The sequence below is a fragment of the Puma concolor genome, chromosome A2 (assembly GCF_028749965.1).
Source record: "Puma concolor isolate L17-30 chromosome A2, mPumCon1.1.hap2, whole genome shotgun sequence".
Lineage (NCBI taxonomy): Eukaryota > Metazoa > Chordata > Mammalia > Carnivora > Felidae > Puma > Puma concolor.
In genome coordinates this window covers 81384226-81456314 of record NC_141668.1, presented here as the reverse complement: position 1 = coordinate 81456314, position 72089 = coordinate 81384226, and positions in this window count along the sequence as shown.

Here is a 72089-nt window from a genome sequence, read left to right as displayed (position 1 = left end):
ATACATTGTTAGTACCAATGAGTGTATTCCATAATTTATTGTATTTGCCTATGTGTAGAACATGCCACAGTACTAGAGAATCCCATTTTGCATACAAATTTGGCGGGGGGGAGGGAGATTATCTCATCACCGAATTACTGAAAGCAATTTTGAGGTTTTTTGCGTTTTTTTCAATGTGTACCATTTTTTTGTGTGTTAATTCATTCTATGCTATACCTCTGCAAGAAATAATTTCCAGATATGTGATATCATCTAATAATCCTAAGCAAAAGTATAACATCATATGCCTAAAAGCAAACATTATCAATGCATATATATAACAAATACCAGAAAAAGCATGCTGACAATGGAATTCTCCTCGTACCTATAGTGTTCAAAACAATTATTGGCATTATTTACAGTAAATACATGCAGCAAAAAAAAAAACAAACTATAAAACAACTAAATATGAAACCTAAAGAAGAATAGAAAGAAACAGTGAATATATCAGTAAAAGTGGTCAAAAGCAATAAAATAAATTAAACTTGAATGGACTTCTTTATAGAACATAAACAACATATGTAGACAAATATATCAGTAAAATAAGTACGCACCGCATCAAGTAATAATTGTGAACATTTTCAAATAACATGGTGATGCATAAAGTAAAAATGAATATTTCATTAAATGCCCACAGCAAGAAAGGATAAAATATAGAAACTAATTTAAGCCTAATGTTAGCTCATTGCTGCCATTATTTCACACAATGGATTATAATTATAGTCAATTTAAATCTAAATCAGATGGGTCAGGTAAACAGCATAGAATCTACCTCTCATCAGCTGTATGGCTCTTGGCTTGGTATTTTGTTAAACTAATCAGGACATAAAATTCATGTCTTTACTGTGATTTTTTTATTTCTTTTTTTTTTTTTTACCATCTTCATCCTAAAAACATATGACCACTCTGTTCATTCAGGCCACACAAACGGTCACTCTTAAAACTTGGTATTCATTCTTAATATGGGTATACTATACGAATGACAATTTATGAAATAGTGTGAGAACAGCAGAGGAAAATGTAGAGAGGAAAATGTGTTTAATATGGCAGCAAATATAGATGTAGACACAGAATTAAATACTCAAATCTATGTAAAGAGTGTAACATCACAGCTGAATAATATTCCATGGTATGGCTATACGGCTGAGCCTTGAACAACATGCGAGTTAGGGATGCCAACCTTTACACAGTCAAAAATTCATGTTTAAATTTTGACTGCCCAAAAACTTAACTAACAGCCTGCTGTTGACCAAAAGCCTTATCAGTAACATACATAGTCGATGAACACATATTTTGTATGTGATATGTATTATGTACTGTATTCGTACAATAAAGTAAGCTAGACAACAGAAAATGTTTTTAAGAAATTCATAAAGAGAAAATACACTTATAACACTGTACTGTGTTTTTAAAAATCTGCATATAAGTAGACCCATAGAGTTCAAACTTGTGCTGTTCAAGATCCAACTGAACACCTTTTTTCAGTTTCAACTTTTTATGTAAATTTTAGTTAGTTAACATACAGTGTAGTATTAGTTTCAGGTGTAGAACTTAGTGACTCATCACTTACATATGACATCCAGTGCTCATCACAACCAGTGTCCTCCTTAATACCCTCATCCAGTTAGCCCATCCCCCTGCCCACCTCTCCTGCAGCAATACGTAGTTTGCTCTCTACAGTTAAGAGTCTATTTTGTGCGGGTGCCTGGGTGGCTCAGTCAGTTAAGTGTCTGACTTTGGTTCAGGTTATGATCTCATGGGTTTGTGAGTTCAAGCCCCACACTGGGCTCTGTGCTGACAACTCAGAGCCTAGAGTCTGCTTCTGATTCTGTATCTCCCCCTCTGTCTGCCCCTCCCCTACTCTCACTCTGTCTCTCTCTCTTAAAAATAATTAAAAAAAAAAAAAAGTCGATTTTGTGGTTTGCCTCTCTCTCTTTTCTTCCACTATGTTCATTTGTTTTTAAACACTCTTTTTATCTATTAACTTATTGAAGGACATCTTAGTTACTTCTAGTTTTTTGGTGATTATGAATAATGCTGCCATAAACATTCTTGTACCGGTTTTGGTATGGATGTAAGTTTTCAATCTATTTGGGTAAATACCAAGGAATGCTGGAACTGCTGGATTATATGGTAAAAGTAGGTTTAGCTATTTAAGTCTTTCAAAGTGACTCTGTCATTTTGCATTCCCACCAGCAATGAGAATTATTATTGTTCTGCATCTTCTCCAGCATTTGTATTGTTACCTTTTTAGAATTCAGTCATTTTCATAAGTATGGAGTGGAATTCTTCTCATTAGTTTAGTTTGATATGAAGTTGGTTTTATCTGAAATTAACATAACTACTCCAGCTTTCTTTAGACTAGTTATCATGCTATATCTTTCTCCATCTTTTTAACTTATCTGAGACTTTATTTAAAGTGGGTTTCTTATAGAAAATAAATAGTTGGAACTTGTTTGCTTTTCTAAAATTCACTCTGACACATCTGCCAATGAATTTATGTATTAACATTAATTCACATGTAAAGTATTGATACACTGAATTAATATATTTTATGTTTGCAACAATTTTCTATTCATTTCTAATTTTTATTTATTTTTCTTTTTTTGTTTGCTTTCTTTTTCTGGCATTTTAATTTTACTTGATAAATTTATGTGATTCCATTTTACCCCTCCTCTTAAAATGGCAATTACGCTTCTTTTAAAAAAATTCTGTAGTATCCCTAGAAAAGGTAATCGATTTTTTTTTTCAACGTTTATTTATTTTTTGGGACAGAGAGAGACAGAGCATGAATGGGGCAGGGGCAGAGAAAGAGGGAGGCACAGAATCGGAAACAGGCTCCAGGCTCTGAGCCATCAGCCCAGAGCCTGACGCAGGGCTCGAACTCCCGGACCGCGAGATCGTGACCTGGCTGAAGTCGGACGCTTAACCGACTGCGCCACCCAGGTGCCCCTGTAATCGATATTTTTAACTAATCTAACTAATTAAACTAATTTTTAACTAATCTAAGTCCTCTTTCAATAAACATTATGTCACTTCAAGTGTGGTACATGTACTTTTTAACAAAGTATTGCCAGGTTTTTCCTCTTCTCCCTTATTATCCTCACTTATCCATGTTCTGTAATAATGTAATGTCATATTACTTTAAACTGTTATATTTTAGATTAATAACAAAATCAAAGATTTTATCTTCAATTATTACTTATTTGAGATTATTCCTTTCATTATGTAGATGTGACCTATAATTCTCAGTTTTCGTTTGTCTGAGAAAGTCTTCTCCTTTACTTTTAAAAGGATACTTTTTCTGGGTATAGAATTCTAGGTTTGTGATGTTTTTTTTTTTCTTTCAACACTGAGTTAAAGGGGAAATATTTCACTCTTTTCTTGTTTGCATGGCTTCTGAAAAGAAGTTCACTGTAATTCTTATTATTTTTCTCTTATATGTAAGGTGTGTTATTCCTCAGACTTCTTTAAAAATTTTCCCTTCAGTTTTGGTTTTCTGCAGTTTGGATATGATGTGCTAAGGTATAGATTCCTTTGCTACTTATCCTGCTTTGTGCTCTCTTAAATTTCAGGGTCTGGAATTTGGTGTATTTCATCAAGTTTGGAAATTTTCTGCTATTATTTTTTTCAAATATTTATTCTGTTTCTTTATTTCCTCTGCTGGTATCCCAATTATCCATGTTACATCTTTGGAAATTGTCACACAGTTCTTTGATGTTCTGTTCTGTTTTTATATTTCATTTTTTTCCTCTTTACATTTCATTTTGGAAAATTCCTATTGACCTAACTTTAAGTTCAGTGATTCAAGTAATAAGAACTTTGTTGAGTATCTGTTCACTTGTCTCTTCAGATTTGAGGGTGGCAGTTTGCCCTGCAAACAGTTCTCTGACAGGTCCAAGAAAAGTCATTTATGTTCAGTTTGTTTAGCTTTTTCTTATTCTAAGAAAGGAGGTTTTTTTCTAAGCTTTTTACATTATGAAGCTGAAAGCAGAACTGATCTATTTTTTTTAATTTTTTAAAATTTTATTTATTTTTTAAAGAGATAGAGACAGAGTGCAAGCAGGGGAGGGGCAAAGACAGAGGGAAACAGAGAATCCAAAGCAGGCTCCAGGCTCTGAGCTGTCAGCACAGAGCCCAACACAGGGCTTGAACTCATGAAAGCAAGTTCATGACCTAAGCCAAAGTCCAACACTTAACCGACTGAGCCACCCAGGTGCCCCAGAACGGATTTATTTTTAAAGACAAGTAGATTGACCAAGTTGTCCATAATTGACCCTATCTACTCAGTCTTCCTAGATTCAAGAAATTCTTTGTTCTCCCAAATGTAAACATTTTTAGAATATAAAAATCAGGATCATTTCCTAACTGCCACTAATAGAGTTTTAAGTTTCAAAACAGGAGTCTTTTCTTGCCCTTTCAAATACATAAAATTATTTTGAGAAATGTTTATGTAATCTGGATAAATGACCTATATAGTCTTCATAAGTAGAAAGAACTACAATAAAGTATGCCTGAAGTAAAAAAGTCTTGGCATTTATTTCACTCTAGCAGCCAAGAGCAAATTAATAGTATTTTAAAAACAGTATTTTAAATTTCAACTGGAGCCACTTGTTGAATATCAACAGAGATACAAGTAACATAGCAAAGCAAAAGTCCATAAATCCAGCTTTCATCCATCAATTTCTTTTTTTTTAATTTTTTTTAACGTATGTTTATTTTTGAAGGAGAGAGAGACAGAGTGTGAGCAAGGGAGAGGCAGATGGAGAGGGAGACACAGAATCCAAAATGGGTTCCAAGCTCTGAGCTGTCAGCACAGAGCTCAACAGGGGGCTCAAACTCACAAACTGCGAGATCCATGACCTGAGCTAAAGTAGGTCACTTAACCGACCGAGCCACCCAGGTGCCCCTCATCCATCAATTTCTTATTCTGTATTTCTTAAATCTACCCCCCAAAGATTTTTACCTTAAAAAAAAACCCTTGTTCTTTCCAGTCATAGAGAAGCTTCTTTTTCCTCCTCCCCATCCCATCCTTTGACTTATGTGTCTTTTACACCTTAGCCTCATCCAGTAATTATTTTCCAATAAAAAATAATACTACTTTCCCATTTTTATTTCTTCCAATTCTTGGGGTAGGAAGGAGCAGAAAGGAAAAAATAATACGCTGTGTATTTTTTTACTCCATTGCATATTTATAATGTTTTTCCCTCTAAAAACAATGTTTTATTTTTTCAACTTATTACATTCTTCAAGGAAGTCAATTATCTCCCTTAAAAAACTAGAACATAATTTTGCTATCATGAATCAGTATATAATATTCCAATGATAACAGCCGTTCATCCTAAAAATCAGTTTGACCTTACAATACTAAATTGTACCCTGCAGTAAGTCAATTCATCTAGTTACCTGGGAGTACATTTCAAGGACCTCACCATGATAGACCTGTCAAGAAGAATGTAGGTCAGATCAGATAATCCACAGAAACTACAAGGTGTTCTCTTGTAGTCCAATGGGACAACAGGGAACTCTTTCTTCCATTTTCAATATAAAATTGACAATGTATTTTTTGTTTATCTTATATCTTTGCCTCTGGCTTCTTAGACCTACATTCTTCAGTGCCCCCAAGGGCTCAGGCTCTCCAAAGTTCTCCTACAGTCTCTGACAGAAGCAAATGTATGGCAATCGTCTCTGCCTTGTTGGGATCCATCAATCCCTGCCACAATTTCTATAATGGTGCCACACAATTCTCCTCAGGATTGAATAAGCCTTAGATGACTGCATAGTCCTTAAACGGGCCTTGAATACACTTTACATTTTTGTCCAAAACCCAGAGTTGAGTTTCTGTTTACATTTTTTTGTCCATAGTATCACAGAGGTTCTCTTCTACCTGTATACCTAAAATCCTTTCCTCAGATCCCACCAATATTTGAATCCTTGGCGCCCCTTGTATGGCCTACTTGACTTGGCCAATTCTTTTTCCTGGAAATAGAACTGGTTCTGAGGCAAGAGACATCTTACCAACTTTTTGCATATCTACTTTGATCCATTCCCCAATTCATGAGTATAAGTTCTGGAAGCTCCATCATGCTTTGAACTATGATAGAAATCATTTCTATAATGTTCATTTTGTTGTACTCTATGGCCTTAGGCAAAGTTCTTTTAGTGTTAGAGGTTAATGTGAAGTCCTTTTATAAATATAATATATTGATTCTACTCAAAAACACTGTAATCATTTCACTGCCTTCTTTACTTTTCTTCATAAACAGTTTTGTTTTCACTTTCTCATATTCAAAGCATATGGATTATCTTAAGCATTATAACTAATAATATGCACTTGATGTTTTCATCACCAACATTAACTTGGCACAGCTTGCTGTCAGGACTCTTTTAAACTCCAATTTAGAGAATTAACATCTAAAAAAATATACATTATCTAAGAACATTCTATCATCTCATTTGTCTAGGTATGCTAAATTCTATTTTGCAAGCAGTTTATATGACCAGAAAGCTGTATACCTGGAACTCATTAACTTTCCTTGAGATATAAAACACCTTCAACAATCAGATTTCAGTGTTATATTCTCAGGTTTTATTGAAAGTCAATATAGAAAATAGTCCCCAAAATAATGTTTTGTATCTGCTTTAAAAGCATTCCTGATTAGGGGCGCCTGGGTGGCTCAGTCGGTTGGGTGACCAACTTCGGCTCAGGTCATGATCTCGTGGTCTGTGAGTTTGAGCCCTGCTTCAGGCTCTGTGCTGACAGCTCAGAGCTCAGAGCCTGGAGCCTGTTTCGGATTCTGTGTCTCCCTCTCTCTCTGACTCTCCCCCGTTCATGCTCTGTCTCTCTCTGTCTCAAAAATAAATAAACATTAAAAAAAAAAAAGCATTCCTGATTTATTTAAATTAACAATTACTAGACATCTAGCAGGAACCAGATACTATTTAGGCATCAGTGATACAAAATAGTTAAAGTTAATTATTTACCTGTAAGGCATTAACAGCCAGAAAAGTAGTAGGGAGAGGGTGGGTGGGATAAAGGAGAAGAGAAAAGGTATTTAAACAAATAGGTATATTATACAATCTCCCTTCAATGATAGTTTATATGCTAAATAAGCTTTATTAATAATTTACTACATCAAATAAATTTGTTAAATTAATGAATATTCTCCCTTTCATTTAATAATGAGAAACTTATGCTCTCTGCCAGAAATCAGTTATCAGAGAATAGAACTTAATCACAAATCCAATGTATTTATTAGCCTCAGGATAATGAGTTTAAATTCCTCTTCATATACATTTCCCATATATTTTATATAGCCTTATTATATATATGATTAATCATATCATTTCTTAACCATAAAAAATACAAATAAATGGATATTTTTAGGCTTTCATTTAAATTCCAGTTAGTTAACATACACTATAATAGCAGTTACAGTTGTACCATGTAGTGATTCAACACTTCTATACAACACCCAGTACTCACCACAAGTGAAAATAAATGGATGCCTAAAATTTATGCACAACTTTGATTTTAAATATTATAAATTGCTCATTCTAACACACATGTAAATTGAAATGAGGGGTTCTAATTAATTACATATGTAACAAGACACAATTTGCATATCAGTTAAAATTTTTTTTAGGTTCTGTTTTAAACAAACCCTTCATTTGATATTAGCTCAAAATGGTAACTTCAACCTTGTCTTATAGTTTTTACTGATGTAGGACATCTTTCATTTAAAAGAACTTTGTAAACTAACTTCAGATAAATGTCCCAGAAATTAAGGATAGCTTATTATCACACATCAGATTCACATATCAATGTAATCATTATACTGTTTCCAATTTCACACAGTCAACCAGCCTCCAGAAAAAACAAAACCAAAAACATATTGGGGCAAATTTTAGGCAGTCCCCCCTTTTTAAAAGAATTCTACTGTCTGAGAAAATGTCAATTATATAATATAGTATAATCAACTGCAGTCACCATATTATACATTAGATCCTCAGACCTTAGTCATCTTATAATGGAAAATATGTGTATCCTTCTACCAACCTTTCCCCATTCCCCACACTCCCAGTCCCTAGCAACCATCATTCTACTATTTCTGTATTTGACATTTCTTTCTAGATCTCACATAAAAGCCATACCATGAGGTACTGGTCTTTCTCTGTCTTATTTATTTCACTTAACCTAACATCTCTGGATTCATCCATGTTGTCACAAATAGTAGGATTCTCTTTTTTAAGGCTTAATAATTTCCAGACGTGAAGTGATATCTCATTGAGGTTTTGATTTGCATTTGAATTTGCCTGATGGCTTTTTCACATATCTGATGAGGAAGCCTGGGGCAAGCTGAGGGCAAAATACAGGCTAACGGCACCACCACCACCCCGGCCCCGCCCCCCAGAGGTGGATATATTCCTGGGACACTCCTGGCTACCCAAGAACAAAGGAAAGGGGTTTAAGTGCTTGCCATGGTAATGTGGTAAACTAAGGCAAATGAAAAATTAAATTCCCTTACTGCCTACAGCCCATTGACAAGTCCTTGAAACAGTCAGAGTGACCTCCCACTAGGAGCTCAGATGCCTGGATGATGAAACTTTGCTAGAGGCAAAAGAGAGTCTTAGTTTAACATTATCCCAATCTCAAGGATCCTGTAAATCTACTTCCTTTATCTCAATTGCCCCAAGATATATCCTGGCAATTATACTCCAAGCTTATGGCCCCCCAATATATATCTGAAGGGTCTCATGACTGAGGTTTTATTAAATGGTAATAAATGGTGTTTCCCTAGTAACAGCTAGCCCTTCAAGGTCCTGGAAACCTTGCTTCCAAAATACCTTAGAGATTTACTCTATCCCTGACCCCCTCCCAACCTGAGAGTACATAATGAGTTACCCATTATGACCCCAGTGTAGCTCTTCCTGCCCAAGGGTTCTGTCCCTGTGCTTTAATAAAATCACCTTTTTGCATCAAAGACATCTTCAAGAATTCTTTCTTGGCCATCAACTCCAGACCACCCCACCAACACCCCAAAAATTCATCATATCTGTTGGCCATTTGTATGTCTTCTTTGGAAAAAAAAAAAAGTTATTCAGGTCCTTTGCTCATTTTTCAATTAAGTTTGTCTCTGTGTTGTTTTGTTTTGGTTTGTTTGCCATGAGCTATATGAGTTATATGCCATGACTTATATGAGTACCCTGTATGTTTTGGATATTAACTCCTCACTGAACCTGTGGTTTGCAAATATTTTCTCCTATTCTATAGGTTGACTCTTCCATATGTTGATGGTTTCCTTTGCTATACAGAAGTAAACCAGTGACTCATGAAAATTTCAACTATGTCAATTATCCATTATCTATGTTCTGTTCATTCGTTCTTAAAGTGGGCATTATATAGATATCATATAGGTATTTTATAAAGTTAAAAAAAGTAAGGTAGGCATAATATTGGGAAAGAAAAATGATGGGCAAAAAGTTCACTTTTCCTCTTGACCTTCAAATCCTTTCACTTTTACTAATGAAATGTAAAGAATGCTGTTCCTTTAGTCCATCTAAATAACAAAAGGAGGAAGTAAAGAAACAATGTACAGCTGTCTTTAAGGGAGTGTAATGAAGCCAAGGTACATTTACAATTTAATGTACTCCCTCCCTTTCCTTCAAAGATATTTAAAAACCACGAAAAGTTATTTTGCTTATTTATACTGAACAAATTCAATTACTATGTTTATTTACACAAAATGCATAAATGAATGCATAGAGTAACAGTGCATTCAGAAACAAGTCCACAGAATCACCTGCCACAACTCTTATTCAAAATGTAGCCCTGAATCCTGACCCGTACTTGCTAAATAATTATCTCTGGGCTGAAGCGCACCAACTTTCATTTTAACAGTTTTCTGTATTTTATACTCACTATAATTTGAAAGCCACTGATTTAGACAATGAAGATCATAGATTTGTAGACAGTATATATATATATATATTTCTTATTAAATATATGTGTGATAGCAACAATACTGAGGATACAAATGTTTTAGTCAATTTTTTTTTTTTCAACGTTTATTTATTTTTGGGACAGAGAGAGACAGAGCATGAACGGGGGAGGGGCAGAGAGAGAGGGAGACACAGAATCAGAAACAGGCTCCAGGTTCTGAGCCATCAGCCCAGAGCCTGACGCGGGGCTCGAACTCACGGACCGCGAGATCGTGACCTGGCTGAAGTCGGACGCTTAACCGACTGCGCCACCCAGGCGCCCCAAGTCAATTTTTAAAATTTAGGTAAGATTTTTTTGAAATTATATTTTTAAGAAGTCCACAGATGAAAAGTGAATTTTAAAAAACTGGCAAATACACAAATTCGTTAACCTGCATTAGAAACCAATCTAACAAATATTTGTATCAACTCAGTCTTCTTTTTAACTCTAAAATATATATATATATATATATATATATATATATATATATATATATATATATATATAGTACAGGCTACATTTTAGCTACCAATCACACACACAAATGCACACAACACATGATCATACAAACTTATTTTTACTCTTAGTTGTATATATATCATTATGTCAATTTTACATTAAGAACAATAGCTTTATAATAGCTCCCTTGCCCATATGAAATCAGTGAATTAAGCAAAGGTTTTTAATTGTAAAAAACTATTAAATCATAACTTAATAGCCATTTCCCCTAACAAATATTAATTACCTCCTAGCTTAATGAAAATTAATTGCTATTCTGTCTTGACAATTACATTGTGATCAATCAAGTTTAAAGAACCTACAAGGGTCATTTGCTGTAATTCTATTGCAATTCATTAAATCGGCAACAGATGATAACCTTTAACTTATTCACATATTAGGGAATTCTAATGGTTGCTCTAGATGTCACTGTTTATACAAAAAATGATATATCAAATTGCCTCTTTTTCTTAGCTCAATTAAATTGCTTTGTCTTTACCAATATATTTCCAATTCTACTACTGTGCCTTGATACCTAAATCATTTACATTACATTTTTTTATGCAAAAATAAGCATCAGTGATTAAGGGAAAGTAATGCAGGTAATTGTCAAGCAGTAGAAAATAATAAATAGTTTAATGTGATAAAGTTTTTTTACAATAAACATTATATATCTCTTCAGAAATTTTTACTTCAAACAAGGAGAGATGAATTTACGTCCGTTAGAAAAACAAAATAAAAAAGGTGGATAATACAACTGTTAGAAAGAATGAGAAAATATGGGGACTATAGTAACTATGGGTAGGATTTTAAACCATAGGTCAATCTGGAAAATGCTCTATTTCCAGAAGCTCTGGGTGAAATTAAATATATGATATGACCAGTGATCTTACATTTGAATACTTATCCCAGAAAATTTGTACAAGATTCCTACAGTAGTGAGTACAAAAATGGTTGCTGAGCTACTGTTTGTATCAACAGCAAGTTTGGGGGCAACATCAGTGCTTAACACTAAAATGGATAAGTCAAGAATTAAAGAAAAAGAATAAAATATGACACTTTGGACTATCAAGTATAGAACTCTATTTATAGTACTATATAGGCATAATAGTGTTCTATCAATTCACTTATTACAAAATATATTATAAATTTTGTTTTTCTTTATGTTTGGGTAAATGCAGTTTCCTATCAAATTGAGAAAAATTGCCAAATGAGTTATTTTCACATTGCATTTTGTTTTACTCACTTTGAAACTTACTGTATCACAAAATAACCTATGCTTTCTCATCTGAAAGATTTGCTGATTTTTTTTCTTTTAATTGGTGTATGTTCTTTTTCCCCATTCTCTAAATAAGCAAATTTATCTATCCAGTAAAGTCAAGGTCAAGCCCAATCTCCTCCATGACTTCCATGACCCTGGTTTTTAATGACATTTCTTTACCTTAAACTTGTATGACACTAATAGACTATATACTACCTAATTTAAGTGTTAATACAATTGTTTTTTGTTTTTTTGTTTTTTTGTTTTTTTTTTTTATCATTACCTCTTTTGTCCTCTACAAGACCTCTGATGAGTGGGACTGAAAGAGCGGAACTAGGCTGGCCGACTCCATTTAGTTCTGTGTCCTCCATCATGAGTGACTATTTCCCCGACATGGCCCCCTTTCCAGGAAAACCGCAGAAAGAAATTCCCGCTCAAACCTCAGACCGCGCCTCCTCCCATTGAGTAACTTCCTGCTTACCAGTTCAAACTTCCTGTTCAAACCATGCCCGGAAACCTGTGGAAAGGAACTCAGACCTTTCCCCAGCCAATCGGCTAAGGCCATGACCATCACCCCCCCAAACTGCCCCTAGATCCCAAAGCCCTTTGTGCTTTGAAACTCGCTCTCTGGCATCTCACCGCTGCATCCGTGCAGGTAAGGGATTGAGCTGGAGCTAGCTCGAATAAAGGCTCTTTGCTTTTGCATCGGACTTGGCTCCCTGGTGGTCTTTGGGGATCACGAATTCTGGGCTTAACAGGACCAGATCTTTTGTTTCCTCTGTCCCTTACATTTAGTAGTGTAAGACTGGACATGTTATAAAAATTTTAAATGCCTCTTTACTCACCAATAAATATGTTTTGTTGTTCTAAATACTGTGGATATTTCAGTTAATAAAACAAAATTTCTATTATCTTGAACTTCTGGAGGTAACAAGAGAGAAAATAGGTTCCAATAATGTATTCTATTAAAAATTCCTTTATGGATCTAAAGAGTAGCACATGACAGGTATAATCTATTCCTGGCCAGGGAAGTGATAGAGCAGATAAAGACAAGATATTAAAAGGAAGATTTAGCTTTGAAATTATACCAAGAACAGAAAATGAAAAAGGGGTACGAGCTTCCCTTTTCCCCTGACAGCTCTAGGAAGCTTGCCCCTGGAAAACTAAGAAGAACATTCCTTAACAAGCCTTATACACTCCCTATTTCCTTATGGATGCCTAGAATTCCTTTATCACAGAGATTAAGTCTTATTTCACAGAGGTAAAATCTTAAATAGAACAACTTGGATCATGTTTTTCACTGAAATGAATGCACATTAACTACAAAGCAACGACCATTCAATTATCAATAGTAAAAAATAAGAATGAACTTTAATATTTCTTTTAAATAAGAACACTTTTGGGCAAATGAGAATACTACTAATAATCATGGTACATCAACATGTATAAATCATGATTCTTCCAGGCAAACTGGGATAAAGTATTTCCAAAAATAACTTAATTTTCTGCTTTGTTAGCGGTAAGGGAAAAAAAAAACACACACACACACCTGTATCTATACATTTAAGACATACATTTGAGATAGCTCTTCAACTTTTGGGAAACAGAGAAGTTACGTACTAAGTTATACAGTAACATTTTGGCAATGTGTGATTAAAATACATACAGATTGACCTCACATGATTTTTATAAAGTGAATTTCATTCTCAAGGATTTGTTATTCGGCAAGCCAAAATTAAATAATATAAGCTTGAGTTGTACTAGTCAAATGAGTAAGCTTAACTCATTCATTGAAAACAATAATAAAGCAAAAGCATGGATGAAGATCATAGTAGACAAAGCATAATTCACACCCCAAAGCATTAACTACAACAACAAAAGCTTCAAATGCTGAAGGTTAGGATTCAGAATGAAGATGTTGTATCCATCAAATAATGCATCCAACACTTTTGTAGACTAGAAACTACAGGAAACGTGTGAAGAAATGGCAGCACAGGAAACATAGTTATTTAACACTTCATTTACAGCCCAATTCAAGTCAAGTGGTTAATAGCTGAATAAGAAGATAGAAGTCCTAAATGGCACAATTAATAAAACCTATTTTAACTGTAATAATAAAAGATAAGCTTTATTCCCCACTTCACAGGAAATATTAAAACTCTGAAGACTCAGAAAATTCTGTGAAGTAAAACTCATAAAAGCAAGATTACCTGATCAAAGTATAGTAAAATAAAAATAATATTCAAATATAAAAATAAAAGAAGCTTTGTCTACCTGGAAATGTTATGACTCTATTGTATACTTTTTGAGTAAAACCCACTCTGTAACAAAATATCAGTAAACTGAATCCAGTCCTCTATTTACCTTGACCAAGTATGTAAATTGACCAAGTATGTTAATCCCAAGTATGTAAATTGACCAAGTATGTTAATCCCAAGAATGTAAATTTATGATAAGTCCATTGAAAACAGGAATAGAGGGGACTTTCTTAACCTGATAAAAAGCATCTTTGTGAAAGACCTAGATCTACTATAATTAATGGTGAATGAATCACTAAATGCTTTTTGCCTAAGATCTGAAACAAGGTAAGGATGCCACTCTTATCACATATATTCAACATTGTCCTGGATTCCTAGGAGCTGCAATAAGGCCTAGAGAAAAAAATAATTAAAACTGTATTTTTGAAGATGATATGATTAATTACATAGTAAAATCTAAGTGACCAACAAAAAGCTACTAAAAGTAATAAATTAATTTAGCATGTTCCCAAGATAATGTGAGAATGAACAATTAAATGAAATTTAAAAACAATTATATTTATAATACTATTAAAATCATGAAAAGCAATATTAAATACAACAAAATATATCTAATATCTATGCTGTGAAAACTACTAAACACTTCAGGGAACATTAAACACAGCTTAATTATTTGAAGATATACATAACTGTTCAAAGATTGGAAGACTAAATACTATTAGGGTATCAATTCTCTCTAAATTAACTTAACAGATTATGCATGATTCCAAACATAATCTCCATGTGTTTAAGGAAATTGACAAAATAAATCTAAAATTTATGTGGAGGGGTGCCTGGGTGGCTCAGTTGGTTAAGTGTCTGACTCTTGATTTTGGCTCAGGTTATGATCTCAGGGTATTTGAGATCAAGTCCCAAGTTGGGTTCTGCACTGACAGTGCAGACCCTGCTTGGGATTCTCTCTCTCCCTTTCTCTCTGTCCCTCCCTTGAGCATGCATGTCACATTCTCTCTCTCTCTGAAAATCAACTTAAAAAAAATAAAATATAATATAAATGTTAAAATAAAGAATGTAGAATAACCAAAACAACTTTGAAAAAGAATAGAGAACTATCACTATCTGATTTGAAGATTTACTCTAACTACAGTAATCAAGACAGCATGGTATGAACATAAAAATAAACATATAGATAAAAGTAACAAAACGGAAAATCCAGAAATGAACCTACACATATGTGGCCAGTTTGCTTTTGACAAAAGTATAAAGGTAATTCAATTGGGTACAAAATTTTTTTCCCCAGCAAATGGTATTAAAACAAGTGGACAGCCATATGGAAGAATTAACATGTCCCTTTCTTAATGTCACCACAAAAGTTAACCTGTAAAATGAGATGAAACAAATATATCAAAATGTTCAAATTAGTAAATCCAGGTGAAGGTATAAGAATTAGTCATTGCTTCCTTTTTTCAACTTCTCTGTAGCTTTAAAGTTTTCAAAATAAAAATCTGGAGAAAATTTTCTGAGATAAATATGAAACATATTAACTTGTGTTCAATTTAGTTGCTTGGGAAAGGATGATCTATCAATTACTCTATTCAATATTTATGTGAAAGACTTCAATATTAAAAATAAAATTATTAATAGAAATATTTAATAATATAGCTAAGTTTGTTAAGTAACCTTAACAATTAAATTCTGTGTTCATGGAGAGACTGATTATTTTATCAGTCCTTAGTATTTGAGTTGTTGCTTAAGTTAATTTGTTCTTTGCTATGAGGATATATAACTTGTTTATATACAACATTATAAATAGGTCACATTCTCTAAACTTCAAAGAGGCCTAAGTGGCTGTAACTTCTTATCTTATCATAACCATGAAAGTGCTAAGAAAACTTCAATAGGTTTGAAATTAAGTCAGTCCTTCATCTCTATTCAGATTGTGAGATTATTGAACCACACTAAGTCCCATGACATTCTAAAACACTCTATTGCAGTCTTGCCAGAGATAAAGCCATTCACTATTCAGTAAAAATTTATCTGTTTTCATTTAAATCACAAAGCAATACCTTTCTTCTTTACTGTTAAAATCTTTCATCTTAGAAACTTAAAATGTTTTAAGAAAAACATGGTAGTATTATCCATCATAAAGAAAAGAGAAAGGAGGCGGAGATGGGCTTTCTCTATTTCAGAGTGTCTCCCTCAAGGCCTGATGCAGAGGCTAAACAACTCTGCGATCTCAACTGCTCAGAAGTGGTGCAAAGTTACACCCGCTCCAATGCAATGTCTGTTGTGGGTTAGTATTCAGGTTTCAGTAAAGTTTCTCTTAAAGTTTACTTTTCTAGAAAGCCAAAAACAAACCAGTCTTTAATAAAAGGCACCATGGTTTTCAAACGTGGACTCTTAAACAGCGATACGAGAACGGTGGTAACGATGGTAAGGTACACGTTAAGGGAAAAGATGTGTGGGAAAAACACATGCGAAAAAATAAATAGGTAACAGTGTGCCCAGTTATCGCCAAATCAAAGTCGTTCACCGAGAAATGATCATTAGGTTTCATGAAATAAAAATGAACAGAAACTCCGAAGAGGTTGTAAATGGTATGCTGAGCCATTTGAAACTTTGGAAATATAGGTCATCTGTAATGGTAAAGGGGTTTGTTTCTAAAATTTCTTTGTAAATCATTTGTTTAGAACTCAGAAGGCATTTCCCCACAGAAGCTGTATTATCCATGATGTCTTGAAGGTTAGGTTTCAGAACATGATCACACAAACCTATGTCCCAAATGGATTTAAAATGTGATGCAACCTACAACCTTCTCCTTTGCCACTACAGCTCAACACACAGTGCTCTGAGGTTTCTTACACTGTCACTGTAGGAAATAGTGGAAAGTCACACCTGAAAAAAGAATACCATACCCTATAAACTTGTTGCTGGCATCAGAATGGGACTTTATGTCAGAAATATCTATTGTGAAGGCCAGTGCTTACTGGGAAGGTCATTGTCTCAGGCCCAGTTCCCACACACACCTGTTTTCTGGGTAATGGCTCTCACCCAAAATGAAAGAAAGTTAAACTCAGGAGAGTCCGAGCCTGTACCGGGAAAAAGTAATCCACATGATAATGGTATCTGCATTCCCTCTACCTCCCAAGTCTTTACAGTACTGTATGACTCGTTGGAGTTCTTTTTCCTATGTGGCCTTATCTTGGATGATATATTAAGTATTAATAATAATTACAAATTATCAATAAAAAATCAGTGATTAACATCGATAACTAATATCCTTAATTATTAAATTTAATTATTAATAATGTACAAACTTTTATTAACAAACTGGTTACATTTTGTTGGGCACCTACACATACCAAACACTTAACTTGCCTTACTTTTCAAAATTTTTTTTTTTTTCAACATTTATTTATTTTTGGGACAGAGAGAGACAGAGCATGAACGGGGGAGGGGCAGAGAGAGAGGGAGATACAGAATCGGAAACAGGCTCCAGGCTCTGAGCCATCAGCCCAGAGCCTGACGCGGGGCTCGAACTCACGGACTGCGAGATCGTGACCTGGCTGAAGTCGGACGCTCAACCGACTGCGCCACCCAGGCGCCCCGACTTGCCTTACTTTTCATCCTACGAAATCTGAAAAGGAAAATTTATTATCCCAGAAGTACAGAGGAGGAAACTGATGTTCAGAGAGATTAAAACTATAACTTTAGTCATTCTTCTCTAAACTGATTGAGATAGGATTTCTAGGTGAGATAGGATTTCTAGGTGAGTGAATGGTAATTACCTGCATGCCCTCTGTCCCCAATCCAACCTTTGTTCACTGACATTTCTAACATAAAATTTATATATGTATAGGCTGTTATGATTCAAGAGAGTTCATTACATCCACTTCTCCCTGTCTGGGATTTAAATCAAATAATCAAATGAGGTAGAATATATATATGTATATATATATATATATATATATATATATATATATATATATATATATATATATATATATATATATAGCTAGCTTTATTACTGATACAGATCATAGCTTCTGGTGCAGCATCCCAAGGCTTAAGTATTGATCTTGTCTGCACCCCAGCATTAGACAGACTTACCCACAATGTCCCAGGCAGAGCTGCACAACCACAGGTTCTGCCCTGTAGGCTTTTATTTCCAAGCTTACCACATGGCCAGGAGCAGACCTGAGCACCTGCTCTACAATGACAGGTGGGTCCCAAAATGTGCCAAGAAAGGGGCTGGCAAAACAAGCCCAGTTCCAACTTCCAAAGTCACCAGGAAGGCATAAATGAGGGTAGGGGGACATGAGGAGGGTTAACCTACTGGGTATTTCTCCAAAGGGAAGAAAATACCAGGACTAGGAATTAGTAACTCCTCAAACCAAAGCCACATGAATAGTAGTCAATCACAGACATAGTGATGGATCAAAGCATGAAAAATGCTAATCATTCTACTTATGAAGAAACCATTTACTGAATATCTACTTTATGGCAAGGACTAAGTTCACATCTGAAATGCAAAGCATAAGAAACATAGCATCTCACTTCTTATAGTTTACATTCTATAACTATGCAATGTATTAAAAAGAGAATTTAAAAAATAATTTGCTGTATTCAGCACAAATTAAAGATTGGCATTAGATTATTAGACTCTCTGAATAAAAGATTATTAGAATCTTTGAATTTGATTTAAATTATCATCAAGATAACCTCTATATCATTTTATACACAAACTATAATTTTGAGAAACAATAGACTACTTTAACTTCAATCAACTTCAATAATTCAATTCTTATCAGATGTCTTATATTCTTAATTCTTTCAAGGCCAAAACTTTATTGTCTTTATAATAGTCTGGATTTTTTTTTTTTTGCCTCCTAAAAATGTTGATACGTCTCTATCAATGTCTAAACTCCACTTATTTAACATAAATACTTAAAGAGTTCTATAAAAGTGAAGAATTGTATTTTGTTCCATTATTCTCTCCAAGATGGACTTCATTAGAACATGATTCTTTGGATCTTAGCCAAGCAACTGAGATAGAGATAAAATAGTATAACAAGAACCTTCTGGTTCTTTTAGTAACAAGCACCAATCAATAGGATTATGCTAAATTTCAAGCTGTAGCAGGTCATATTTTATCAAGGTTTTACTACATTTACCATGAACAATAGCCCACTATGTAGGTATTTTTATTAGATCTCATAGTAGTGCTGTAAGCCTGGAAACTTTCCACCACAACACTCTTAACATAAATGTTGAAAATATTAATATGTTAGAAAAGCAAAATAAGATTATTTTCATAAAACTTCAAAAATATGCTGAAAGCATATATTCTTTTAAAATGTTTACTGTTTTATAAATGGATATTTGTACATATAACAGAAATAAATACAGTTGCTATCTGTTCGGTGCTAATAGTGACTGAATTTAGGGCCTTCCATGTATTATCTCATGTATTAACTTCATGATAGCCCTGTGAAATAGATACTATCTGTTTCATACATGAAGAAATGAACATAAAGGAAACAAAATGTAGCCAAAACTGAAATGTTTAAGTAATTGTTCAAAATCTGGAGCACTCTCAGTAGAGAACTCAGGGCTCACACTCTTAAAATATCCTGCCTCTAAAACTCCAACTGAATGAGAGTGCATATCCATATAAAGTTTCTCACATGCTGTTCACTGCCAATAAAAATAAATATAATATGTAATATGTTTGTATAACATACATTATATTATCTATTCCCATATAAAAATAAGCATATATAAATTATAGACACTCATACCTTATTTATAGACACGCTTATAGATGGATTTGAAACCATGAATTTCTCTATAGATTTTTAGATATTCAGATTATACTAGATGCCTACTTATTTCATTATAAATCTAAGCAGTCACTGCTACAAAATAAAAGCTTAATACCTCAAATACTTACACCAGAAAAACCAAAGCAGACTTAAAAGAAATTATATCATAATACATATATGCACACATACATAAGCAAATATATGTCTCCCATATAGCTCCTCTATTAACATTACTGATGAATTAAATAAAAGGATCAAAACTTACCATGAAATTAAGTCTACAGGAACTGGTGTGTACTGTGAAGACATAAATTATATATTCCTTTGAAATATGAATTATAAAATGAATATACAATATAGTTTCCTTTCGTATTACTTTTAACTCCCAAGTGAAAAGCAGGCAAAGGGTATAAATCCCAACTGGGTTCTTTTGGCTTAATAGCTCTCAAACTGCAGCATCCATCAGAACCACCTGGATATCCTGTTAAACTACAGATTGCAGACCCTACCCTTTGAGTTTCTGATTCATAGATCTGGATTGGGTCTGAGAATTTGCATGTCTAATCTGTTTCTCCATGATGCTCATGGTGCTGGCTAAGGGGCCATAATTTGAGAAATACTCTTCAGGAACTTAAAGGTATAATATCCGTCCTTACCCTCTCCCTTTACCTTCATCAGGTAGACCAAACCTCTAGGTACCCAATGCTCTGGAAGGATGTGAATAAGTGGGGATTATCATCAGCAGCAAGTAGTTTAAACAAAGTTGTTTTCTAAGAATCCCAATACATTACCTGGTTTCTAATAAAGCCAGGCATTGCTCAGGCCCTACCCAATACCAATTAAAACAACACCTCTGGGTGTGGAACTCAGGCACTAGTAATTCTAAAGCACCCCAAGTGATTCCAGGGTGCAGCCAAGTTTGAAAATAATCGATAGTGAGAAAATCCAGCAATGTCCGCACCAAGTGGTGGCAAGCCTACATATTGCAGAGCTTAAGGACATGAAGATTGTCAGTCTCAGGTCAGTTCACTATATATTGTTTTTTCTATTAAATGTATAAAATTTTATAGTTATTTATAACTGTAAAATCAATACCAAAGTGTTTTAACTTTTATAAATATAAATATATTTATGATAAATTGTGATTTCTCTCTTGATCTCTCTGTCTCTCCCTGTCTCTAACTTTTAAATGTTTCTTAGATCTCCAAATATAACCTAGAACTACAGATTGTGTTCTACATGCCCGTTTGGTACCATGACTAAGTTGGAAAGTGGTACATAATTTTTGAACATATAGAATCTAGTGTCTGGCATTAGGGGTTCAAATTTGGATTCAGACTCGTTAGTTGTGTAACCTTGAGTAAGGTCTTCCAACTTTTGTTCTGTAAAAAGAACGTAATGACAGCACTTGCTTACTACAATCACTGTGTACATTAAATGAAATAATGTCTGGAGGTAATTAATATATAGGAAGGACTTGAACATAAGCTGTTCTATTATATTTTCTCTTTTCAAACTGGTTTGCCACTTACCTTAGTTAAAAAAGAACCTTTTCCACAGTATTATCTGAAATCTATGAATAGATTATTTCTGTTGCATCTGCATTGAGTTTTGTTTAACGATTACAGACAAAAACTCATGCTGCTGCCTTTAACAGAAATTAAATGAATATGGTAATTAAAATGGGGATGACTTTGGCTAAGGGAGACTAGAGTCAGTTTATAAAGTAAATTCAGTCACAGAGACATAAAGTGAAGTTTCCTGAAGAGTACGTAAGAAATTTTATAAAATTAAGTTCTCAGACTTCTTTTGGCTCTCATTAATAAACATATTTCAACATAGTAATTGTTTATATCTTATATCTCTATTCGTTAAGCTAGATGTCACTAAATTCAAACATGCAACTTTTGATACACTCTTCACTCTGTAATTTTTTAAATTTATATTTATTATTTCTATGTGCAACTTTCTAATTAACTGAACACTTTTGCATATCACACATATATTAGTTATGTCATAATAAAATAATTTGGTTGATCATACTGAGAAACTTCTACATCATCAAGTAATTTATTCACAAAACCTTCCTAGTTGTGTTATTCAATTGTTCACTCAGAGTTGAGAATGTATTTTAAAAATGTTCAAATGAAGGGGTGCCTCAGTGACTCTGTCAGTTGAGCGTCTGACTGTGGCTCATGTCATGATCTCGTGGTTCACGAGTTTGAGCTCCACATCGGGCTCCGTGCTGACTGCTGAGAGCCTGGAGCCTGCTTCGGATTCTTTGTCTCTCTCTCTCTTTCTCTCTACTCCCTCCCCTGCTCATGCTCTGTCTCTCTCTGTCTCTCACAGGTAAGTAAATGTTAAAAAAAATTTTTTTTAAATGTTCAAGTGTCATCTGTTACAGATAATTTCCTTAAATGGGATAATATTAATGATAATTTCCTTTATTTTTAAGCAAGCAATTCATACATATATTATAAGCGTTATTGCTCCAACAATATTTATTGATTGCCCTTTTATAGTAATGTTATATTTTTGTGTTAGAAACTTATAAAATAAAAATTTAGAAAACACTAAAATGAATAACATTAATATTCAATATATTTTGTTGAATTGCTACTATAGACAAGGTACTATAAAAGTAGTGAATAATTGGGGCGCCTGGGTGGCGCAGTCGGTTAAGCGTCCGACTTCAACCAGGTCACGATCTCACGGTCCGTGAGTTCGAGCCCCGCGTCGGGCTCTGGGCTGATGGCTCAGAGCCTGGAGCCTGTTTCCGATTCTGTGTCTCCCTCTCTCTCTGCCCCTCCCCCGTTCATGCTCTGTCTCTCTCTGTCCCAAAAATAAATAAACGTTGAAAAAAAAAAATTAAAAAAAAAAAAAAAAAAGTAGTGAATAATTATGGTGAGATAACCTAAAAACTGGTTATCAGACTTTTACTGTAAAGGGCCAGATACTACACTTTTTAGGCTTTGTAAGGCATTTATAGTCTCTGTCATATTCTTTTTCTTCTTCAACAAAGATTTACAAACATTAAAAACCTTTCTTGGCTTGGAAGCCATGCTGGATTTTGGCTCATGAACTATAGCTGGTTGACCTGTGACCTAAAATGCTTTTAGAGTATATTACCATTAATACCACTGTGGTTTTTGAACCAAGATTTGAGTAATACCATCTGCAAATCTTCAACCACATTCAGAGAACATTCTTGAAAGTGACCAAGAATTGAAAATGGTTACAAGTCTGCATAATTAGTCCAGAATTGTGGAAACCCAACAATTCACTAACATTGTATAATACTGTATAACACAATAGTAACACTGCCAGAATAAGCATATAGAACACCTAAAATAGAGACAGCTGTGCATGATTTACTTTAGTTTTAGCCATAAAATTCAATATTATGTGCTAGGAATCTGAATTATGAGGCAAGGAATAAAAAGGCACAGGCTTCTAGTAATGAAGTGTCACCCACAGAAGAGAAAAATAAATGCAAATATTACATATACTTGAATGAAGACAATATTCAGTAACATACTATGCAATTATTTGTTCATGAATCCATACCCAAAAACATGCATAGTTTTAGTTTTAAAAAACATGCATAATGACTTCTATTTTTATGTTGGAAACATTCCTCATACCTCAAAATATGTATCTTTTAAAATACAAGCCTCCATTATTTGGGATAGATTAAATTACACTATACTGATACAATATAAACATAGTATATGTGGTTGATAATATTCCATTTATAATGTTCTGGCTAGGCCAGTCAAAAATTGCTTAGCAATCTTTTTTTTTTTTTTTATGTTGCTTTTTGTTATTATTCTTTGAAAGATTTTTGAGAAAGTGATCATATGATATTTGTGTGTGAGTATATATCTGTCTGTGTGTGTATGGTATCCATTCATATATTTTAAGAATCACTGAGCTTGAAATAGGATATTGTTTTTTTCCTAAAAGACTGTCTTTACTTTTGCCTGGAAGCTTTAGTAGTGATTATCAATCTTCTATCCTAGGGAAGTGGGGGGGGGGGGGGGGGCGGGGAAGAATGTACTAGAACCATTTCAAGACCAATTGACTTTATTGCCTACGTACCAATTCTGCAGAATTGTTTGGGTAATGAAGCATAAGGAAGCTGCTGAGAAAGCACAGTAGGAATCCATCTAGAAAAAAAAATTAATATGAACTAAATCACGTCATCCTGGTATATTAAAGAATGCCATGAAGAAGTATGAAAGAGTGACCATGTCTTAACTGAAATTTTAAAAAAGCCAAGAAGTACATGTCTGCAATTATGAGAGTCAATTTATAGAACACAAAAATAAATAATGTATGATATGTAATATGTCACATTTATTACAGTAAATCATATTAAGTATTTTGATGTATACATATATAAATGTAAACTGCATATTAAAATACATATATGAAATTTGCTATTTTTGCCTTTGAAACATTTTCTAATCATTGAGCTCTGTCTTTAGGTCTATCAGTTGGAGACATTAATCTTATTTCTAGTTAAAAAATGACCAGTTAACCACAGTTTAGTGTTTGGAACTACTGGTTTAGTGTTCTACTGAAACCCCAGGAGGTAGCTACCATGGATCAGTTAGAGCATTACTAACGGAAACAGGAAATAATCTGAGGGGATTTCTGTGCCTGCAAACTATTCTGCAATTAGAGCAGTTCTTTTACAGAGGAATTAAAAAGGAGGATGTTGAGGCACTAAAGAAGTACTGGTGATAAAGGGGGGAAAATTGTAGTCGTGCACTTAAGTACTGCATAGCAGTGCTTAGCAGATGCACTTAAGTACATCCCTAGCTCCTACTACACAAGATCTGTCAGTTTATGCTCCCCATAGGCTTACTTACACAAAACATCTATCTAAATGATAAAATAAACACATTTTACGTTTTATCATGAATTGTTCTCTTTGCTATTGTCAAATATATATTACCTAGCAGCTTCATTATGGAGATATTAAGTCAATTTTCATATCTCCACATCAGTGGGTTCATAGAAGCTCAACATGGCCCCTGTCTGATGAAGAAGCTGCCTTGACTAATCATTCCTTGACAATCATGTACTTGTGCTGTCACTTGTTAATTATTTGAACAGTACCTGCTATTTTGTTTGCTAGGATCTGTGGAGAAATATTTAAATATCCTACTGTCCAGGTATGGGGAGAAAGGCATGTAAAGCACAAGAATAAGGCTTACTTTAATAGAAGTATGCAAGAAAGACATTGTAGGCATAAGGAATGTTATTGGTAAATTTACCTACACAGCAAATACAAACTTTAGACAGAAAAGGATGCTTTAGATTAATCTTTAAAAATTGTAAGATATTTTCCTCCTAAAAAAAGGAGGAATGAAAGAAAAATTGAAGTTTAGAAGTATCAGAGGATTAATATATTTGACTATTAAGAAACCTTATATTGCCTGGATAATTTTTTTTTAGCTGTTCTGATATTTTGCTTTTCTAGTAATGAAAAGGTGAAAGGCTTTTCCAGTAAATATAATTAGTATTAAGAAAAGAGCACAGGGGCACCAGGATGGCTCAGTCAGTTAAGTGACCCATTGGTCACTTGCGCCTGGGTGGCTCAGTCCATTTAGCGTCCAACTGTTGGTTTATGATTAGGTGATGATCTCATGGGCTGTGAGACTGAATCCCATGTTGGGCTCCACGCCAAGTGTGAAGACTGGGATTCTCTCTTTCCCTCTCTCTCTGCCCCTCTCATGCTTGTGTGTGGGTTCTCTCTCTCTCTTTTGCAAAATAAATTAAAAACAAACAAACAAAAAACTTATTAAAGTTCACTTTTCAATGAAGACTTATATAAAGACATTAAATTAGGTATTTTTAGTTTGAATCTCCTGTAACAAAATTCATTTTGATATAGGACATTAACATGTAGAGAGTCTAAGAGATTTATTCCGCCAACACTGAAATGCAGCAAAACTCAAGAGGTTGATTATATAATGTATTTGCACGCTAACATATTTCTATCAGTATTACATAAATTGTTTCAGAAAAAGAATGAGAGAATAATTTATCCAGTTTATAGTAAGCAACATATAAATTAATTTAATGAAAAAAAGTTATGATGCTCTTAAGGAAAAAACCCTCTTAACCTACAAAAAGTGAGACAGTTGTTGGGGATAAATCAGATATCTGATTAAAAAAACACCTTACATTTTCTGATACAAGCTATTTTTTCACTGCTTATTCTTCACTTGGGTGTAGTGAGTGAGTGACTGAAACTTAGCTGGCAGCGGGAGGGAAGTCTAACACGTGTTTTTTATGTGTCTATCATATAAATAATTTCTATTATGGAAATTGACTTCTCACTCATGCCTCTACTTGCAGGAAAAAGAAAAAAAAATGAAAAATTGGCCTTAATGTATATGTACTATTCCACATAGCACATACCCACCAATGAATGGAATTCTATAAGTATGACCTTGAACTAGTACTCCCAAACACTAAGCTCTCAAAGTTTGCTTTATTTGAAACAGAACAAATTTGTTCTGTTCAATATTGCCATCTCAGACTTAACCAAAATGGCAGGCTTCCAGAAACATCGCACTGTGTCTCCTATTAGTCTGCACTGAGATACAGGGATGGCTGTGATTAGCAAGGGTGGGGATTGATAGTAAAACATGTTTCAAGAATTATATCAGATGCAATGGTTAATATTGGCTTTATCTTTAAATTTCCTCTTTCTAATTTGCTGAAAATCCAGGACCTAGTTTTATGCACTTCATCAAAATATTTTTCTTCTCTATGAAAAGCTCTGCCTAGAATCTTTCCAAGAAACCAACAAATCCTTTAGTTAGATACAAAAGTGTTTTTAAGTTTTGTTAAGAGAGAGACACATTAAGAAACATTACTACATATTAGATAAAGTATTTCTACATCTTCATGTCCAATGCTAGGGTTTGTTTTTCAAATTTGTAAGGCTTTTTTAAAAAAATTATGCCTTTAAATGCACAAACTATTATACTTCTATGAAGTAGAAGAAGATACTTCTTCATTTGTGTTTCAATAGAATCTCTTTTATGTTTTTATAAAATTGATTTCAAAAATCTGGTATTGAAAACCTATGACTTTATTTCTGACTCAATTCCTAATAAAAGTGTTTTTTTGTTTTTTTTTCAGATTGGAGAACTGCTATATACAAATGGAAACAATATGTTTGAAATGAGATGATTCACTTCACTGTGTCCTCCATGTATTTTTGGAATGTAGACAATGATGTGATAAACTACTTTTTATGCTAATTCTCAGAATTCATATCCTCTTATATTTTCCACTGAAATGTCATCATTTTGTGATTTTTGTATAAAGTATGCAATAACTTTTTTATCTCAGAAATAATATTAAGCTAAGTTAAAAACGTCACCTTCTTAGTGATGCAACAAAAAGTGAACAACTTATGAAACACATTTGCAATTTGGGCATTCTCTTCCAAACCATAAATTACAACTTTGTGACACTTATTTATAATAATTATCATGATTACAATTCGTTTTCTAAAACTCTCAAACTCAACAATTACTATTCAAACTAAAAAGCGTATGAGATAATTTAAATTAAACATCTTACTGCTTTGTGAAAAATTATGGTTTTATATTTGGAAAGATAAAAAACTGAATACACTCAAAAGTATTGGTGAGTAATTATCAGTGAAAAATCCTAGAATAAAAGCCCCAAAACTGTTATTTCCTTTACAAAATTATGCAATCACCAGGCTTGTTTTTAGTTGCCTTTTTCCGTATTTTCTGTATCTTTCAACATAGAAATACCAATAGAAAAAACACTGATCTCGGTGTCTCTCCTCCAAATCAAGTATTTGCTCTAAAGGAATATTGTAGATATTATTTAAGCCAAATGTTCCCCAAAGAATAGTCATTTTGTTTTACCTTAAGTGTGTAATTAAATATTGCTGCTTCTTATAACCGAAATAAAAGATGAGTTTGGGAAAGATTTGCTCGGCAGCCTAAATTTATAGCTATTGCCATAATAATTCTGTATAACAACCCCCCTACAAATATCGATGACTCATTGATCATTTAGTCTCTCAGATCTGAGAGTCTATCAGCTGGGGTTTGCCCAATCCTCAGCAGAGAATCTCTGCTTCAGGCTGCAGTAATGAGGCAGTTCTTGTCACTGTGAATCTGTCTCTTGTCCTCTTCCTCATACCTGCTACTCCTCAAGGTAACAGGAGTACAAGAGAGAACATGGCCTATTGTACAAGGTGTTTTTTTGTTGTTTTTTGTGTTTTGTTTTGTTTTGTTTTGTTTTGTTTTGAGAGACAGACAGAGACACAGTGTGACAGGGGGAGGGGCAGAAGGGAGACACAGATTAGGAAAGAGGAGGCTCCAGGCTCTGAGTTGTGAGCACAGAGCCAGAACTCCAACCCACACGCCTTGAGTTCAGGACCTGAGCCGGAGTTGGTCGCTTAACTGACTGACCCACCAGGTGCCCCTGTACAAGGGCTTTTAAAGGCCCCAGTTGCATAACTACTCACATCCCATTGGCTAAAGCAAAACACGTGGCTGAGCCTAAAGTGAAGGAGCAGAAAAGTACACTCCACTTTTACTAAGACAAATGGGAGGTTATACAACAAAGAGCATGGATACACAATAATGCAATTTACCAACGTAATAATGGAGCACGCTGACTAAACTTACATTTAAATTAAGTTATAACTTTGAGGATATCTCTTCTTGATCATAAAGACACAGACATTATGAACAGATTTATCAAAATATAAAGGTTCTCTGTATTAAAAATATTCCCTGAAATTTGAAAGTAAAGCCATTATAAAAGATGAAAGATTGGAGCATATTTGGTATGATAGAGTATTACAAAATAAAAAGAATAAAGATGTATGTCTCATTTTAATCATCTTTCACATACAGCTTTTCAGGAGTCTATCTTAGAAATTATTGCCTCAATAAAAGCTAAGCATTTATCACTTGACTAGGTAAAAATTATAATTTATGGTTTCTTAACTCCCCTTCTATTAAAATAAAACTAACTCATATTTCCTTTATCCCTTCTCAGTTTTGAAACAGTAATGTCTTGCTTCCAATTCTTTTTTTTTCCTGGATTTACAGACCCATAATTTCTACCGAAATCAGTGCTTCTGAATCCCCATTACATATTAGATTTACCCGAGGAGCTTTTAATGTTTGTTTTTGTTTTTTTTTTAAGTTTACTTATTTTGAGAGAGAGAGAGTCAGAGTATAAGTGGGGGAGGGGCAGAGAGAGAGGGAGACACAGAATGTGAAGCAGGCTCCAGGCTCTGAGCTGTCAGCACAGAGCCCAACACAGGGCTCTAATTCACCAACTGTGAGATCATGACCTGAACCGAAGTCGGCCGCTTAACTGACTGAGCCACCCAGGTGCCCCCAGAAGGAGCCTTTAAAAAACAAACGAAACAAAATACAAAACACTCATGCCCAAAACATAACCCCAAGAATTCTGGTTTAATTGGATTGAGTGGGACTTGAGCATGATTATTGTTTAAAAAGCTCATAGGTGATTTTAATGAACTGCCAGGATGGAGAACCGGTGAATCCGGTGTGTTCAATCCAGTGTGTAATTTTATAAATCTTTTGGTTGTAAATATACAATGACACCAAGAGTTGTCAAATTAAAAAAGAAAGGGAATGTGACATCTTATGCATCTGAATAATTCAGATTTGGGTTCAACTTGACCAAGAACTCAAATGATGTGTCCAAGCCTCACCTCTCTGATCTCTTAGCTCAGTGTGGGTACCATTCTCAACGTAACCCCATGATCACAAAATGACTGCGAGCCACTCTGTGGGTGGAGCCGCATTCCTCTCCATTCATATTCAATAAAAAAAGGAAATCTTTTCTCCCCAGGTATTGAAGAAAATACTGTTTTTCATTTAAGTCATATTGCCTTCCCTAAGTCAATCACTGTGGTCAAAACCATGAAATTATGCTGCTTGATTCAGGCCTAAATCCTATGCTTTACACAAGAGCTGGGAGTAAAAACAGCCTCCCTTAAATGCAGGTGAACAAAGTTTGGCATCCTGGTACCATGAAAGTAGACTGCAGTGCCTTTATAGAGTATGCACAGTTGTATTTTTTAAAAAATTGTTTTATGTTTATTCATTTTTGAAAGACAGAGAGAGACAGAGCACAAGCAGGGGTGGGGCAGAGAGAGAGGGGGACACAGAATCTGAAGCAGGCTCCAGGCTCTGTGCTGACAGCTCACGTGGGGCTCAAACTGACGAACCACGAGATCATGACCCGAGCGGAAGTCGGATGCTCAACCGACTGAGCCACCCAGGCGCCCAACACAGTTGTATTTAATAGAAGTTCACATTCATCTGTTATATATTGTGATATATAATTTATATTATGTAGTTACATCGTTCTAAATACAGAAATAGAATAACATTAGAATATGCAAAAATTATGAACTGTTGCAATATCAAAGTGTTAACACTAAATACTCAATAACATAAAAGGAAGTTCAATAAAATTAATTTGCCTTTCTGGCTACCAGTAAAATATATTCAGAAAATCCATAAAAAAGAAAAAAAGCCCTGTGGAACTATTTTATGATTCTTTCCAAATGCTAATTATAGCTGATACCATATGCAGTTTAAAATAGACCCCGAATGACTGATGATTGACTGTTATAATGGAATTCCCAAAGTAGAAATAATCAGGAAAATAAAAAATCAGAGTTTGACACACATGCTGTTTAATAATGTGCAAAATTGGCAGCTTTCAAACTGTGTTAGTACATGAGTCTAAATAAGAAAATTACAGATAATTTTGACAGTTATAAATTCCACAAACATGGTTTAAAGATGATGTAAATGTACGAATCATCAGGATACAGTGTCCACTAAACTGGTAGATTCCATGCTCCCAACATAAAGACATCATACAATCATTTCAGTTGATTTAATCTAGGCTTCACACAGGTCTAGAAAAATTATAGTTATTGTTTTGATGTAAGTTTAATTATATACCACATAAGGAGATCTTCCCATATGTTAATATGTCTAGGTATATATTTCCAGTGATAATCTTAAATTAAAATTATCTTTTGAGTTAGGAAAAGAAAAAAATACTTTTTAATTTTAAATGTTGGCTCTGGTAATTGATAGGTCGATGATATAAGAATCCCATAAACTTAACGTTTTAAAATTAATTACCTTAAATTATACTTATCTATTCTATAATTTTTAAAACTTCAAACATAATTCATCTATTTTGAACTTAATAAGAACACAATATATTCATAAGTTATATCCCTGAATATTCAATTAAAAACAGACTTCTACTCTGTGTTCTTAATCAAAGGTTCAAAATGTTAACAAGTGTTAAGGTGACTAAACAGTGTGTAAGGACTCTATAATAGAGTAGAAAATGATAATTAAATACAATAAGAAAAATAAAATGTATTACAAGATGAAAATGAAACTCTAAAGTGATGAAGCTGAAGACAAAAAAAAAAAAAGAAAAAACTAGTCAGGGCAGCAGAATATGGTAGAAATAGATTCTCATACATTCTAGAATTTCATAGAAAGAGTTTTCAGAAACTGTTTATAATTTTTAAAATCTAAATTCAACTACTTATCAACTTTGTACTATTCCAAAATTTTATAATTAGGCTCATTAAGTGATGAATCTGGAAATATGTTTATTAATGGTGTTCATTTATTTAACACATTTTTAACATTTGTTTTTTTAAATGTTTATTTATTTATTTTTGAAAGAGAGAGAACAAGAGGGAGAGGGGCAGAGAGAGAGGAAGACAGAGAATTCCAAGTAGGCCCCACGCTGTCAGCACAGAGTCTCATGTGGGGCTCAAATTCACAAACCACAACATCATGACCTGAGCCAAAGTCGGACGCTTAGGTGCCCCCTATTTATTTAACACATTTTTTAAAAGTTTATTTATTTATTTTGAGAATGAGCTAGCAAGAGCAGGGGAGGAGGGAGAGAATCCCAAGCAGGCTCAAACCCATGAACCGTGAGATCATAACCTGAGCCAAAATCAAGAGTTGGCTGCCTAACTGACAGACCCACCCAGATGCCCCTATTTAACACATTTTTATTGAGTGCCTACTATATGCCAGTGGCTCTTCTAGGCAGTGAGGATAGGTATATAAGGTGTGACAAGTATAAAAGAAAAAGTTAAGCATACGAGGGAAATATAAAGTGTTCAGAGAGGGGTGGGTAGTGAAAAATTATGTGGCAAAGCCTGAGAAGGTGACATTTGAGTCAAGACCTAAACGTGAAGAAATAATTATATGGATATTATTAGGGACTGAAATTTTGACCCCACAAATTCAATTGCTGAAGTCCAAAACCCCAATGTAACAGTGTTTGCAAATGAGGCCTTTGAGAGTAAATTAGACAGAGTTATGAGTGTGAGGCTCTGGTCCCATTAAATCAGCGCCTATATATGAAGATAGAACAGAAAGTTTACTTGTTCTCTCTCTGCAGTGTAGGGCACAGAGAGGAGGTGGTCATCTGCAAGCCAGGAACAGAGCTCTTACCAGAAACCACGTCAACTGGCACCTTGATTGTGGACTCCCCAGCCTCCAAACTGAGAAATAAATTTGTTTCTTAAGCCACCCCTTCTGTGACATTTTGTTATGACAGCCCGTACTGACTACTATTGATATGAACCATAGCACGCGGTGTAGTACATCATCCCTCGCGCTGAGAGTGGCTTTTGTGTGCCTGTGCTTGTAGAACAAGGAGGCCAAATCGATTAGATGTGTACTTAGATGTGTAGGAACAAAAAGGAGAGTGGTAGGGGGTGAGTTCACAGAGGTAATGGGGCTTATCGTGTGGACCCTTGAGGGTCACAGAAAGAATGTAGCTATTACTCTGAGTGAAATGGGACATCAAGGAGGATTTTGACCAGAATGGTGTGTTGTTAAAATGTTAAGTAGAATTCTCATGGAACTACCTGGGCATGAAGATTTATATTTTGGCTGATTTTCACATGTAAATTCAATTTTTTCAATAATTACAGGGCTATTCAAACTACTCATTTCATAGTAGATGAGTTGTGGTAGTTTATACTTTTTGAGGAATTGGTTCATTTAATCTAAGTTATCCAATTTATGCAGGTAGAGTTATTCAGAGTATTCACTTATCCTTTATTGTCTGCAGTGTGTCCGTAATGATACCCCCTATTTCATTCCTGAGATGAGTAATTATGCATTCTCTTTTTTCCTCTATTCATCTTCATAGTATTCTATCAATGGTAGCACTCTTTTCAATGAGCCAGCTTTTTGATTGATTTTCTCTCTCTTTTCTTTTTTGATTTCAATTTCATTAATTTCTGTTCTTCATTCTTCCTTCTGCTGGTGTTGACTTTATTTTGCTCTTCTTTTCTAGTTTCTGGGGAGGTAAAATTATTGTTTGGGACTTTGTCTCTTTTTCTATTGTAAGCATTTAATGCTATAAATTTCCCTCTTGGCACTATTTTAGCGGCATCCCACAGATTTTGATATATTGTATTTTTATTTTTATTCTGTTCAATATATTCTTTAAAGACTTTATTGGGGGGAGGCAGTTTCAGGTTTACAACAAAATTGAAAGGAAGGTACAAAGATTTCCCATATATCTCAAGCCCACAAACTTGTATAACCTCCGCCATTATCAACATGACACACAAAAATGGTGCTAATTTTACCATGAATAAAGCTGCATTGACACATCCCAGTCACCCCCAAGTCCGTAATTTACCTTACAGTTCACTCTTGATGTTATACATTAGATGAGTTTGGACAAATGTATGTTCAATATATTAAGTTTCCCTTGAGACTTCCTTTTTGATCCATGGATTAACTAAAAGTGTTTAATTTCAAGGGTTTAGAAAATTTCCTCATCTTCTGTTATCAATTTTTAGATTGATTACATGGTGGTCAGATCACATAGTCTTTATGATTTATTTCCAAGTTTGTTTTATGGCTCTTTTTTGAAGTTTGTTTTATGGCCCAGGATACGGTATATCTCAATATGTACTCCATGGACAATTGAAAGGAATGTGTGTGTTCTGCTGTTCTTGGTTGGAGTCCTCTATAAATATTGATTACATCATGTTGGTTAATGGTGGTGTTAGGTTCTTCTATATTCTCTCAGGGTCCAACGATAATTGTGAATTTGTCCATTTTTTTCAGTTCTATCAGTTTGTGCTTCACATTATTTTTCAGCTCTGTTGTCTGGTGCATACACTTTAGGATTGTTATAGACTTCTGTTGGATTGATCCTTTTATCATCATGTAATTTTCCCCTTTGTCCCTAGTGACTCTGTTTGCTCTAACATTAACTTTATATGACATTAATATAGCTACTCTTGCTTCCTTTTCATTGAGGTTTTAATGGTTTACTTTTTCCAGCCTTTTACTTTCAACTATGCATATATTTGAAGTGAATTTCTTATAGACAGCATCTAGTTTCATCAGGATTTTTCAATTCACTCTACAAATCTGTCTTTCACTTAGTATATTTAGACCGTTTAATTCAAAGTAATGCTCAATTCTGTCTTTTTATTTTCTTTGGTTTTGTATTTTGTTCCGTTTTTCATCTGTTTTTCTTTCCTTACTATAGGTTAATGAAGACATTTTAGAAGTCCGTTTTGATGTGTATACAGTGTTTTGGAGTGTATCTCCTCATAATCTTTTTAAGTGGTTCCTCTACTATACTATATGTACATAACTTATCAAAGTCTATTAGTGACACATTTCACTAGTTCAAGTATAGAATTCTTGCCTCCTTGTATACACCTCCCTATTTATATTTGTCATAAATATTTTCTCTGTACACATTGAGAAACACATTAGATGGTTATAATTACTGTTTCAGCCATCAAACGTAAATGGGGAAGCTCAAGATGAGTTATTTATTCATTACATTAAGTCATATTTTTGCTCTGTATGTATTTTTCCTTCTTTCCCGATCTTCCCAGATTTCTTTTGTCATTTTAATTGTCTGGAGAACATCTTTTAGTCATACTTTTAGAGTAGCTCTGCTAGAAATAAATTCTCTTTATTTTATTTTATACGATAATGTCTTGATTTCCCCCTCATTCCTGAGGAATATTTTCACTAGATACAGAATTTTGGGTTAAAAATTTTCTTTCACCACTTAAAAAAATATAGTATCGCTGCTTTCTATATTCTATGGTTTCTGATGAGATATCTACAGTCATTTTAAGTATTTTTCTACTACAGGTGGGATTTAGCTTCTCTCTGGCTGCTTTGTTGTTCTTGATAAGTCTTCAAAGATTTACTATAATGTTTCTTGACATGCATTCCACTTGGCTTATCTTGTTTGGGATTTGCCTAGCTTCTTGAATCTGAAGTTCTATGATTTTTGCAAAATTTTGGAAATTTCAGCTGTTATTTTTTTAAATACTTTATCATCCTGATATGTTATATCCTTTATTTCTATGATAAAAGTGACACAAATGTTAGATATTTGGTCATAATGTTACATGTCCCTGAGGTTCTGTTCATTTCTTTCTCTATTGTTCAAATCAAGGTATTTCTATTGTTCTACTTTCAAGTTCACTGATTCCCTTTTCCTTTCTATCCATTCCTCTTGTGAGCCCATCCATTGAGGTTTTTATTGCTTTTTTGTTTGTTTGTTTGTTTGTTTGTTTGTTTGTTTGTTTGTTTTGGCTGGAACTTGCTTACTTTACTTTCAATTACTTCAAGACTGCTATCAATGGCTCATTTAACCATTTGTATGATGAGTGCTTTAAAATCTTTGTCAGATGACTCTAACATCTGTCCTATCTCAGTGGCATCTGTTAGCTGTCTTTTCTCATTCAGTTTGAGATTTTCCTGGTTCTTGGTATAGCAACTGATTTTCTATTGAAACCTAGGCATTTTAGGTATTATAAGACTCTGGATATTACTTAAATCTGTGTGTTAGTACTCTCTGAAGCCAGTATGGTATGTGAAGGAGGCCCCTGCTTCATTACTGCCAGATGGAGTGGAAGTCCAGCTTCCAAATTCAGCCTCCATTGACCTTTGAGGTGGGAGAGGATCCTCATTGCTGCTGGATAAGGGTTGGACTTTTGACTTTCTGAGAGTTCTCCATCGACACTGTGTTTGTATGTGTATTGGGAAAGGGGGGATGATTTTATTACTGCTGAATTGAATGCCCTGATTCTCCATTAGGCCTCTTCTGACAGCATTCCAGTGAGAAATGGGGAGGATGCTTTATCACCACTGGATGGTGATAAAAGTCCACAGTCCCCATATAGTTCTCACTGATATCATGGAATGTGTGTGGGGATGATGATGTGGAAGGTGGGGGTAGAGGGCTCATTACTGATGGCAGGGATAAAAGTCCTGGCTTTCTACTTAGCCTTCTGATGCCACTCTGGTATCCCTGCTTGCCTTCTCTCTCTGATACCACCTTGGTATCCCCATGTGACCTTGGCTGGCATGGGTATGGTTGGGTCCACAGATTTTTAATTTTGATGTTTGGCTGGAGTAGATTCAATGTTGTCTGCCCCATCCCTGGTCTAATGGCCTGAAAAAGTAGGTTTTACTTGGCTGTTTGTTTTTATGTTCCTGTTGGTGTTTCTGGGTTTCTTACTTCCAAAGATGCAGTCTCAAATATATGGGGCAGAAAGAAAACAAGGAAGTTACCACTATATTGTTTCTTGGGTCCTGCAAGATCTCTAGGTAGTTTCCCTTCTTCTCTCCACTTTTAAGAGTCTCCTTACATTTGTTTTACACAAAATATCCAGAAATTTTAGTTGTACTTAGTGGGAGCAATAGGAAAAACTAAGTCTTCTCCATTTTCCCAGAAGCGGAAATCCTCACATAGGTTAACCATTATTCTGACAGCTGGGGACAAATAAGAGGCAAGTATAGAATCAGGGCAAGTAGTCAGGAGGCTATTGCCATAATTTAGGGGGCTTAAATGAGCACAGCAACTTTGAAGATGATGAGATAGATATAGTGTTAAAGGAACCGGAAGCCAGAAGTCTGAAATAAAATAGGGATGCACTCCCTTTGGAGATTCTAGGGGAGAGCCCATACCTCACCTCTTCTGCTGAGGAGCTGGCAGGGATGTATGCTAGCTATCTTTGGCTTATGGCCTTGTAACTCCAATATTTGCCTCCATTTTAACCTAGCCTGCTCCTCAGTGTATAATCTCTCTTCCTCTCTCTTACAAAGACACAGGTGATGGCATCTCTGTCCCAAATGCATAATGCAAAATATTTTCCTCATCTCAATATCCTTAAATTAGTTCATATGTCTATAAACTTTACCACGTAAAGTAACATTGACAGTGTCCAGGGTTTAGGACATTGGGCTGATCTTTGCAAGCTATTATCAGCCTACTACAACAGATGAAACACATAGATAAAATATGTTAGATTGTTATTAATTTATCAAGATATTAAATGAGACAATAAATGTTTTCTCAGAATTAGGGTGAAAGGGCAATGCTGAGAACAATGATGACAAGTACCCATTGCCAGGCTTGAAACAAGGACACGAAACCAGCCTCATCTTGTTTACATCACATCTCCCTGCTGGCCGGCATGGCATGATTGATGCTTAGAGGCCTGTAGAGAATCTTTAGACATCATTTGGAGGAAAACCTCTTTGACATATTTTTGCTCCCGTGGCCAGATGAAGTAAGTGGAACGAAAACAATCAAAGAAGTGGGAAAGGTAACTGCCAAAAAGGAAAACTTACCTCGGCTGAACGTATCCAGAACTACAAAAATCAAAAGGCCCAGAGCTGCTGAGAGGCTGCAGCAGAGTAGCAAAGAACAACATGTCCCTTTAGCTTGGATAGCCTTTCCTAGAGAACACTGAAGCTTGTCAGTGTGACAAGGTTAGAAAGGAGAGGATAGGCAAACATGTGCAACATTTCTTGTGGGCCAGTTAGAACCGCCGACCATGGCCTGGCAGAAAGCATCTTGAATGAATATAATCTGAGAGGAATGGCTGCCTCCTGGACTGTATGGGCAGCCCCAACAGAATATGTGTAAAGACCTGGAGGCAGGAGAAAGCAGGGGGGAAGCTAGAAGAGGCCAGACAGGGAGTGTATGTAACATGCACCAGGGAGAGGGAAGCAACAGTCAGAATCCAAGAACACAAGGAGGTGGAGCTGTCTCTCCCTCCAATCCTTCTCACCCTGCCCATCTCAGCACCCTTGGGAAACCAAGATCAGAAGAATGAGTTGTGAGAAATAAGAAAGTGGGTAAAGAAGAGCAAAAGTACATTCAAGGTGTACCATCCCCTATAACTGAGATGGGAAGGAGTCGGGCCTGAGCTACTCCAAATTTGATGTCAAATGGAAGTTTTTATTTAAGATGGTACTAGAATTTTTCATAAATAAAAATTAATGCTGTGAAAGGCTGTTAATACATGAAAGTATATGAAAACCTGGGAGATCTAATAGATGAGAAGAGATTCTAGAGGTTTTTTTTTTTTCCTGTGGGAATTCACTGAAAAGAATAAAAACAGTGTTTCCTAATTGTACTCTTTCAAGTTCAGATCTTTTTATAATGGATATATTAGTAACATATGGGCCATATTATAGGTGAATGAATATACTGTTTCCTCATCAAATCAATCAGTGAGTTGATTTAGAGCATCATGTTGAGTATAAACTACCTTAGCAATTTTGGATCAACTCCTGTCATGACCATATTCTCTCTCCATCCCTTCCTGCCTTGTGCTGATACTAAAAAGGCAATTCTCTCATCTCACAGAAGAAAGTTCATTTATGGAGGATCTTCCTCCATAGCAAAGGAAACACACAATCCCCTACGTCCAAACTGTCCCAAACTCATCCTATATAATTTCAGCATTTGCTGAAATGTATGCCGAAATGCCAAAACTACTGTAGGGGAAACTATGAATGCAACTAAAATTGGAAGATACAAAGGATTTTCTCCCTTTCAAAATGTGACCACAGATCTGAGAGTAATTTTTTCCAGAGCTGGGAAAGGCTTGAATCTTTACAGTAGAGAGGACCTGTAGCCCAAATATTTTGCTGGATGAAGCAGTGGATGGAAAGAAGCTACTGCAACACAGAGAAAAAAGTTGTGAAGTAAGTATCTTGAGGTAGCAGAAGTTAGCAATCAAAATAAGCTTCGCTGGTGATTTGTGTGATTTGGGGACTGCAGCTGCCCATCCTGCCAGCTAGCCCAGGAAAGGTAGCCCAGCTGTTTCCAGTGAAGATCTGCAACAATGGGAATTCTGTTCTCTCAGAGACAGGAGGATTAGCTGCCAATGGTCCCAGTTGTGTGTAGGACCACACACAACTCAATTCAAACAAAAACCCAAAGTACAGCATTTGTGTGCCATGATGTTTGTAAAATTCTGAGCTAATCCCCTAAAGGAATATACCATTCGTGAAACAATTATAAATAGAGCAGTAACACTAAAGACTCTTTTTGGAAAAATGACTTCAAAAATGTTCACTGGTCTCTGAGTTGTTTAAATAGCTGCCCATTTTATTATCTAAATTGCTCATAAAATATTTTGACTTTTTCCCTTCTGAAAATATGTTTAGAAGTAAAATTATAGGAACAATGACTGTTTCAGTTGATGGCAGTCCATGGGTGTGCCCAACCTATTCTCCATTATATGGTTAGCCTTTCTTTTGAACATTCATTTTTTTCCTCCTCTGTTACTATTTAGGAATATAAAATTTGGCTCTATTTTAATTAATAAAATGTCTTTTTAATTTTTTTTTCAACGTTTATTTATTTTTGGGACAGAGAGAGACAGAGCATGAACGGGGGAGGGGCAGAGAGAGAGGGAGACACAGAATCGGAAACAGGCTCCAGGCTCTGAGCCATCAGCCCAGAGCCTGACGCGGGGCTCGAACTCACGGACCGCGAGATCGTGACCTGGCTGAAGTCGGACGCTTAACCGACTGCGCCACCCAGGCGCCCCTAAAGTGTCTTTTTAAAGAAGACTTGTCTCTCTTTGGAAAGAACCACATGCCTCAATATAAAAATGGAAAATGAACAATGCCGAAAAGAGAAGGTCGGATCTTTGGTTTGTTATATACTTGCTTAAAGGGTTTCCATGGGTCTCCGTGACCCACAGGAGAAAGCTCAAACCTTTTCAGTGCTTAAAAGCCCTCATTCCCACATCTCATCTTCAGTCACATCTCCACTGCTCCCTGCTTTTCCCTCTATAATTTGAAAAAGTAACTTTTCAGTTTTTCATAATTGTCGTTTTTTTATTCCTCTGTGGTTCATCAGATGCAATGTTCTCTGCCGGTAAAAAATGACTCTGCAAACTTCAATCCACCTAGCAAATGTCTGCTCATTTTAAAAGATCCAGCTCAAATTTCACTGTAAGTAAGCTTTTCTTGAGCAATTTCATGCAGAAATTCTGTATCATCCCTTAATGTTTTACATACTTTTATACTAGTCCTATCTTTTTACATACTTTTATAATAGTCCTATCACAGAGTATTCAAATGGATTGTTTATGAGTGTATCTCTCTTCAGTGAATTTTAAGTTCTTTGAAGACAAGTGTTCCTGAAAATCTATTTCCTAGGATCTCATATTGATCGCTTGCTATACAGTAGACATTAAGTAAAGATTTCTTATATTTATGAAAAACAATGTCTCAATGACTAATTTTTTATGACTTGGTACCAACCATCCATAGGTGCTGTCTCTCAGCCTACAGCCTGCCCCAATCCTGCACTTTGATCGGGGCTTAAAGCAGAAGATGGTCATGCATTTTGGTTGACTTAGCTCCTAAGCAAAATTGGAAAGCTCAGCTAAGAACTGCTTCAAAGCATCTCCTCGTTCCATTGTCCACATCCCTCTGTAACACCATCCTAATGACAACAACAACCAAGCAAACAGCAACAAAAAAAGTAAGCTATTACTAAAAACCAGAAACCTACAATAAAAGACAAAAAGAGAGGGGGCTTTCTTTTTGAGACTGTTGTAAGCTGTGGGTAAATAATGACAAAGTATGTTATTACTGGTCCTTTTCATCAGGGCCTTATTCTTCTTATGCAAACGTTACAGTTTTATTGGCAATCAAAATAGTTCAGAGATATGTACAGAAACATGTCTCCTATACATATTTAATTCTACCTTCTAAAGTAACCAATTATCAATTTGGCATCTATCCCCACATATTTGCTTTTAATGTGTTAGGAGTGTATTTCGAATGCACTGCTTTTTTTTTTTTTTTTTTTTTTTTTTTTTGATATTGAGATTCCAACATGATTATGCAGCCTTCTTTTTTAGATTTTGCTTTCCTCTTCCTTTTCCAATTATGAACTAAAGTCTGAAACATGTCAGAACTAACATTCCTAGAGGGTAGCTAATGTTTGATGACTTTCTTCCTCCTTAGCTAAACATTGAATGTGACGTATTTTGCCCCACTTTGCAGCTCTTCAGTCAAGCAGGAGATCAAATAGGATTATAATTTCTTCACTTCAAAGAATGCCATTTTACACAATAACAACTTGCAAAACTGAAACAAGTCTGATTAGGTTCTCTCCCACTCCTCCCATAACCCTATTTCTCTTTCTTTCTTTTTCTATTTCTCACGTATATGCAAACACATGTTTACCTAGAGGCAGAAGCAATGTCTCTACTCTGAAGTTCACTCTTTGTCCATCTTCAATTTTTTTCAAAGGTGGTTCTACTTAAGGAATACTTTATTTAGTGAAGCACAGCTTACTAACTCATTCACCACAGGAAGGGACAATGCTTTACCATGTTCCCCTTAATAAATGACATGTTGTACACTGTAAGTACCAAAGAAATATTTGAAATGAATGACTGAATTTCACACCACATCCATCCTGCCTTAGCTTCCTTTACAGATTATGAAGTCCATGGTATTTTGATATTTATTTTCCTCCTTTGATGATGGTCATTGCTTAAAATATTTCTAATGAAGCCATGTTAGTTCCATTTAAAGCCATATAATTTATAATCAATGTTTGAATTTTACTTGGAAATTATGTCAGGAAGAACTTTATAAATATTTATATTTGACACAAAGTTTAAAATAACAAATGGGAAGAAGAAACAGCAAGTAGAAACTGCAGATCAATGGTGGTAGTGGTGGTCATACAACACAAGACACATTTTCTCACGCAAGCAGAAAGACACAGGCTTGAAAGATATTTATTTTCAGTTTATGTTCAGTCTTCCCATTTTTCCCTATGATTATACTCTCATATTTAGATTCCTTTTCTTTAAATCTATGCTGTCTTTTACCATTATTTATATTCTACAGTGCTCCATTCTGCTTTCCACCCATTTTGCTTTCTACTTTTTTTAAATTCCTCCCCAAATATGTGCAAGATTTTTAAAAGTGACAGAAATACTGTCATATCAAAAATAAGTCAAACAATTACCTAATACTCATGTTTCATAGAATAACAGACATGTCTATCATTTCCTCTTTCTTTTTATATATATTTGTGCCTTTGTAATGCAACTAAAGGTGGCAATAGAGGATTTTTTTTTAATGCTTATTTATTTACATTTGAGAGACAGAAAGAGAGAGAGTGCAATTGGGGAAGGGGCAGAGAGAAGGAGACAGAGAATCCTAAGCAGCCTCTGTGCTGTCAATGCAGAGCTCAGTGCGGGGCTCAAACTCACTCACAAACTGTGAGATCACGACCTGAGCCAAAATCAAGAGTCCGATATTTAACTGACTGAGCCACCCAGGTGCCCCAGAACATAAAGAGATTTAATTATTTTTTTCCCTAAAATTTCATTTTATAACTGAGGAAATTGAGACCCCAAAATGCCAAATATCTTATCGGCAGTTATATAGTTAGTTTGAGCAGATCCTGAACTACAGACATGTCTACTGACATTCAGTCTGTGTTTTATCCACTACACTTCATTATCTTTCAAACAAATCCAGTATTTTTCCACATTCACTTAATTTGGTACCATGGTTTAAGTTGATATTAATATTAGATGTTTGTTATAAAAATAAAATAATACATTTTATTAAAAGGTAACAGTTTGGCTGTATGTGTCACTAATAAGAAAAAACACAATCTGTGATATTCATAACTTTATATTTTGTAAAATAATAACCCGATATTTAATAACTTCAATACTGCCAGGCAAATACTAGTTTATCATAGTTTCTAAATTATGCCAATAAAATAATAATAGTTCTTATTAAACATGAAGGAAAGTAATAAGATATTTTTGACACATCCCTCATAGGCTGCAATGGAAAGAACCACACACACACATACACACACACACACACACACACACACACACACACACACACACACTGTTTTAAATTAATGCTCAGAGGTGCACTAGAAGTATTTTTATTATATAAAGCTTCAAACATTGGGACAAAAGAGAAGTCAACTATAAAAATAGATGATGTTTGTTACAGTTACCACTGGCATTTTTGAAATTATCTAAATTTTCTACACAATCTAAAGGAAGTGATTTACTTTATCATTTACTTTACTGACGAGTCTGTCAAAGATCTCATTCTAAATATTTTTCCCAATAGCATGACATAAATACACTTATTTCCTTCCGTGACCTCTACTGTTAAATTATCTAAGTTTACTAGAATATTTAACACAGCTCTTGGCTTCTTAGGAAGAAGGGGATGTTATAGCATCTGTTTAGAACTGTTTAGAACTATAAAACTTAATAACAAATTAGTTGTAAAATTTCAGTAAGAACTTGATTCTAACTTTAAAATCTTAAAAAGGGTTGCTTCTCCTTCCAAAATTTTAAAGTAGGCACCAAGTTCTTATTGAAATTTTACACATACACATACATATTCATATGCACATGTGTATATGTGTGTATATGTATATCATTAGTGGTAGCAGACCTAGACAGTAGACTTATAGCTTAGCAAAACCACCGTTTCCTTCTGCTAGGCTGTTTTGTCCTTTCCTGTTAACATCCTCAGTGCTTTATACTTTCTCAGCAATGGTTTTGACCTTGCCCTTTATGTTTTAAATCACAGCATGCACATGAGTACTAGTAAGGGCCACTAAAAACCAGAATTTGGTTTTTTTGAATGCTTTAAAAAATTAAAATGACTTAAATTACACATTAGCAAAGTATAGGTTTTGAGTTCACAGAAAACTGTGCTAAGAAATATTTTCCAGAAAAAGAAAATATGGAAGAAGATAAATTAAATATATACTGTAACCTCATGCAGACACTCAGGTATCGTTTTCTGATTTAATAGTAATAAAATCTATGCCAATAGCCCACAAAATATTTCGATAGAGACTTATTGCAATTTACAAAACTATGCGATTTTGTATATAGATTCAAGAAAGTTTCATTGCTGTATACATTTATTTGAGCATTTTACAATATGGAGTACAAGATACTTACCATGGATATTCAATAACCCCTTGCCTTAATAAAATAACATAATAGTTTCTTTTATCAGCACAGTGTAGGATTAATTCTACATGTAAAAACCAAATGTTTATGAAAACATTTTTTAAAGAAGAAAGCGCTAATTCCAAGCAATTAAGTTTCTTCATTTGGTTATTCAGCAGATGTATCTTAACAATTAGACCGACTGGAAAAAGTTCAGTGCTCTTCAAATTGATGTTTACATCCTTTGAGAATGGGACAGGGTACTTGCTTGCTAGGAAGCTGCTTAAGTTTGGATTTGAGGTGAAAGTAGAAGAAATGTTCATGTATTTGAGGGCATTCTATGAAAACTGTCTACATATGTCTCAATTCGTAATACTACTTACTGGTAATACCTACCACTTATCTTTTTTACCTGCTGATCACCATGTTAATTGCTCATTAGGATCATCTCATTTAATGCATACAACTCCTAATAAGCATGTTTTACATGAGAAAACTCTATTTCACATATAAGAAAACTGAGATTCAGAGAGGGTATGTATGGCAAGATCATATGTTGAGTGACAACAAAGGAATTTGATCACAGATCTCATGAACCCCCAACAGTAGTGTTTAATAGGAGAAAAATATAGGGGGAAGCATTAAAGCCACTAAAATACACAAATAATAGAAAAATAAGGCTAAAATTCGTGATTATTTTAGAACATGTGAAGAGGATAAAATTAATTCAATTACTTCAAGTAATTAATTCCAGCACTAATAAGGGACAATTCAATTAGAAGAGGGATAGTAAAGTCACCTTTCCAAGTGTCCTGTCTAGCCTACATTACGCTCAAAGATTCTATATGTATTTTAGAAAATAGAGATAAGAACCTGAAAATGTACACCATTTCATTTCTTTGTTATTACTCTCTTTCCCATAGAAAAACTAATACAATTTCTTAATGCTGGGGTCTTGTAAGGAACCAATCACTCTTTGAAGGAGGTAGAACAGCTTGTTTTCTCACCAATTCTAAATGGCAGAACTCATTAAACCATTATGCAGAAAGCATTATGTGCAAATGCTACACAATGGTAAGTACACATGTATCCTTAATTACTTATCTATAACAAATTTACATTGCCCTATTAGGGATCACTTTCTAGAATTCTCCAGCCATGAAAAGAATCCCACATATATTTCACTCAGCAATGGTTTGCCAACAGACTAGCTGGTATGTGTTGTGCTTGGTTAAGCATTCCCTTCTGTTTCTATTCTTCATAGTTTGGCAACTAAGCTTTACTGGTTGACATATGGAATTTACAATCAAAACTACCTCAAATGAGCTCTTTCAGTAAACCTTAATGAAGAATGATGCAATCCAAGAAGTACAAAAACATCTTGGACTCATTTTTTTTTTTTTTTAGAAAACTATCAAAATACCAGCATTTAATGTGATTATAATTCTTCTACTTCCATAATTGAAATTAATTAACAGACAATAACAATTTCCAGACAGAAACATCAGGGCTGAAAGATATACTAAAACTGATACACAAGGTTTTCCATACTGGGTAGTAAGACAGTTAAAAATCACTTTTACCATGTTAGTGCTGACATTCCATTTTGATGCAACAAAGACTATGTTACTCATTTTGGACTTTAATGGTGATTCATTTGTTTTTCTTGAATATCCACAATAGAAAGGCTAATGAATTGGCTGACTTTTATCATGGCAACTGAACTCATTCACAATACAGGTAAAATACACAAGTACACACAAACATGCACTTACACACATGATGGAAACTGTTGAGTTGAAAGAGACAGAGAGAGAGAGACAAAAAGAGAGCACAAGCCATAACTGCTTATATTTTTAAACACTATACCTTAGAATAGAATAAGACCTCAGTTGTACGCATTTCAAACACATTCCTTCGTTTGATTTGAAAAATTTAGGCAGTGATAAAAAAAACTAATTTCTTCACATATGGAATCCACACAGAAACAAGCCCCATATTGAGAAAAAATATTTGGGAGACACATTTCTGATAAAGGACTCGTATCCAAAATACGCAAACAACTCTTAAAATTCAACAATACGAAAGCTGATAACCCGACTAAAATATTTTCAAGATATCTGAGTACCAACAAAGATACACAGATAACAAATGAACACACAAAAAGATTATCAATATGATTTGTCATAGGGAATTGTAAACTAAAAAAAAAAAAAAAAAAAAAAAAACAGTGAGATACCACTACATGCTAATTAAAAAGGCTAAAAGCTAGGAAACTGGCAATTTCAAATGCTAACAAGGACATGGAGCAACAGGAACTCTCATTCGGTGCTAGTGAGAATGAAAAATGACACAGCCACTCTCAAAAATAGTTTGGCAGTTTCCTACAAAGCTATACAGAGTCTTACCATAAGATTCAGTAATGGTACTCCTGGGTATGTAATCAAATGACACAAAAATTGGTGCATGAATGTTTATAACAGCTTATTTACAATTTCCCAAAACGGAAAGTAACCAAGATGCCCTTCAACAGAAGAATGGACAAGCAAACTGTGCTACATCTTTATAGTGGAATATTCTTTAAAAATAAAAAATAATCATCAAGTAATGAACATATATTAGATGAATCTTAAATGCCTATTGTTAATTGGAAGAAGTCAGACTCAAAAAGATTACATATCCTATAGTTCCCTTTATGAAAATTTCTGAGAAGGCATACTAGAAAGGCACTAAAAACATTAGGATAGGCCAGAGGTTCTGGATAAGAGGTAGCACTAACAAGGTGAAACACAATGGATTTTTTTTAAAGATGATGAAACTATTCTCTGTAATACTGTAATTGTGGAGATATGACATTATGCATTTGTCAAAATCAATTGAACTTTGCAGCACAAAGAGTGAACCTTAATATATGCAAGTAAAAACAATTAGGAGGGTGGGTGTCTCTCAAAATGGATGCAGAGAATGACAAAACCATCTGTCTTACAAAAAACCTCACTGAAGAGGGGCGCCTGGGTGGCGCAGTCGGTTAAGCGTCCGACTTCAGCCAGGTCACGATCTCGCGGTCTGGGAGTTCAAGCCCCGCGTCAGGCTCTGGGCTGATGGCTCGGAGCCTGGAGCCTGTTTCCGATTCTGTGTCTCCCTCTCTCTCTGCCCCTCCCCCACTCATGCTCTGTCTCTCTCTGTCCCAAAAATAAATAAATATGTTGAAAAAAAAATTTTTTTTAAAAAAAAAAACCTCACTGAAGAAATGTGGTAGACAGGTACTGACCTAAGTAACTGGAAAGGAATGGAGTCTTTATGACTAAAAGGAAAAAAAAAAAGCACTGCATTCTAATTGATACAGGTGTTTCCCACAGCAATATGCACTAGAAACTATTTTTCTGTCATACACACGCATGCACACACACACTGCAATTGAACAATTAAGTAAAGCTAGGAAAATGGTATTAGCTCCTCATGGATAGAAAAAGGGGAGAAGGGAGAGGCTACTCATTAAATGAAAGGGCTCTGTCTCTTGAAGGAGAGGAAGAACAGAGCAAGGGAAGGAGAGCAAGGATGCCTCTTTCTCTCTACTTTGGAATGAGATGAGACTTCATAGCATGTGACTACATATCTACTACATGTGTCTAGGGAAATGGACTGGTGAAAGATTAAGGTACACATGTGACAGAAGGAACCAGAAACTCAAACCATGGCTGAGCTGACTATGCTATGGAAATTTCTCTAGAACAAGCCACTGTCTGCCCCAAGAGGCAGAACCATAAGGTTAGAAGTTAGGCATAACACCTGTTAGAGTAAAGCAAGATGCTAGGGATCCCGGAGATGGTGGCAATGAAGGAAAAACAGGAAACATGGAAAATATAGGCCTTGTACTACATGCTTCTATTAAAAACCACAGTGGTGGCAACAATTTAACAAAATAGAGTAGTTAAGATAATTTCTACATTATTTTTTATCTAAATTTATTGTATCCTTCATAGATTCCTGAGGTTCTGAGTGGCACTATAATATTTTGAATATATTTGGACTTTGTATCCAAACAACTGTGTTCAAAAACTTGCTCCATTCTAAGTTTCATCATCTGTGAGTGGAAAAAAGGCAAAAATATTGATAAATCTATCATAGATTCCTTGTGAGAATTAAAAATGCATATACTGGGGCGCCTGGGTGGCGCAGTCAGTTAAGCGTCTGACTTCAGCCAGGTCATGATCTCACGGGCCGTGAGTTCGAGCCCTGCGTCAGGCTCTGGGCTGATGGCTCAGAGCCTGGAGCCTGTTTCCGATTCTGTGTCTTCCTCTCTCTCTGCCCCTCCCCTGTTCATGCTCTGTCTCTCTCTGTCTCAAAAATAAATAAACGTTGAAAAAAAAATTAAAAAAAATGCATATACTAATAACAGTTCAGCCATCCTAGGATTATTATAAGAATTACATGTGTTGATACATATAAAACACTTAGAACTTGGACTTGCACATTTAAGGACTATATGCTATTTACTATTGTTTTTATCCTTTTCATCATCATCATCATCATCATCTTAATTATCTTCTGAGATACCGTTTTACTACCTGCAGTCTTCGTTTTATGCTGCTAGGCTTTGCTTCATACTGACACCAAAGTAATCATTTAGAAAGGCGATGTGAGTCGCACTATGTGCCACTTTATGATTATCTGGGAAAAGTTAACTGACTTCAGCAAAAGAAAAGCGTGTTTATGTGGTTTCTTAGGCTATTCATGATTTATCTTCTGAGCATCTCTTCAGATTCATATCCTACCTCTCCCGCAACATGCATCTTCAAAGCTAGCCGTAGCGAGCCTGTTGCTGCCCCCTAAACCCGCTACATTTCATCTTCCCTTTGTGTCCAGGGCAATGCTGCACTCTGCCTAGAAAGATATCCTTCAGCTGCTGGACCCTCGTTCTCATCCAGGACTCTCCCGAGACAGCACTTCTCAGGAAGCCTTCTTACTCCTTTTCTATGTGGGCATATGTTTGTGTACCCCAGTATCATCTGCACATGCTTCTGATTCAGTTTTTATAACAGTATATTGCTCTTTTGGGTTGTCTGTGCCTAGAGGTTTAATGTATATTTAGGGATAAAACAAAGAAAGAGAGGGTCATGGTCTGAGGCCAGGATAATAGGGAATTAAAAATTACTACCATATAACTATGAAGCACTCAAGTTCTATAGAGCTTCAAAATGTCTTTTAAATCCTCCAAATTCAGTATGCAAAAAAAAAGAGCACAATTATGTAATTTTTTTATATTAACCTAATTTTTTTTTTTTTTTAAGTAAATGGGCAGCATTTGGTGGGACCTAGATTTTCCACCATTGGAGTTGGGAGGTTATATATAAACAATAGGCTAGAATGTTCTGTGTGGTAATAGATTAGAATTGGAAACATCAATATTAGCTCATGTTTAGCTTAATATGGATCCAGATGATTACATACAGAAATATTTATAGATATATGTTAGTATACACATTTGTAATTCCTTATTCTTGCATATGAGAGGGCCTAGAAGTAATATCACCTCAGGAGCAGTGAGTACACTTAGCACCTGTCTCTTGTTTTGTAATTCATTCTCCAATAAAAGGAACAAGGGATCCTTAAAGAAATGGCTAATTCTAGGGGTGCCTGGATGGCTCAGTCAGTTAAGCATCTGACACTTTATTTCAGTTCAGGTCATGATCTCGCAGTTCATGAGTTCAAGCCCTTAGTCAGGCTCTGTGCTTACAGTGTGGAGCCTGCTTGGGATTATCTCTCTCCCTTTCTCTGTCCCTCCCTTGTACGTGCCATCTCTCCCTCAAAATAAATAAAAACTAAAAAAGAAAAAAAGAAAGAAAGAAATGGCTAATTCTAGGAGTGGGACAGGAAATATACAAGATGAACCACCTTGAACTGCCAGAAAGAAAATGCTACAAACAAAAACATATACACCATGATGGAATATCTCAAAGGGACACAGGAGCCATCTAAAAGATATGCTAGTTTGTTTTTGACATGTATATGCATACATACATGTGTGTATTTGTGACACAACATAAAAAACTGGAAATCATTAAATATGAAGCTTCTTATAAAAAGCTTAATTTCCTAAAAAACTGTTTCAAATCTCTATGTTCTTTGAATACAGCCTGAGCTTCAGTATTTCTATCTCAGAAGGAAGTATCACATCAGATTGTATTAAAAAATAAAATTTTATAAGAAAGTCTCCTATACATAATTCCAAGTTTTACCCAACTTCCATTCTTCACAGCTCCCAGCCCCACATAAAATTCATACAATTATTTAAAACAAATTTCAATTCGAGAGGTATAAATTATTGGACAGAATATATTTAAAGCAATTTTCTAGAAATCTGTGGAGTAAGATTAGCTAGACAAATCGTATATCTGTATTTAGCTTAGTTTACATTTAAACATTTTTTTCCTAACAATAGCTGTTACAGAATTTACAGAAAAAAAAAGCACCTCATGGTATTGCAGGCAAAGGTAACTTAGTTGTTGTGTCTGAACTGTGCTTTGGGGGTCCTATTTAACATTTACAAATAAGCAAGATTTATCACCCTTGGTCTAACTCTCATTCTCAGGACAAATCCCCTGTAGCTATTTAGGCATTTCTAAGTGGTTTCAATTTGCATCTAACCATTTTCCCATTTAGAAATAGAAGTACGAGAGCGATTATTTTGTTCACAGTATAAAGTCTAATTATATGATTAAATGATTATACCCTACAAAAATGTTAAAGCCCCAAATATGAAAAACCCGTACTCTTAGAGCTTCAATTTCAGTAAGATTTCTGTTGCGGGTACACAATGCTTTTTTAAGAAATACAATAGCATAACTCCGAATGCAATTAGAGTTTTATTACCATCTGTAAGGTAAAATAGTGACTTAAAAGTCAGATCAGATTTCTATAATACCTAACTCTACAAAAATACTAGTCTGGAAGGATTGGCTCTATTCTTCAACTCATACATGAGATCATATTTCTGCAAAAACAAAAAGTCATATTGCCATAAGTTTATAACTTCTGAATTTTTGAAATATATTTTAAAGGACTGTTGAAGGGCAAAAAGGACGTTTTCTGGTTCTGCTACAAAAATGGAGGAGGGATCACTCACTGCTTTTCCAATCAAACGAAATGGCACAGCAGGGAAGATATTTCAGGCAAGAGAGTTTATCTGAAGAAACAGCTCCCTGATTAGAACAGTAGTGATAAATCAGCCACACAATGTTCTCTAGTGCAGAGCCCTGCTTTAGTCCCTCAAACAAACGGAAACTCCATTAGTCTTGAAGTAGTAGCTGATGGTACAATGAAAGGGAATTTGGTAATCCATAGAGTTTAAGGTATATGTGAATATTTTATTTCTTCTAAAGCTTTTTAAAAATAGTTTCTTCCCAGAAGTTTTCAACAAAAGACTTAAAGTTCATTCAAACACACCATAATATTTGAGTCTAAATATTTATAAATTTATTGTTTTTAATATAAGTGATTGACAGCATAAATCCTTGTTCTTTGAAGAGGTTTCCCAACAGAACCCAAATGATCTTCTAACAGAAAATGTAAAGTGTACCACAGAAAAACTTTTGGCTAGGCTAAAGATGTCAGGGCATGTCTCCATATACAAAGAGAAATTAAAATTCAGGAAATTATCCAGTTAGTTCATATATCATCCTCGGGGAGAAATATTTTTTAATTGCCTAACAAATTATTTATTTTACTTTGTTTATACCTGTGCAAGGAAGAAAAATGAGAAAAAAAGATGTGTTCTTCTTACCAGTTTGAGATATTTTTGTAAGAAATAAGGAGATACAGGGGCGCCTGGGTGGCGCAGTCGGTTAAGCGTCCGACTTCAGCCAGGTCACGATCTCGCGGTCCGGGAGTTCGAGCCCCGCGTCAGGCTCTGGGCTGATGGCTCAGAGCCTGGAGCCTGTTTCCGATTCTGTGTCTCCCTCTCTCTCTGCCCCTCCCCCGTTCATGCTCTGTCTCTCTCTGTCCCAAAAATAAATAAACGTTGAAAAAAAAAAATTAAAAAAAAAAAAAAGAAATAAGGAGATACAGCTAAATTTATAGCTATTTCTCATTATAAAATATAAACAAAACTTACGTGTGCACTTAATGTTGCTATTATAATAAAATGTTTGATACTGGAGATTGAGAGTTATGATTTTTCCCTTGTTTTATTTTAACTTCTCACTGGTTTATAGTCATCCATTAACAAGTCTGAGATTGTTCCTCCATGGAAGGATCAAGCAAACAAATGGAGTGTTGCAGAAGACCCTCCTCTACCACAGGGAATGGCTAAACCTTCCTCACTCAATCATCTGTCTGCCTAACACAGGACCTGCAATGTATACACCAACAGCCTCTCTCCTGACCCTATTGTAGAGACATGTCCCATTTAACTGATAAAGAGTTAAGTTTTCCAAGTGAAATAAAATCTTGATAGAAATTTTGTCACAGTATTTATATATTAGAAAGTAAAGCTTTAAAAACTGGAGAAGTAAGCTATGATGGGGAAAGAGAGAAACAAAGGGAAGGATGAGCTCACAGGAAGCTTTTGGCCCTTTAAAGACAGAATAAGAAAACTGGGCACTGAAGGTGACAGAAAGGAGAAAATTCACACCAATGTGTGAAAAAAAAGATAAAATGCACCTCCAGTGGTAACCTTCTCCTCCTTTATAATGGCTTTAGTTTGCATTTTACTGTATGACGTAACAGTGAATTTATAACTGATAGGGCTGCCTGATGTCTGAGATTCTATTACTGGAGGGAAATAATGGCTACTTAGTACAGACTATGTGTCCCCATGCTGGATTGGTTTCAGCCTGTGCAATGTAAAGGAAGTAGCTTAAGTAACTTATGTAAGTCTTGAACTGTATATAAAAAGTTATCATTTCTAATGATTTGTTTTCCATTTCCCTGTGAGAGTTTCATTCATTTCCACAAAATCCATGTACTTGTACTGCCTTATCTTAGAAGGAGTATTCTTTCAGATACCATGGAAAGGCTCTGCATTTCACCTTGGTCAATGAAATTTGAACATAACTGACATGTGTCTGGGTTGAGTAGAGGTTCTAAATACCACTGACTGGTGTTTCTACCAGACTACTTGTTTTTGTTGTTGTTGTTTTCCTTCTGTTATGAAAATATTATGTCCCCAAAAGAAGCTAATCTCTTAGCGTGGATTCTGAAACGAAGGCACAAGAAACAGAGCCTCACATAACACCTCCAAGTTATATGATCAAATATAACATGAATAGGCCTCTAAAATTTTAGGACTGATTGTTACCACCATATAACCTAACAAAAACTTCCAAAGCAGAGTAGATTCCTCTGTTGGGTTAGGGGTTGGTTTGACTGACCTCAGTGATTTTACTTCCACAAATCTACTACCGTAATGTATTTACAAGGAAATAAACAACTTAGAGAACTTTCACAAATAATAGGTTATTTTTCTTAGCAAAAATGCTGATGGTAACTTATGTATAGGAATAAAACAACTATTTACAATAAAGTGAAAAATGGACCTCAGTTCATTTTGGCACTAGTGTGTATATAAATCATAAGCTAATAAGCAAATGAAATATATGAGTGGATCTCTTAGATTTCAAATAATAATTTTTTACAGCCAGTCACAATCTTGTGAAAGCCTCAAAAGAGTCAGTATAAATTGTGTTTCATTTTTCATACAGATGAATGGACTTTCTTTTCCCATGTTCCTCATGGATGGAATTTTGGGAAATTAGTAGGGTTTAGGAGGCATAGGAGTATCAGTTTTGGTGCAAGTTTTATTACTGTGGGTATTATGTCACTATAATGATGTCACCAATTAAGAACAAATAAAGGCACATTAATTGGATGTATCTACACAAGACACTGGTCTGTTTTTGACAAAGATTTTTAAAGTATTTCAATGAACTTCCTGAAGTTCTGAAGTTCTTTTTCTAGGTCTTATAGGCAAGGTCATCTTAAACTTTTGTGAGATCAACAGACTACACTTTTACTAACAAGGTTACAGGTAACAGATGAGAAAAGGCATGCTAATTCAGTTAAAATCCACATTAGCTACAGAAATAAGTCACCCAACTATAGCTTACAAAGGAATCAAAGAAATTGACTATGTAAGATAGAAAATAGAAACAAAAATTGTAAATTTCCCTTCTTTAATTCAAAAACATAGTGTTTCTACAAAATTTAACATGTCCATTTAAAGATAAATCCCAGAACTCTATTTAAATGTCTTATATCTTTAAATAAATTTTTAAAAAACTCTGTTTTCCAGAAAGGTATAGAATTGAAAATTATTTAATAAAATCCACATGAATAGTGGCTCCATTTTTTTCCTCTTAATTGCACTTTGGTACTATAACATGAAAAATGAAATAGATGTTATGGACAAGTCATGTCAAAATTAAAACTAAATAAATTCCTTTCTCCCCCTCAATGATCTGGATATTTTAGATAAAATTCTGTTTATGGCTCAAATCATTCAGGTAATTCCTTACACTGTATTCAATTGTTCCCTATTAACTACTAAAAACTAACTGGTAAGTCATGCTTTCAAAACTGCTTTGATTTGTTCATCCTAGACTTCCAGTAGAAATTGGGTTACCACCAGGCACCAAATGAAGCCTGGTTTCAGGGCCCCTCGGATGTGACTCACTTCTATGGCTGAAGGGAGAAGCTCTAGTTTTGTCCCCACATGGTCACGTGTTATTTAACAATGTGCAAAATTAAGATATTTTAATGACAGTTAGTTAAGACAGCATGTCTTTCCACTCAGACTTTTCCCATCCCATTTCTCATCACATTGGTTGGTTGTTGAGTGGCCAAAGGGATTTTCTTGTGAGTGATATTACATTCTTTTAAAAAGGGCTTCCAAAACTGCCTAAGACTATGGCTCTACAAAATCTGGATTTCACTTCTGGTTTCCAGTCATCGCTACAATTATCTCTGTATTCCAGCCAAACTGAGATACTGCTCTGTGACGGGAACCTGTTTACTTTTACACGGATAAATTCCAGTGTCATCTGAGATCCAAATTAAAAATTACATTCTGCTTGAAGTCTGCTCCTCATGCCTCAAATTTAAATGAACTTGTATTCTCAGAATAACCTCCATAGTAGTTTATTTATAGATTTTATCCAACCTACAATATTATGTATCCTCTGTAGAAAAAAAAAAACTCACTGTAATTAATAATTTCATTTTTATAGCACCTAGAAGAGTAACTGACACATTGTTAGATACTTGATGAATATTTTCTTAAAAGACTAAAAAAAACCCACAAATGTGTTTTTATACTTTTGATTCTGCCTGAGTTAACTTGGAAGATTGGAATGGAGCCTCCAAATGAGAGAGCAGCCAGCTGGCACCTTGATTTGGGCCTTGCGAGATCCTGAGTAGAGAACCCAGTTAAAACATTCTAGACTCTTGTATGAACTTTTAATAAATTATCTCACAACTAAGTTTATGGTATTTGGTTATGTGGCAATATAAAATAGAAAAAGGAATCTTATTTCACAAAGCAGCCCAATTTGACACAGTTGATTATTCCCTTACAATAAACTTTGTTTTCTTTTTTCATTTTTTGTTTTTTGGGTTTTTTTTTTTTTTTTAATTTTAACTTGGCTTGTGTGTCACCAAATTCACTTGGCTTTCTTCCACCTCTCCTTGGCTATTTCTTCTCAATCTACTGACTGAATCTTTCCTTTCTTTTATGACATTTAATATTGGCATATCCTAGGCTTAGTATCTATTTCTCTTCACTATATCAACCCATTCTGAGTAATTACACCCAGCCTCATTTGAAAAGCAGCAGCAAAAAAACTCTATACATTTCATCTCCAGTCTTATGTCTAAGCACCTCCTAAAAGATATCTCAAACAACATAAGCAAACACACTCAGCATCTTTTTGCCATAATCTGCTCTACCCATAATCATGCCTACCTTACGGTAGGTTCATTTTTCCAGGTGCTCAAGTAGGAAGCTTCAGAGTCATCTTTGATTCCTATCTGCTCCAAATCTAGCACATTGGCAAACCTTATTAGCTCCACACTGAAAATATATCCAGACTCTATTTCTCATCATCTCCACTGTGACCCCATTAATGACTGTATCAGCTTCCTAATTGGGTTCCTGCTCTGCCCTGGTCCACACCACAGTCTATTTTTGAAACAACATCTGGAGTAATCCTTTCAAAAAGGAATTAAATTGCACCACTCCTATCTCAAATTTTCAACAGTTCCAAAATTTTCCAAAACCCAAAGTCCTTACAATGGCTCATAATATTCTCCAAGATCTGTCCCATGGTAGCTCTATGACCCCATCCTCCTATACTCTTCCACTTGCTTACTCTACCTTGCCACAATACCTTCTTGATGTTCCTCATGCAAGTCAGGTGTACAATTTATCATAGGGTCTTGACCCTGATCGGCTACTCAGAAGATCAAAAGACCCTTGTAGTAGGGAGCCACATGGCAAATTACCCTGTGTCCTTCAAGTCTTGCTCAAAGATAATTTTCATACACCTGGACAACCATTTTTAAAACAACAGGTCTCCTTGCACCCTCTGGCACTGCTCAGTCTCCTTTAACCTTTTCTGTTTTGTTACCTCATACCAGTTATTACATATGGGCATGCATATTTATTTATTACATTTAATATTTATTGTCTGTTCTTCTCATTTGAATACAAACACTATACAGCACAGATTTATATACATATGTTTACAAAGCTGTAAGTCTCTGGAATGTTTCTAGGCACAAAATAGGTAGCTAGTAAATAAATGTGGAATAATCATCAATTACCAATTTTTTTCTTTGAAAGAGAGAGAGAGAGACAGAGAGAGAGAGAGAATCTTAAGCAGGCTCCATGTTCAGCACAGAGCCTGACACAGGGCTTGATCCCACAAAACTGGGATCATGACTTGAGCTGAAATCAAGAATCAGATGCTCAACCGACTGAGCCACCCAGGTGCCCCATCGATAACCAAATCTTTAAGGTTAAGTAGGCTTCATCAAAGTAGAAAAGAAGAAAAGAATTCTAGGTAAAATAAACAATTTGTGCAGATAGAAACATACAGAGATAAGAACATTATATTAAGCAAATCCCAAGTTGTTCTGCAGACCAGAATGTCAGGATGTGAGACTAGAAAATTAGATGGGGCGCCTGGGTGGCGCAGTCGGTTAAGCGTCCGACTTCAGCCAGGTCACGATCTCGCGGTCCGTGAGTTCAAGCCCCGCGTCAGGCTCTGGGCTGATGGCTCAGAGCCTGGAGCCTGTTTCCGATTCTGTGTCTCCCTCTCTCTCTGCCCCTTCCCCGTTCATGCTCTGTCTCTCTCTGTCCCAAAAATAAATAAAACGTTGAAAAAAAAAAAAAAAGAAAATTAGACTGAGGGGCCAGACTCTCAAAGTATTATTTGAAGGATCCTAAGGAGTTTGGACTCCATCTTACTGAGATAATTGATAGAAAAACCAAAGGGATATAGTCTATTGGACAATAGAGCAATTTTGCCTGGAATTGCTGGCCCCCTTTCCTTCAGTGGGAGGAGCTGCCCTTTTTTTTTAACTTCTTTTAAAATCTATAGATCCAATCAATGTAGACTTACAGCAATAAGGTTTTCTAAATCTCCTGAAAAGTTGCCACTCAAAATCAGATGATTTTATTCCTTCGGTTGTATGACCTTGCTCACACCAAGTCAGAGTTTGAGGGAGTAGACAATGTTCAATTTTGAATGTTTGACACATTTGGATATCTGATAAATAAGACATACCCAATCAATATAAATCTAATTCATTCCATGAGGTACTATTAGAACATACTGTTGGAAACATCTAGTAAACAAATGGGTACATACTTCTGGAGTTCTGGAGTATAAACTTAGCATCTTTTTTGATTCCATGGATATGAAACGCCTTTTGTTTGCAGCTTTACTGAGGTATGAGTAACAAACAAAAATTGTATATAGTTATGTTATACATGATAAGTTAATATATGTGTATGTGTGTGTGTGTGTGTGTGTGTGTGTGTGTGTGTGTATATATATATATAATGTGAAATGATTATCACAGTCCTGTTAATGCACACATCCATCACTTCTTAGTACTTTTCTTTTCTTTTATGATGAAAACACTTAAGTTCTACTCTTAGCAAATTTCAAGCACACAATAAAGTATTATTACCTAGTCATTATAAATAAGTTCTGAAGATGAACTGTAAAGCATGATGCAAGGCATTTTTTTAAATTTTTTTTAATGTTTATTTATTTTTGAGACAGAGAGAGACAGAGCATGAATGGGGGAGGGTCAGAGAGAGAGGGAGACACAGAATCTGAAGCAGGCTCCAGGCTCTGAGCTGTCAGCACAGAGCCCAATGCGGGGCTCGAACTCACGGACTGTGAGATCATGACCTGAGCCAAAGTCGGACGCTTAACCGACTGAGCCACCCAGGCGCCCCAGTGCAAGGCATTTTTAAGGGAAAGTTAGATGGAAAGACAAGAAGGAACAGAATAATACCAAAGTTGAAGGAAGGAATGGAGTGGAAGAATTATCAAAAGAATACCGACAAGGTAAAATCATGAGATTAGAGATAATCCAGGAAAGGATGATGTTCAGGTTATTTACATATATATACACACAGCTAATAGAGACTTCAAAGCAAGAATGGTAGTCATATAAGAAAAATATTATAGCAGCTAAATGAGATATATATTGAATGTTTTATTATATCTGGCACTGAAGATGTCACTGGTAATTTTAGTAGTGCCAATTCCCTAGGAACAGAAATCAAGTCTGAGATTTGCAGGCAAAAGGATTATTAGAGAGTATTACAGGAAAAAAATACCTGTTAGGTGTCAGGGATTAAACAGAAAGAGATGTTGAATCACAATGTGACTGCAGCCAGTATTTTCAGGAATCCTAAACCTGGGATGTCCTTTCTTTTTTTTTTTTTTTTTAATTTTTTTTAATGTTAATTTCTTTTTGAGACAGAGACAGACAGAGCATGAATGGGGGAGGGTCAGAGAGAGGGAGACACAGAATCTGAAGCAGGCTCCAGCTCCAAGCTGTCAGCACAGAGCCCGACGCGGGGCTCGAACTCACGGACCGCGAGATCATGACCTGAGCCAAAGTCGGCCGCTTAACCGACCGAGCCACCCAGGCGCCCCAGGGATGTCCTTTCATAGTGGCCTTGCTTTTTGAAGCAAGAAGACTGGTCTTTATATTAGCTTCTCCATCTATAGTTCATGGGAGACAGGATGACTCTGGAGAGAAAGTATGATGTTGAGGTCAAATAGCTCTTAGCTCTCTTTGAATGAAGGCAATTTCCTTTGGTGAGAGGGACCTACCTAAGGGTTCTCTGCTGCCAACTCTCCCAGAAGCTGGGAAAATGAGTACCTCAGATCTGGACAGGAGATCTGGATCATGCCCCAGTGTATCCTACCACAGCAATGTTTTTGCAAATTTTGCCATCCATCAGAATCACCTAGAGGGGTTTTTAAAACAAAAATTCCTGGGCCTATTCTGATTCAGAATCAGAATTAAGGTCAGACCTGAGAATTTTAATTTTCACCAGGACACAGGTGATGCTGATGCTGATATTGCTGTTCCAGGAACCACACATTGAGAACAAATGTGCTGCACTAATAACTCCAAGCATATGAGTGTATTAGTGGAATTACAGGCCAAAACCGGAAACAGACTTCTAGGTTGTTTTAATATTGAAAAGGACTGAGCACTTAATATGAGGAAGCCATCTCATTTCTCAAGCCATTGATATTTCTCAATAAGCTCTCCAGTCCTCACTCTGATCTCAAACCTGTTGTTACTCTAGCTCCCACACTCAGTAAATGTTACCACGCAGCTGCCCAAGTGAAAAGTAGAGGTCATCTTTGATTACCCTCTTTCCATTTCCTTCCATAGCTATCCCATGGTTGAATTTTGCAGGACAAACCTCAAAACTCTATCTCAAATCAAATGACTTCTCTTCATATCTCCTACTAACACCAGCCTGATGCAGTAACTGCTCTTTCTTGCCTAAATTTTTCCAATAGCTTCTTAAAGATTCCTCAGCTTCTACTGACGCCCTTACAACACATTCTCCGATTGCAATCAGAATGATGTTTTTAAAATATAAGTCAATTTGTGCAAGTCCCTTGCTTGAAATGTTTCATTGTCTTCTCTTAGTAATTAATGTTTAAACTCCTTATCACAGCTTTCATGGCTATACGGCCTTTGATCTTTCCATCAACTATAATTATATCCTTCCTAACTCAAAGCTTCCCTTTCTGCCTAGAATTTCTTTGTGTTTATATCAAATTTTGTGCCACTGGGAACTTACTAGTGGGAGGTTATGACTCAGCTATAGGATCTATCTGCTAACTTCACAAAAAAAGCAAATATTAAATTGAAACTTGGCAAGTGGTAACAATTGATGAATTCATAAAATGAAACATATGCTAAACAGGACACTAATGTGTGTGTGTGTGTGTGTGTGTGTGTGTGTGTGTGTGTGTGTGTGTGTTGCTTTTTGCAGACTTAAATATTTTTCTTGGCTCACAGGATGAGTTGAGCATCCAAATTTAAGTGGATGGAAAGACAGGAATATGGGAGGAGAACAAAAAGTGTAGGCAGAGGTAACCAGGGTTTGAAGGAGCAATGACAGTTCAATGTCCAGTGGTTGGTATAGCACTGCTCATAAGGGAATTTAAGTGGGACCATCTGGAGTTGTGAGAAGGGTTATGAGATGGTATTTTTATATATACAGATCAGAGTCTAGGATAACATGATTATATTACAAAATGTGTCTTTTCAAGGCTGGACTTGGTTCTGAAAAAAGAAAACTTGTGTGTTCTGAAAAGAAATATTCTTGTGGAATATTTCTAAACAGCCTGACCACCAGCACATCTGTCCCCTTGCTGCCTTTTAGATCAGTAGACCAGAATGTAGTAAATCCTTCAAGACTAAAGTATGCTGGGTTAATCTATGGCAAGGCAGTGTGTCACCATAGAACACAAGTTCCCTAACATATTATAGGGCCTCTTCTGAGGTTAAAAAACCCTGGATTCCTTCAAGTCATCATCCAGAGGAAGATTTATTCTTGTGAAACAGTGAAACTTATGTGACTGCACTTTTCTTAGCCACAATCATGAACATTCAAGCTTAGTTCCATAATATAGTTTTGCATCTCCAAATTTTGGAGTTCTCACATGATGATGGGTCAGCAAATTTAATTCTTTATCTTTTATTACACATGGGGAAAAAGTACCCTTCTAAAGTAACTTCTTCAAAAGCACAGCATTTTATTTCAGACTAGAAATAAATAATAAAAGTCAGTGACCCTTGCTTCAAAAGTATGTGGTAATGATAAATTTTGATATTGTTAATGAGCCCCTGTTAAAATCTAATAGTTTTAGTCAGAAATTTATTTTCCTTCCAGACTTGGATTTGATACAGTCTATATACGTTAGACATTTTGATGATGTTGGTTATTAAAAACATAAAGCTGGTAATAAATTAACTACACAATAATAAGAATATTTTATTTTGATAGGACCATGCTGTTAAGAACTTTTCTGTACTATGTTAGAGGAAGATAAAAAATTTCAGTATAGGTCATTTGACATGCATTGAATATAAATTAAAAATTAAATTTACTGTACTTTCTTTTATTGTTTAGATTTCCAAAGTAGCCTGGAAAATGGTTCCCTGAGAGCATTAAAAGGGAAAATACTTACAGTCTTTTCCAATGGTATATATGCAAAATATTACTTATCCTGTCTTAATCAGAAATCATATGAAGGGTTTAATCAAACTATGAGCAGTACTTTAGCATTCACTGAACAAGTGGACTTTGATTTTCAACAATCTGATCAGCAAATTTTAATTTATTTTTTTTAAAAAAAGGAACACATAGCTTCCAAATTTAGAGAGTATTTCCCAGAGAAACTTGCAGCACTCAGAGTAGCTTCCTTAGTGCTTAACTCTTTCATGGCAGTTTACAAGCACTCTTTTCCTTCTCAGTTTTTTTGAAATATATCTCTATAAAAAAGATGCATGCATAGTGTTTACATAACAATAATGAAACGCTCATCCATGTTTCCATCAGAGAGTTTAAGAAATAAAATTGCTATGATTTAAAGCCGCAGATATTCCTTCCTAAGTATGTCTTTCACCCCCTCCCAATCTCTACACTGACACTGCATTCTTCATCATTCCCTCTTTTCTTTATACACAATAGCCTTAGCAATTTTTAATGTAGTATGGACCATGTCACATATATGTGTATAGGTATATGTGTGTATAATTTTAAATAATATCTACTTGCTATTTACATAAATACAAAATAATACATATACACATACAGTAACAATTATTTACAAACATTGAGATTATTTAAAAATAAGGAAATAAACTCAGAGAGGTTAAACAAATTTAACTTAACTTTATGTATCTAAAATTAAAAGAGAACTCAACCCAGACCTTTATTTCTAAATCTATGGCCCTTTCCAATGATTCCATGAAGGGATAGGAGTTATTTTTAGTAAATAAATACTTGACAAAATGTTGCTATAAATTCAGTTGTGTTCTAAAATAAATCTTTACATTATTAAACACAAAATAGTAAGATATATATGTGTGTGTGTGTGTGTGTGCGCGCGCGCATATATATGTGCTAAATATTTTATTTTGTTCAGAATATGAGCGATGTTTGTCATGTATCTGAATTTAATCATCTCTTCCCATAAATGCAAAGCTCCCCCCCCCAAAGTTCTTGACCCTCAATTTGGAAATATGACTCTAAAGTCTAATCCCTTAGTTTTAAGTTATTGTGACAATATAATGCAGCAATCCTTTGAGAAGACAGTCTCTTTATAGTAAAGTCCAAACCGGGATATCAAATTCTACTTCATATAGGAGATGCATCTTTCCAAAACACTGTATGTATTCATAAATCAGAAAATTCCAGGGACACCTGGGTGGCTCAGTTGGCTAAGCATCCAAAGCCTGATTTTGGCCCAGGTCATGATCTCAAGAGTTCATGGGATCCAGCCCCCTGTTGGGCTCCATGCGGACAGCGTAGCAGAGCCTGCTTGGGATTCTCTCCCTCCCCCCTCCCTGTGCTCACTCAGGGCACTCTCCCTCTTTCTCAAAATAGGTAAGTAACCAGTAAAAGAGAGAGAGAGAGAGAGAGAGAGAGAGAGAGAGAGAGAAAATACAATTAAAAAAAAAAAAAAAGGAAAATCTACAATAACCAAAACAGATTACAGTGTTGTACTTAGTGCTCTCAGAGTCTCATTTTGCCTTTGGAAAAATAACACTAAACAACTTGACCCACTTAGTCCACCTTTAGTTGCTATACATGATTTCCAGGAGGCTGAAAGCTTCTCCCTTAAGTATCTTTGTGTCTTTTCTCTACCTGAGGGCTTTCCTCAGCACCAGGAAACCTTAAAAACACTTCCAAAAGCAACCTTAAGCCAACAGGGCTGTGGTGTTAGTGAACAAATGCCCAGACTTCTTCCTTCTCCCCTTCCCTCCCTACTGTCATACCTCAGTGGGAAGATTTTTTTTTTCTTCAATTTTTAATGTTTATTTATTTTTGACAGAGAGAGAGACAGAGTATGAATGGGGGAGGGGCAGAGAGAGAGAGGGAGACACAGAATCCAAAGGAGGCTCCAGGCTCTGAACTGTCAGGACAGAGCCCAACCCGAGGCTCGAACTCATGCCCCATGAGATCGTGACCTGAGCTGAAGTCGGATGCTTAACTGACTGAGCTACCCAGGCACACCCTCACTGGGAGGATTCTAAGACATGTTTCACATGGCTTCCTACCAAGTCCCCAGCATGAACGGGCTCCAGCTGCCATTAGTAATAACGCATTCATAATACATGCTTTCTAGTCTTCTTTCTCTGGTAGAGCTCACCTTCACTTACTCCTTTGTACTACTTCCCAGGAGCACCCTCCTCCCAGTAATCCACTTGCAGTCAAGCCTGTTTTAGTGCCTGCCTTTGGGGTACTCAAATTAAGACTTCATTCTTGTTGTGGTTAACACCATTGTCATCATCATCATCTGTGTAAGTAACACTGATTAAGCACTTCATATGTGCCAAACATGATTCTAAATATTTGACACTTATTTATATATTGAGTCCTCTCTAAAAACTTTTGACACAGCTAGTTTCATCATTCTTAGTTAAAATGTGACACCAGATTTTGCATTAAGCCAATATGATATATCAGCTTAAGCTCTGCTTCCTTTGTGAGTATACATGTGTAGTTTTTAGGAGACTTAAAACCATGCCTTTTCCTTAGATAAACCTGGTGCATACATTTTCTTTCATCTTCACACCTAGCCCCACTCTGGTATTCACTCAAAGGAACCCAAACATTTCTGGGCCATACATTTGCAACATTCCAAGTTCATGTATAAACAAGTTCTAGAGTATTTTCGAGATGACAGGTATTTCCTGAAATAACCAGTCACATTGTATATATTGGTCTAATAAGCAGATCGTTCAAGAGAGGAAAACACAACTGAATGTATTTGTAAGATCCTAGATTTCAAGACTTCATAATAAAACACCAGGTAGATCTTGATAGGTCACATATGATTCTCATTTGGTAAATTTATTAAAGCAGTCTCTTTGATAAAATAATGCCATGGGAGAAATGGGTTATTTGCTATACTTGGCTAAACTTTTAACTTACTGAACAGGATTAAGAATGAAACACACAATCAATAAATAATATATAGTTCAACAATGACTCTGTATCCATGTATTTACTGTTATTAAAATTTTATATGGATGTATCATTATACAAAACCTATCTCTCTACATATGGGCAGGCATACTTACTAAAATCATAAGAACGTATTTTAAATTATTAACCCAAAATGTTATTGCTGTCTTTTTTCCTCCCATTCCTCCCTTCAAAGGTTGCTTTGTTGTATTTTAAAAAAACACTAAAGGGGCACCTGGGTGGCTCAGTCCATTAAGTGTCCCACTCTTGATTTAGACTCAGGTCATGATCTTACAGTTCATGAGCTTGAGCCCTTCATCAGATGCTGCAGAGCCTGCTTGGGATTCTCTCTCTCCCTCTCTCTCTGCCCCTCCCCTACTCACTCTCTCTCTCTCTCTCTCAAAATTAATAAATAAGCTTTAAGAAAAGAAAAACCACTAAACAACTACATTTTTAAAAATGTATTTATTGTTAATTTCCAGTATGATTAACATATAGTGTTATATTAGTTTCAGATATACAATATAGTGATTCAACAATTCTATACATTACTCAGTGCTCATCATAAGTGAACTCTAAATGCCATTCACCTATTTCATCCATCCCCCACCCACGTCCCCTCTGAGAACCACAAGTTTTTTCTCTATATTTAAGACTATTTTTTGTCTCTTTATTCATTTGTTTCTTAAATTCCACCTGAGTGAAATCATATGGTATCTTTCTCTGACTTATTTCACTTAGTATTATACTCTATAGATCTATCCATGTTGTTGCAAATGGCAAGATTTTATTTATTATGGCTGACTAATATTCCATTGTATATATGTATCACATCTTTATCCATTCACCTATCAGTGGACACTTGGGTTGCTACCATACTTTGGCTATTGTAAATAATGCTGCAATAAACACCAGGGGTGTATATATCTTTTCAAATTAGTATTTCCACTCAGTAGTGGATTGTATGATAATTCTATTTTAAAATTTTGAGGAATCTCCATACTGTTTTCACGGTGACTGCACCAGTTTGCATTCCCACCATCAGCACATGAGGGTTCCTTTTTCTCCACATCCTCACCAACACTTGCTGTTTCTTGTGTTTTTTATTTTAGCCATTCTAACAGGTATAAGGTGATATCTTGTTTTACTTTTGATATGCATTTCCCAAAATATGAGTGATGTTGAGCATTTTTCATATGTCTGTTGGCTATCTGTATTTCTTCTTTGGAAAAATGTCTGTTCACGTCTTCAGTCCATTCTTCAATGGATTATTTGGGTTATTAATGTTGAGTTTATGTATTTTGGACACTAGCCCCTTATTGGATATGTCATTTGCAAATATTTCTCCCATTCAGTAGGTTGTCTTTTTGATTTGTTGATTGTTTCTTTTGCTATGCAGAAGCTTTTTATTTTGATGCCGTCCCAATAGTTTATTTTTGCTGTTGTTTCCCTTGCCTCAAGAGACATACATAGAAAAAATGTTGCTACGGCAATGACAGAGAAATTACAGCTTTTGTTGTCTTCTAGGATTGTTACAGTTTCAGTTCTCATATCTATATTTTTAATCCATTTTGAGTTTCTTTTAGTGTATGGTAAAAGCTGTCCAGTTTCATTCTTTCACACACAGCTGTCCAGTTTTCCCAACATCATTTGTTGAAGAGAATTTTCCCATTGCATATTCTTGACTCCTTTGTCAAAGATTAATTGACCTTATACTCATGGGTTTATTCCTGGGCTATTTTGTTCTATTGATCTATGTGTGCCCATACCATAGTTTTTTGATATCCAAGCTTTGTAGTATATCTTAAAATCTAGGATTGTAATACCTCTAACTTTGTTCTTTTTCAAGCTTGCTTTGGCTATTCAGCCTTTTGTGGTTCCACACAAATTTTAGGATTATTTGCTCTAGTTATGCGAAAAATGCTGTTGGTATTTTGATAGGGATTGCATTAAATCTGTAGATTGCTTTGGGTAGTATGACCATCTTAACAATATTTGTTCTCCTAATCAATGGGCATGGAATATCTTTCCAATTGTTTGTGGCAACTTAAATTTATTTCAGCAATGCTTTACAGTTTTCAGAGTACAGATCTTTCACCTCTTTGGTCAAGTGCATTTCCTCTGTGTTTTATTGTTTTTGGTACAATTATAAATGAAACTGTTTTCTTAATTTGTCTTCCTGCTACTTCATTATTAGTGTATAGAAATGCAACAGGTTTCTGTATATTGATTTTGTATCCTGAAGCCTTATTAAATTCATTTATCAGTTCTAGTAGTTTTTTTGGTGGAGTCTTTAGGGTTTTCTATATATAGTATCATGTTACCTGCAAATAGTGCAAGTTTTACTTCTTCGTTACCAATTTGGATTCTGTTTATTTTTCTTGTCTGCTTGCTGTGGGTAGGACTCCAATACTATGTTGAATAAAAACGGTGAGAGTGGACAACCTTGTCTTCTTCTTGACCTTAGGAGGTAAGTTCTCAATTTTTCATCATTAAGTATGATGCTAGCTGTGGGCTTTTCATATATGGCCTTTATTATGTTAAGGTATGTATGTTCCCTCTAAACCTACTTTGTTGAGGGTTTTTATCATGAATGGATGTTGTACTTTGTCAAATGCTTTTTCTGCATCTATTGAAATTATCATATGCTTTTATCCTTTTCCTTGTTGATGTGATATATCGCAATAATTGATTTGCAAACACTGTACCATCCCTGCACCCAAGGAATAAATCCTAATTGATAATAGTGAATGACTTTTTAATGTACTGTTAGATTTGTTAGCTAATACTTTGCTGAGAATTTTTGCATTTACGTTCCTTAGAGATACTGGCCTATAGCTCCCTTTTTAATAGTGTCTTTGTCTGGTTTGGTATCAGAGTGATACTGGCCCCATAGAATGAATTTGGAAGTTTTCCTTCCTCTTCATTCTATTCTGACATAGTTTGAGAAGAATCAGTATCAACTCTTCTTTAAATATTTGGAAGAAATCACCTGTGAAGCCATCTGGTCCCAGATTTTTATTTGTTGAGAGTTGTTTTGATTACTGCTTCAATCTCATTGCTGGTAATCTGTTCAAATTTTCTATCTTTTTCTGATTCAGTTTAGGAGATTATGTTTCTAGGAATTTGTCCATTTATTCTACGTTATCCAATTAGTTGACATATTATTTTTCATATTCTTTTATAATCCTTTCCATTTCTGCGATGTTAGTGGTTATTTCATTCCTGATTTAAAAAAAATTTTTTTAATGTTTATTTCTGAGAGTGAGAGAGACAGAGCATGAGTGGGGGAGGTGTAGACAGAGAGGGAGACACAGAATCCGAAGCAGGCTCCAGGCTCTGAGCTATCAGCACTGACAGGGCTCGAACTCACAGACTGTAAGATCATGACCTGAACCGAAGTCAGACACTCAACCAACTGAACCACCCAGGTGCCCCTAATTTCTGATTTTATTCGAGTCTTGCTCTTTCTCTCTCTTTTTGGTGAATCTAGCTAAAGGTTTATCAATTTTGTTGATCTTTTCAAAGAACCAGCTCCTGGTTTCACTGACCTGTTCTATTGTTTTTTAAGGTTCTATTTTGTTTATTTCAGCTCTAATATTTATTATTTCTTTGCTTCTACTAGTTTGGGGCTTTGTTCTTTCTCTAGCTCCTTCAGGAGTAAGGTTAGGTCATTTGAGACTTTTCTTGCTTCCTGAAGTAGGCCTGTATTGTATAAATTTCCCTCTTAGAACAGCTTTTGCTGCATCTCAATGATTTTGGACACTTGTGTTTTCATTTTCATTTATCTCCATGTATTTTTTTTTTTTAATTTTCTCTTTGGTTTCTTGGTTGACTCATTCATTGAACCATGTTATTACACAACCATGTTTTGTGTTTTTTCCACATTTGTTTCCAGGGGTTGATTTCTAGTCTCATAGTGTTTAGTCCATTGACATTCAAAGTAAATATCAATAGGTATGTATTTATTGCCATTTTATTACTTGTTTTATGTCTTTTTGTTTGTTTCTTTGTTTTTAGTTCTTCTCTATTCCTTTCTTGCTCTCTTCTGTCACAGTGATATACTTCTTTCTTTAGTGATATACTTGGATTCCTTTCTCTTTATTTTTTGCATATATGTTACATATTTATTTTGTGGTTACCATTAAGTTTATATATAACAACTAATGTATATAGCAGTCTATATTAAGTTGATGGTTGCTTAAGTTTGAACCTATTTTATAAGCACTAAACTTTAGTCCTCTCCCCACCACATTTTAGAAATATGGTATCATACTTTACATCTTTTTATTTTGTGAACCCTTTGACTGTTTTTTTATAGATCTACTTAATTTCACTCCTTTTGTGCTTTTCTTTCTCCTCTTTATGGTCTTTCTTTTCCACTCAGAGTCCCCTTTAACAAACAAATACATTTTTAAAATGTTAAAATTGAGAACTAGATCCGTTGACAGAGTACAGATTCTGATATAGCTTAAAGTACATATAATGATGTTTTGAAATTAAGGCAAAACTAAAGTAGTAAAAAATTCGTCATGGTTTGAGATATTAAGACATGATGTTCACATGTATATTTGGTGGTTTATATGATGCCAAAATGGATATTCACGTCTGGAGATTCTTCAAGTAATATATAAACTTTGGCTTACATTGTTGCTCTGTGAAAATTATAACTGTCCCAGATGGAAAAATGTGTTAAAGTATATATTTCCACATCTCTAAATCTGTATTTTTTCCTTCAAATGCCAAATATTTTAAGAACTTACATGTCTCACAAAGATAGAAGGTGACTTAGGGTGCTAAAGAAATAGCTAATTTATTCCATATATTCTGAATCTTCTAACAGATGAAATATTTTCAGCAGATAACGCTGAAATTATTATCTCCCACATGATCAACACCTGATAATAGGTGGCTAGACACATTTCTATTTAAAACATGTAGTTCTACATTTAGATAAGGTAATATTTTTAAACTTTCATGAAATTTCCTTTTCATAGTGTATATTTATAATAAGGAATTTATATAAACATATTAAATATCCCTATGACTGGGACTATCTTCATTTGTAGATTATAATGAAATTAATATCTAAACAAAATATTTTCCATTAGTCTTTTTAAATGCCTATTTTGCTTTACTTAAATGGTAAACATGATACAGATTAAGTTTATTTAAATTACTTAATAGTTAAACAGTTTAAGTTAAATTAAACTTATTGAATATTTATATTTAATCTCTAATTGATGGACACTGAACATTGTTGTATTTTGGATTTCTTCCCAAGTGTGTTATATAACAAGGTTTTTATTTTCTGACACAGTGATCTATATCTTAAACTTGTTATAATGTAAAATGAATATTTAAAATAAGCTATGTTCTACAAAAATGCATAATATAACCAAAGACTTATAGTATGTAGAATATCATGTTACCTAATATCAAAATTAAACCTGACATTGGAATTACAGAACTATCTAGTTCATCTCACTGCCAGTAAGAAGGATTAGGTCCAAATCAATATAAGCAATTAAGAAATTAATTTTAAAGCAAAGATATTAGGTAAGATACCTTGGCAATAGTAGTAATCTTTATATTTATTCTTTTTACTTCTTTCGCACTGAACTTGTTTGTGATATTTAAAGATGTACATTTTTGGAATGTGTGCATGTAGTTTTTTATTATAGCTAAAATTAGAGCTTTGCGGGGCGCCTGGGTGGTGCAGTCGGTTAAGCGTCCGACTTCAGCCAGGTCACGATCTTGCGGTCCGGGAGTTCGAGCCCCGCGTCGGGCTCTGGGCTGATGGCTCAGAGCCTGGAGCCTGTTTCCGATTCTGTGTCTCCCTCTCTTTCTGCCCCTCCCCCATTCATGCTCTGTCTCTCTCTGTCCCAAAAATAAATAAACGTTGAAAAAAATAAAATAAAATAAAATAAAATAAAATAAAATAAAATAAAATAAAATAAAATAAATAAAATAAAATTAGAGCTTTGCATTTGAAACTAAAAGAAACATTTTAGGTTATTTTTTTAAAAGGCAAATGAGATTAGATAACTAACATTAATTTGAAAAGTGATTATTATTTTCTGAAATATGTTTATTAACCATAATGGATAAGTTCATTGTATGTCTCTGTACTGATAATCTACTTACGTAACTCTCTCAATTTCTCTGTAGCTACCAATCCATCAATCTATAGTAATTAAAGTGGTAGAGCTAGTTTACCATCCTCTGTCTCTCTTATTTATTTTTTTCCACTTGTTTTTTTTAACGTTTTATTTATTTTTGAGAGAGAGAGACATGGAGTGTGAGCAGGGGAGTAGCAGAGAGAGAGACACATACAGAATCTGAAGCACACTCCAGGCTCTGAGCTGTCAGCTCTGAGCTGTCAGCACAGAGCCCTAAGAGGGGCTTGAACACACACTGCGAGATCATGATCTAGGCCAAAGTCTGACACTCAACCAACCGAGCTTCCCACCCGCCTCTGTGCCTCTCTGATTTAAACCTTTGTCAAATTTGTATACTCAAGTAGAGCATAATGTCAGTAAATATCAAAAGCAGTTATTTTCTAACATTAAAAGTTATGCAATATAAAACTCCGACCAAAGTCCTTGACATTTTTGTCTTTAATAGAGTACTATTCATGGTAGGTTAAATTAGAGTAATCCAATAGTCCTCTAATAACATATACTCAGTTTGGTTTTAGATTTTATTTCATTTTATTTTACTTTATTTTATTTATTTATTTGACAACGAACACCTCAGAAATACAAACAATAATAAGAGAATATTATGAGCAATTATATGCCAACAAATTGAGCAATGTGGAAGATATGGACAAATTCCTAGAGACATATAAACTACCAAAACTGCTTTAGATTTTAAAAGCAAGCATGTCTTAGCTTTGAGAGCCTATATATATACATATATATATGCATATATATGTATGTACATATACATATGTATATATATGCATATATATACATACATATATACATATATATACATACATATATACATATACATATATATGTACATATATACACACACACACATATATACATATACATATACACACACATATATACA